Source organism: Athene noctua, chromosome 6 (genome assembly GCF_965140245.1).
Source record: "Athene noctua chromosome 6, bAthNoc1.hap1.1, whole genome shotgun sequence".
NCBI lineage: Eukaryota > Metazoa > Chordata > Aves > Strigiformes > Strigidae > Athene > Athene noctua.
Genome location: NC_134042.1, coordinates 4,658,459 through 4,719,406, shown reverse-complemented (window position 1 = coordinate 4,719,406; position 60,948 = coordinate 4,658,459). Strand labels below are relative to the sequence as shown.

General features: G+C 44.7%; 1 protein-coding gene across 2 annotated transcripts; it reads right to left on the bottom strand.

The window, feature by feature from the left end:
- Positions 1-2,290: 2,290 nt before the first annotated feature.
- On the bottom strand, positions 2,291-32,008 carry PRR5L (proline rich 5 like). Of its 2 annotated transcripts, XM_074909175.1 has the most exons (9): positions 31,851-32,008; positions 30,360-30,440; positions 26,905-26,953; positions 14,900-14,957; positions 11,845-11,936; positions 8,531-8,671; positions 6,929-7,055; positions 2,989-3,023; positions 2,291-2,940 (listed from the first exon to the last, which is right to left on the bottom strand). In XM_074909175.1, the coding sequence occupies exons 1-9, from the start codon at positions 32,006-32,008 to the stop codon at positions 2,641-2,643; spliced, it is 1,041 nt and encodes a 346-aa protein (XP_074765276.1). In that variant the 3' UTR covers positions 2,291-2,640. The 2 variants fall into 2 exon arrangements, with proteins under 2 accessions (XP_074765276.1, XP_074765274.1); XM_074909173.1 differs by having other exon boundaries at positions 2,291-3,023.
- Positions 32,009-60,948: the final 28,940 nt, after the last annotated feature.

Here is a 60,948-nt window from a genome sequence, read left to right as displayed (position 1 = left end):
ACAGAACAAGTTTTGTTTACTTCAGTTTACGAAGTTAAAGCCACCAGCTTTAATTCTCCCTATAAAACAAAACAACTGGGGAAGTGCATGATTCAGAGTGGCTTGGTGCAAATTTTTGCAAAGTAACAGACACAAAATCAAAACCATTCAAATTATACAGACATGTAAAACAAAAGAAATTCAAGTTAAAACCAGGACTGGATTCCTATTAGGCCTAGAGATGATCCAAGAGTATGTCAGGAAATAAATAATCATTCTAATTTTCACCATTAAAGAGGGTGCTGCTTACTAATCCAAATGGTTTGGGTATTTACAGAAGGCAAATGGGTTAGAGGAGAAACAGAAAGAAGAAAAGGATTTCTGAGAGTGAACTGAAATGCTGCAGGACGATCACTTCCCTGCATGCCCCACTGTGACTAAGAGAAGGCTTTAAATCACTGCAAGGGGCCAAAGAAATCCCTTTTGAGCAGGATGCCATCATCTGCCCAGGCTGGACGGACCGTGCCAAGGTGTGGCCAGCATGGTCTAACCACGTTTGGCTGTCACCAGAGGTTCTGAAGCTCCACCACAATCCATGGCCACCCTGGGGCAGATGGCAACAAGTAAGTTGGCCTGGTCAGTCCAATGTATGAACAGGAGGGCAATTTATCGAAGAATCCATCTGAAGGGAAGACTGTTGAAAGCCACATGTTCCTGGCCTCTGCTGGACCATGCATGCTCCGAGGAGGAGGCAGCCAGCACAACTAAATCTCTGTTCTTCAACATGTAAGCACAGCTGGTGATCAAAACACTTGGCATTTCCACGAAGGCCAACAGCCAGGGTACCTTAGGTGATTGCAAGAAAAAACAGGCTCTTTCAAGTGTCTCTTTCAACATTTGCAAACCACAGGAGACAAAGCAACACCCTCATTTACAAAGGCAGTGTGACTTGTTCTCGTTGCTGGTATTTCTGATGCTTTGTTACCAAATAATAATCCGCTTGCTTTTTGCTGCACAAGCTACTAAGGCCAGATCCTGACAGGTCAGAGCTGCACTTTCGGTGCAGCCAGTGGAGCAGAAGATGCTTAATGCCGAGCAGAAGCAGGGCAAATTCTGCAGTTAATGTCATATAGCATGCAAAAAAAACATCCTGAAGGCTCATCCTAACCTTCTGTTTCCCTGTCAAGACAGATTTATTTACAGTCAGTACCCCAGGGACTAGATTCGAGTGGCAGTGGTGCTATATGCATATTCTTAATGGGATTTGACATTTAAGGCAGCATTTCAGTTCACCTCTAAGCTTGTAATTACACTTGCAAATCTGCTTAGCAAGACAGCGGAGCATCCCAGGGGACTGCTCCAACAGATTGGTTCTGTTCCCATCGAAGCAGTATTTGAGTACCAAGTGATGCTACAGAGCAGATACAGAGCAGACACTGCGGACTGCAGCGCCTGACACATACGCCTGCAAACTGGGCCCACTCCTAATCTTCAAAATAAAAACAAAAACAAAGACTGCAGAGAGCCCTCGCTTTATCTTAAAAGCAACACTGCGCTGAGTCAGATACCACTGGAGGTCAGGAGCACTTCATGAATGCACTGCCGAGGCAGGCCTCCTTTCTACACCCTGCCGCCAGTTATCTTTGGTCTCATGAAATCTGTAAGTGCTAAAAGTACCAGAACAGCCCAAGGATGAAATCCCGTTCATCACCTCCTGGTCTGGAATCACGATGGCCCAGGGCTGAGAAGCAGCTTCATGTCTCTCGCACAAGCGCAGACTCTGCCCAGCGTCTCCTTCCAAAGGAATCCAGTCGGGTTTCTCCTTTCATCACAGCCCTACCACCACTGAAATTTTGAGAGCAAATTGATGCCAAATGCCAGGATGTTCAGGACTATATTGCTCTTCAATTTAAACACCCACCCACCCCTCTGCACCCAATATACACCACCACCCCCAGAGTTATGACTGGAACCAAATAAAGTACATATGAAGTATTCAGCTGGGCCTCCGTGTATGCTCAGCTATCTTCAGGTCTGGAGAAAAAACCAGTTTAATTTGTTCAAATTTAGGCTGCCCATGGGAGGCAAATTGAAGGATATCTTTCACTTACGAGCCACCTCTCAGGTGGCTCAGATCTTTCTGCAGGATGCAAATGGTTTCATCCCTGAGTTCAAGTCTGAAAGAGAAAAATGCAGTCCTCAGCCATCACCATCCTCGTGCCAGGAGCAAAAAGAACGTTTAGCACGGAGGTCTCTGCTGCAGGAACAAAAAGCAAACAAGCAGCATAAAGCTGGGAAAGATGGAGAAAAGCAGAAAGAGGCTAATTTGTATCATATCAAAGAAACGGAAGGAAACCTGAGGCCAAAAGGTCTGGACTAGTAGAGGAAGAAAGCTGACAGAAGGTACACTGCACTGTTCAACAGCGAAACCTTTGCAGCCCTCAGTGCCCATCTGGGAGCCGCCTGGTACCTCCATCAACAATGATCCCAGACAGACAAGCAAAACAAATCTAGAAAGCATTCCCAAAGAGATGTAAGATCCCTCAAGGCCATTTCAATGACATAAGCAAAACTCAAAGTTTTTCTCTTTTTTTCCCAGCAGGGATGACACGATGCTTTGTCCAGGTTAGTGCATGCAGTTCTCCTCTCCTCACAAGGCTTCTAGCTGACCGATGTGCAGTTCAGCTCTGCGGGGTCCTGCCTACCTGCTGCCAGGACTCCCTCTGGCCCATCAGCAATACTGGGCTCACTGGAGCACTGCCTGTGGCTAAAACTGGGCTGCAGGAGGAGGCATTTCTCGGTGCTGTCCGACTCCTCGATCACCATTCCTGTGTGCATCATGGAGGCCATTGCCAGGAGCTGAATATCTGAGTGAGCATTGGCAACCGTGTGGCGACGGATGCTACCACATTTCTCCAGGTAAGCCTCACCCTCCTGCTCTGTCAGTGGGGTCAGGGCCATCTCACTGGGCTGCCAGCTTGTCACCACGTGAGATGGATAATTCAGTACACCAGTCTTAGGACGGGATCTGGAGTATCGTCTCTCTGGAAGAAAAAAAGGAAGGAAGAGTCAATAGGGCACAGACAAAGCGTTTCCCAAACTGCTAGCCTGGTCTCAGGGAACAGAGGGGACTCAGCATGCAGCTGCTGAGCATCCCACCCCGTTACCACCGGGAAACAGTCTTTAGTTGATGCTGCCGGGGGGTTGGAAAGGAGCTCTGCCTCTCTCCCAGAAAGCAGACACCTCCCACCCTGCTGTGGGTGCTGCTGCCAGCAAGAGAATTCAACCAAAAACTAACGAGTGCAGCAAAGGGACTTTGTTCACACCCTGATGGTCTCCTCTCCTACCTGGGGGATGAGAACTGAGTAGCTCTCACATGCAGGTTCACTAAAATCGGTGACACTAAAGTGGCACAAGTCCCCAAAGAAAGATCCAGTGAGGACCTGAGTTGCCATCCCTTTCTCTGGAAAATTTCTCTCAGGAGATGCCGTTAGCTGGTGTCAATGTGAAATTCCTGATGCCTCTTCAGCTGCCCAGGGAAAGGTGGTTCTGCTAGCACCATCCCACTGTATTGTTTGAAGATTATGCATGAAAAAGAACATTTAATCCACTTCAAAACATGTCTGGTTTGCGGGTCAGACACTGAAAACACCTAACAGTGCAGAGCAAGAGCCCAGAACAGCCTGGGGAAGAGGTGCAGACAAGGAAGGCTGTACTTGCAGAGTAGGGTGAAGCGGTGACACAGAAGTGATGGGTGCAGGGCCTACGATCTGCTCAGCAAAAACACTAAGGGGGAAAAACGCCTGGTTTAAAACTCAAACCCAAGGCACATTCCCCAGCCCCATATCATGAAGCACCATTTCAATTCCAACACCGAAAGCTTTAAGAAAAGCAGGGGACCAAGTCTGTCCCTCAGCTCCCTGTAATTCACTCCCCTGGCAGGCTGAATCAGACAGGATTATTTTTCACCTGCTGTCTTCCACCGCCATCACCACGTGGTGTTAAACACCTCACACAGTCCATCCTGAAGCAGCGGATAAAGCTATTCCCTACCTGTCTCTCTGCTTCTCATCAATTCCCTTGAAGTGCAGGGTCTCATTTCCTAAAGCTGGAAGCCTTTAAACCATATAAAATACTTCCACCAAGACTGTAAGAGCATAAGAGGTAGACTAACAAAAGCACTCATCACTGAAGGTTATAAAAGAGTTTTGGAAGCTTGCATCAGGAAGAAAAGCAGAAAACAAACTCTATATTGTTGCAGGGAGGAACGGGTGAGCAGCCAAAACACCACCACTGGTGGCAGCCAAGCAATGACAACACTTCACTGCTGCCAGTAATACATTAATTCAAAACACTGCACTTCATGCTTAAGAATGTGCAAATAATTTTTGAGGCCGGTTACAGTAAATATATGCTTTAGGTGTCATCTGCAGCTCAAGCCACAGCAAGCTGTAGCGTTGGAGAGCATTGGGACCTGACTCTTTTGAGGAAAAAATATCCACAAATGATTCTCCTGCAGCAAAATTAAAATCCTTTATGATGAGAATCGGCTAAAAATTAGGCTAAACTCTGAACATTCATTTATTGCTTTAGTTTTCTCCCTTCACTTTCTTGGCCACCAAATGCAGTGTGTTAAGGGAGTTGTCACACAAAGTTTAACCAGAAATCTTATTGCTATTTTGGTGTGTTATGGCCAGGAACATAAACTGGGAGGAGTTTTTAAGGGATTTTTTGCAAGCAAACTCAAATCAGCAGACGTTAGGCTTAATATACATGGGGGGGAATAGGGTGAAGGTTTTATTTTCTTCCCTATTCCCTATTTAAACATTGTTTCTTAGACAAGTGGATACCATCAGCCTACTCCATCCTTACAAAGCAGGTTATGGCTCATTTACATGGGCAGAGCAAGAAGGGTGGTAATGGGAGAGCAGGTGGGGATGCTGCCCTCTGCCAGTCCCCTCTGTGAGCTGCCCTGTCCCCTGTCACAACTATCCCTGCTGCACTCCTCTCTCACTTTAAATCAAGTTTAAGATACAGCAGCCTTGTAGGCTGAAGCCTTATGTGCGTTTGCAGCTGTGATCAGACATCTTCATCTGCATTTCTCAACACTCGTTCATCTTGAAGGCCCCAGTCTGGGGGCCCAGAGGGCAGTTTGGCCTCCACAGCATCCGCTGAGAATGCAAGCGTGCCCAAAGACCAGCAGTGCATTTCCAAAAAGCTATTACAGGGAACCTACTGGGCTTCATCATCATTACAGGCTGCCCAGTGAGAAAAGAAATTGGTTCCAAGAAAGCAAAAAGGTGGCAGAAAGAGGGAGGGAGGAAGAGAAAGAAGTCTGATTAGAAAGGGGGGTTAAGAAAAAGAAACCACCACCACAGCAGCACTTTGAAAATACCAAGATTATCTGTAGAAAAGTGCTGCTCTGCTGTCAATGTCATATAACGCGAACACAAGTCCTTTCTTTCCTCCCACTCAGCACCGGGTGGAACAGGAGCAAAAGGCCATCTTGGAAATGTACACAAATAAATGACAGCTAAAATCAAAGTAAATACAATGATTTTAAGGCACATAAACTTTACAAGGCCACTCTGTGCGAATTTTATTTTTACTGACACTGATGCCTTGTTCAGCTGGCAGAAATCCAGGATGGCTAGAAACTTAAGTACCAGTCAGCCAGCAACCTTCCAAACTATCCCAGCAGCGTGCAGATGTCCATAAACAGCCAATCAAATTTTTCAAAGCTCAATTTTTTGGGGGGAACATGGTGTAGATTTAGCCTCAGGATCACGTGTGCAAATCAGTGCTGAACTGCGTAACCGTGTTCACTTGCATAAAAGATATTTAATTGCCCAGCAGCCATGAGAACAAAAAACCTGAGCCACAGTTTGCCTAAAGTAATGCCATGAGCTTGTTACAGGCACAGATCCTCTGAGTCCTGATAAGTCTGCCTTTTCCCCGGCCTGCTAAGGTGCAGCACAAGACAAGTTGTACGTATCCAGCTTGTGTGTCACCATCTTGCTACAATTTGCATTGAAGCAAAGGATAAACCTTATAAAAATAGAAGGAGACTGGAGATTTCTTCACTTATTCTATTTAAATCTTCTTGACTATCAAACCAGCAATGCTACACCCATTTCTTAGCTAGCCACTCTGTTCTGGCTGGCCATTCTGTGAGTAAGCAGAACTCCTGGATCATGTGTGAAGTTTTCCACTATCAGCATCCCTTTCCTGAAGTGAAGTGCCAGTTCTCTCACCTAGACCCCTGGTTTAAACATAGATTTATTTTTTTTTTCCAACAGAGTCCTCAGATGGAAGGAAGACTCCATGTAAAAAACCCTGTAATCCCTCAGAATGAGCATCCAACAGTTTTGCTGGCCGATGCAGCAGTTGGCATGGGAACCTCGGCAGCCGAAGCAGGTTAGCAAGCAGGGACAAACAGCAGGCAGCCAAGGACAGCATGCAGTCTCTCACTGGGCATGGATCGGGGAGTTTTAAAATCCAGCCCATCTCCAGAGAGAGGGAAGACTTCGCACGTGCATGTGTGCACAGTGGTGGGGCAGTAATGGTTCACTCAGTCGTGGAAAATAAAAAGCCTGTCACAAAAATCTACATTCAGAAACATATTCACAGAATCACAGAATCATCCAGGTTGGGAAAGACCTTGAAGCTCCTCCAGTCCAACCAAGAACCTCACCCTTCACCCTGACCGTTCCCAACTCCACCAGATCCCTCAGCACTGGGTCAACCTGACTCTTCAACCCCTCCAGGGATGGGGACTCCCCCCCTGCCCTGGGATATTAATCAGGACCTTCTTGGGGGTGTTTTGACCTTTGTTGTCTGGCTCTCATGGAGTCATGTGCTGTCTCCTTTGCAGTACGGAGGTGCACTGCCTCACATTAACCAACCCATACACCCAAACGAGAGCTCCTATATGATGCACATGTCTTACCAAGCAAGCAGGTGCTACCAGGGAAGCTGTGATCCTCACACAAGCCCAAGTACGGCGATACCACCTGCTTGACCAGTTCTTCCAGCTGTAAGTAGCCCTCACTGGGGCCAGTAGGCTCATGGACACTCTGAAATTCAAACATAAAAAGTCAACATTACCCTTACAAAGTTTTGAGTTTTTGAGTAAAGCCTGGGGTCTGTCAAGTATCTCTGCACTGGAATATCCCAATCATATCAGTAGAGTGTTTGGAGAAGCACAGCTGATAAGCCCAAATAGAAGTTTTGGTGCCTTTTGGGTCAAGCTCCTTGTTCAAGTCACTGCCATAACCCTACGGCCATCGAGCAGCTAGTTGGTTTTTTTTCTGACCAAGAGATAGGAAGGTACAAGGTACGCACGCTCACACTGAGGATTTGCACCGTTTAACTACAGCGATATAATTATACCCAGGGCAGTCCTACCAGGAAATGGCTCTTTGTGGAAAAGCCTTAACACACCTTGGGCAAAGCACTTCTCCTTTCCCAGGCAGGACTGCAGAAAAAGCACTCTCTGTAGTTCAGCTTACAGCTGTGAAGATGGTAGATAACACTAACCAATTTAACAGTAATTTCAGAAACCGTTCACAGACTCAACTTCCTGCAAAGCTTCAACAAATTTTATTTTCTCAAATGCGTCACTCTGAGACCCTCTTTGCCCTCAAAATTCTTTTATTAAGATAATTCAGGGAAATGGAGCTAGCACCTCAGTATCCTGCTATCAAAGCCTGGGTGACTGGGAACATCAGAACACCAAGAACTCATACAGATATGCCAGCTTAACAATTTCACAATTTTGGTTGTACTTCAGAAGGTTTAATTCCTTGCCACTCATTATAAGGTATATTGGAGAAGAAATAAAAGTGAGAGGAACCGAAACAGACACCTGCAATACGGTATTTTGCAGGACTGTCAGGCTGGGTGATATAAGAAGATAAAACAGCTGGTATGCTTGGAAAATATTCTCTTGAGGTCTGGATAAAGACAACAGCCCTCACAGAAGGCCTGGGTCCCCTGGGAGAGGCCTTTGGAAGATGTATAGCGTTCTGATGGCTGCCAAAGGTATTCCTCCTCTCATGGGCACTGCTCAGCACCCCAGCCAGCCAAGGGGCCAGCACTGGGCAGCCAGCAGCATCAGCTTGTTCAAATTACACAATCCACTGTGATGGAGACTTGCCCTGTCATTGCAAAGCTGAGAAACCAGGAGAACTAGGGCACAGAGGGGCATTCAGAGAAGCTGGAAGATGAAAATTTATGTAAAAAAAAAAAAAAAAAAAAAAAGAGTCCTGAGACTGTTCCTAGCTCAGGAGGAGAGGTATCAAGAAAAATACAAGCATCAAAGAGCAGAACCCATCCCTTTCATGGTAACATCCTTACCTGTTCCCAGAAAAGCTCAGGGCACTCAAATTCAGCCATCATTTCTATATTTACCACTCTCAAATAGGCACACATCACCTCCCCTTCATCACACCCTCTACCCTCCCCACTTTCCTTTCCAGGGTTTGTATTAGTTCAGCGATGGCAGGATAACCCAAGTGGAGTCAGATGAAGAAGAGCAGGGGCTCCCCACCTGCAGAATTAACAGCATCTGGACAATGGAAGCTGGGAGCTTTGTCTGGACCAGAGGAAGAATGTCTTCCAACTTTACTTTTAGCAAGACCAAGTCTCTGAAGCCAAGAAGAGCAATCTGACGGATAGTCAACTCCTGACCCTAAAAAACACAGAAGGCAAAATCCAGAAGTTGGTACAGGGACATGTGAACATTGCACCAACACACGTACGCACACAGACAGAAAGGGTCTATCCTGCCTGTTGCTGCTGTGGCAAAGGACCCCCCAGCTGCTCAGGTTGAGGATTCATGATACTCCTTGGTCTCTTCCCTCTCAGTCTCTGTCCCACACAAATTCTGACATGAGTAACACCTCCTCTGAGGCGCCACTACGTTTGGAGCGAAGCCAAAAATGGGGCTGGATTTCACCAAAAGACTATATATTCAAGAAACCCAACTGCGATCCAGTTTGGTCACAAACGCCCAAAATTCACAATGGATGCAGCTTGTGCTTTTGCCACTCCAGGCTGAGAAACCAGAGAAGGTTTGGTAGAAAAGAGGTTGGTACAGGGTGTTCCTTCACTACCTCTGGTCTGTGTTGTATCCTCTTTTTGCTCAACGCCCGTACTTTAGACCTTGCTGATATGACAAAAATCCACAATTCAGTTCATTACAGATTTTATGATTCAGGTTAGAGCAAAGCTAGCAAGACTGCCTGTACCAAACAACATTATAAAAAGCAACAGCTTTGATTTCCACTGCAAGGCACTCCATGTCCTCCCAGTTACTTCCTTACACCAAAAACACAAGTGAGCAGGCTGAACAGATGAAGATGTTGTAATCTTTCTCAGCATATTTAAATACCGTTGGACTCCATTTGGCATTCTGGTGTTACTGCCTTTCCCTCTGCTATGCTTAACGTCCACACAACTTTCTCTTGCCCCACTGCAGCTTAACAGCAGAAATTTTCCTCCCAGCCCTGCCCAGCACTTTCCAGCCTCGAGAGTTTCCCCTGTTCTTCCCAGCATGTTAATCTCTGCCCCACAGTCTGGGAACCATTTTATGGTCTCCATTAACACACTCAACATGGCAAATATTTAGCTGGAAGAAATTAACCATAGTTAATAATTAATTTACAATGGGTTTAATGTCATATTTAACAGCATCATCAATATGTAAATATGGATTAAAGCCCATAGTCTGGAGGGCAGCTTGGCCATAATAAAAGCACTTTGCTGTTTTAAACCATCACTGCATGTTTAGGAACATGGAAGTGTAGAAAAGACCAGTACGTATCTCTGAACTGTATTTCAGCAGCTGCATGCTTTTTATTTATATCATGCAGTTTAGTCCCATTAACTTCATACCCCATTTCAAAACGCAAACATCTTGCTGTGCCAAACAAAACAAGATTTGCTATTCTTTTTCCACACCAAGTAGTTACATCAACAGCTGCAACTATATAAAAGCCAGTGACCTGTTTACATAGTTTCCCTCTGCACAGCAATTTAACCAACTTGGCTGCTTAAAGGTCATATTTCTGCAACAGCTATGAGCCTTGGGTTTAAACTTAGCTGAAACAGAAAGTTATTTCTAGTTACTACCTTCGGTAACATATGCTCACACATCTGGCTGACTTTCATTCTGAATGGACAGTTGCTGGGATCACAGAGAACACAAATAAATAACCCACCGATGTTTGCAGCAAAGGATGGGGAACCAACAACAAACTGACTTTCCCATCTACCAGAGTAGTGCATGAAGAACTGGGCTTGGTGAAAGAGATATGCTAGATGAGCTCTCTCCACGTGTGGTGACACTGTATAAACAGCTACATTTAGACAGTTTAAATCCATACATTTGTGTGTAGGACTTAGGTGCCTACCAAGCTTCAAATAGGCTGTTACCTCTCAGTTACTCACCCGTACAATGACAATACTTCCCTAACTTCACGGCTTCTGTGAAATATTTTTGTGTGACTCAGATATTGTGACAAGACAAACACAGAAAGTTATTCTTTCAAAGAATGTCAGCATCCCATACTCTTCCTTCCACCACTACCACCAAGGTGCTTCCAAAAGCAGCACCCACTGTGCAGTAACTTTTGTCCAGTTTCTCATTAGAAACATTTAATAGCAGGGGAGTAGATTTTTCTGATAAGTGGCAGAATTATTAGCATCAGTGGGTACAACACTGTTAGCTCAGCTGTTTCCACAGGGCACAGACAGCTGCAGTGAAGACAAACCCTGCTTAAATAGATTAGGTTACTCCCTGACTGAGAATTACTTGTAAAAGGAGAGAAAGGGAGGATATTATAATTGCACAGTTTTACCTGCCAAACACCTACCTTTAAGCATCTGCAGCAAGGAAAGAATAAAAATAAACACAGTAGAAAGGTTAGTGTCTGTGTTGCAGAAGGCCTTTCTCTTTTAGAAAATACCAGCTTTAATAGGATTAGAAGAAAAGGGCGACCTTTGAGCTTTACCTGCTGCCTTTCAAACAATACAAGGGGAAAATAATTTTAAAAGGTTCTGGAAAACATGTGTTGGGAAAAGGCAAAAGTCAAGAGGAGGCAGCTAGGATTTCCAAGAACGTCAGTCTCCTCACAAGGCACATTTTTCTTTTCCTCTGATGGAAGAGAAGATCAAAATAGGTTGGGGAGGGAATTAGACTGCTCGTATGGAAACCCTGACTAAAACTACATTAAAAAATTACACAGCTCAACACTTCTGATGGGATACTCAGCTTTCAAAATAGCCAGTGTAAACAGGTCGTTCATTCATTCTCTACCCATAGAATTACTTGCCCCCTTACTAAAGCTTCAAAAAACCCAACAGAGGACTTTCCAAAGGCACAACTGGGATAAAACCCTCCAAAAAGTAGTTAGAATGAGTTGAGCACGTTTGCTCCTGCTCTAGTCTTCAGATTTGTTCCTCTGTAGACAAGTTGTCATCTGTACCAACAGTCCCAGGCATTTAAAAATGGAAGAACTATAAATAAAAATAAATGGCCCAGAACTTCAGCCTAGACAACATATAGTCCAGTAGTTTCAGTGTTCAAGCTCAGCTAAGCACAGACAGAGGGTAGACAAATAAGAAAAAATTCAGCCCAAAACACTGTGTTTGCCCAGTAGATTTAGCAGTCCTTCTTACACAGTTAATGCTGACTTAGACAAACTCTACTTCCTCCCAGATTTAGTTTAAAAGTTTTGAGACCTGTTTAGCCACTGGCCAACCAGTGTTGCCGGAACAGAAGAGAAGTTTCCCTGTGCCATTAGCAGACACTGAAGTTACATTGCCTCACCTGACTGAAGACTGAATTATAATTAAGATTACCTGGACTGGGTAGAATATTGCCTGGAGTGTAGGAAGAGTCTCTGTAAAATAGTGATCCCAGATTTCAGACAGGACATCAATGCGATCCTCACCTACCAAAACAGATTGGGAGCAAAAGCTTTAAAATCAAGTCGAATTTTCCCACTAATCTCTAACTCCCCAAAGAGATACAAACCCACCCTTCACATTCAAAGTTTCCATCCAAAACTAGACATGACTCAGCTAAGGTTCGTCTTAACTGACAGAGGCCATAAATCGCTCTGTTGCTTACTGCAAAGAAGACAGCGCTCTCTGCAAAACATGAAACCAATTACAACAAAAGAGTGAAGCCCCTCTTCAACCAGAGGCTTTAGCTCCACAGTAAAGGACTGAGGAACCTCATAGCTCACAGTTCACACACTCAACTAGCATGGGAGCATGCCTGCACCTTAGCAGCTGAACCTGAAAACCAGCAGGTCACAACCAACATCAACTGTCCTGCAGCAGCAGAGTCAGGAAGAGCTGAGCCCCCTCTGGCATCGCCCCCTTCCCAAGCAGAGACACAGGACCCTGACAAGCCAAAAAGCCACCACGCTCCTGTCAAACGTGGCACTTGGGATGGCTCCCAAATGAGATCCACTTGTGGCCACCCCTCATATGACTCCAACTGGAACCAAATGTAAGTAGATATTTAAAATGAAGGCAGACAAAGTTATGCAAATTGTGATTCCCATAACAGGAATACAATCGTGGTCAAAAGCCTATTATTAACAAAAAATGCTTTACTGAACATAACCACTTGAACAGACATTTTAAATTATGCTCATAGGCTTGACTTACAGAGCTGTGTGTTCCTCAGCATTTGGGCCCAAAGCCTCTATGTTTTTCAGGAGATTTTTCCCATCTCAAAGGCCAAAAGCTTGCAGTTTGCAATGTGTTTTCAAGTTTTAGATACTTCCCCCAGAAATTTCAGGTGCAAATACAGACCCAGGTTTAATAACACAAGTTTCTGACAACAGGATTTTCCAGGATACCTTCCACAGAGCCTCAGCTGGGGCCCTACATGAGGAACTGGAACACGTGTAAAATGGCAACTCAGAGGAGCCTTATCGTGGTGTACTGAAGTGTTTTCCCCACCTGGAGGCTTCCACATGAGCTTTCACTGTGCTCGCCCACGGGTTGTGCAGCTTAGGACACAGCCAGAGAGCAAAGAGGCAGCAGGACCAGACCCTGCAGACATTTCCTTGCGAGCAGGGAGCCCACCAAGGAGTGCCAGAGGGTTCAGAGGGAGGCTTCACCATGCCGGGAACAACGCTGGCTTCAAAACTGGAACTGCAGGCAGACGAGCACCTACCCAACACCCCCATAACAGTACCCGTTACCAGAAACTGTACGTGAAAAAAAACAACAGGAAACAGACTAATTGAATGTTTAATTTTTTCCCTCCTCTGCCTCCTCCCCAGGACTGCGACGCTTTGGTGTGTGGAGCCAGAATGAAATGTCATTGATCACTTCTCTTTCTGAAGGGGAAGGGGGAATAGCTTGTTTCTTCAAGAAATTATAAATCTTACAGACATTTGAAAAAGATTCTTACAGAGCATATAAAGAAAAATCAGGTTAAAAAAAAGAGGCTGTGATTTGAAAAACAGACACAGCAAAGCATTGCCATGCCCTGCAGCAGGAACATTATTCCACCTCCAAGTACTGGGACAGTAGAAATTTTCCAGGAAGACAGAGCTAACTGAGAAGTATGTACAAGAAGTTCTTGTTGTTGTGACCACAAGACCTGCAACAAGCCTACACATTATGAAAGAAAGGTGTCCATGAGTCATCTCCTGCAGAGATGCCAGCCTGCACAGGCAAAGTGGCTCCAGTGTCACTTCAAACTAGGGACAAAAAAAAAAAAAAAAAAGCATAGGAAGAGAGTTTTGTTGTCTGCCTGGGAAACTCCATCTTACGCAAACCACCTGAGCAGCTGCAAACTACTCCCAGGCAGCCCTCGGCTTACTAAAGACTGAACCTCAATTTTCACGATGCTAAAACAGCTATTGGGATAGTTTTTTATATGAATACAGAAAACAAAACCTATGGTCAGCTGCACAGCACTCTTTCTGAAGAGCTGGCAGCAGCAGGGCAGGTACCCACGTTCAGGAAAATGCAGGAATCTGCCTCTTTTCCTCCCTTACAGGGCCAGTGCTGAAGGAGCACGCACCAAGCAGGAGGCTGGCAACTGCACAGCTCCTTCAGGGTCCTAGTCCTACAGCCTGCTGGCCGGGTGAAGTCACCTGGTGAAGAATGGTGTGGAGGAATCTAGCATCAACAATGATGCGAGACTGTAAGTGTCTATTGGCATTTAATGACCTAGATAACTGCAAGTGATTAGCAAGGGATCTTCCCTACAGGCTACAAAACTGGGTCAAATCAAACAGCAGCCTAGTTTTGAATAAAGACATGTGCTCTAGACAGCTTGCTCTGCTTGAGCAAACAATAAACATGACTAACTCCCCATACACCCAACACTGAGAGTCACTGTGCCACACTGGCCTTCGTCCCCAGGCTCTGCAGCAGCAAGCATCTGTACCCCAGAGGTTTAACACAACTTCAAGTGTGATCCTGAAAGACTGTATTCCCACTCAAGTGACTGGTTTTTCTTTAAATTTACACAAATTCAGCTCTCAAAAGCATGACACAGTAACCAAAACTGTGCTTACATCGAGCTGCAAATTATGTTGATAAATAAAAGGCAGAAGGCAAACTCTCAGCAGTTTCGCAACAGGATCCGTGTCCAATCCAGAACTGCTTTGAGCCCAGGTTCAACTGCCACACAAGACCCGTGTTCCTGTTCTGGTGATGAAGACACGGCTGGTGGGAGCGCTACAGCTATGTGGCTACTCCAACAGCCCACCACCCCTTAAGCCTCACAAGGGCTGCAGTGCAACCTGGCTCCCCAGAGGCTGTGTGACACCCTAAGACAGGACCAGAAAGGGCTGTACACTTCCCAGACAGGCAAATCATCTTGTCTGACCAAACATCAAAGCAGAACTCCCTTCCAAAACGGGTTTCTTACTATACTTGCCTTCACACAGCTTAACCTTCTCCTCTATAAACAGCAAGCCTTTCGCAAGGAGCTGGTTCTGCCAAGAGAGAAGAGAGAAAGACATGCATTTGCCTTTTCTGAGATTTCAAATAAACATGGAAGAATAAATTTTTTCCAGATGTTACCCCACTTTGCATGCATTTATCTAAAGATTAGTCATATCGTAGCACTTTCTCCCAGCACCACCACCAGACCTGGTCTCACTGTGAGTGCTGTACGTTCATTAACCCCCATCTTGTTCAGCCAGACATGAGAACACAATCAGAACGGCAGATAGTTGATATGTCAGAAGTGAGAAGGAAGGACCTGTCCTGGGTCACAGGGAGGGAGTCAAGAAAATAAAACGATTCTTAACGTGAGAGTGCAGCCACATAAGCTATACCTCAGCCATATGATGGAAGCAATCAAAGGGCCAAATGCTACCAAAACTCCCCACTCTCTTCTTCCTTTGCACTAGCTCAGTGCTTGCCTGACTGCACAGTAAGCCAGTTCGGCTCCCTAACCCTTACTTCTCTTTTCCTACCTATTCTCTTTCTACGAGGCTATATTTTTTGTTACACTAAGCAGTTGGATCATCTCAGTATGCAGTCTCAAGCTGCAGAAGAAGCATCAGGATCCAGCCTTTCTAGATAAATTTAACAGTCAGGAACCAGACAGGTGAAGATTGATGTGCCTGTTTGCAGTTCAAGACATCTAAATAGCTGATAAGCTTTCTGTTCCTATTTCCCTAATTGTAAAAACGGTGGAAAAACAACACCTACCTTTTTGTTCTCCCAACAGCACTAGGAGAATCAGTTACTCTGAAAAGCTTTGAGAATCACAGAGAAAGGAGCTGCTATCACCACATAATACACTATTCCTGCATCCTAAAAGCTTCAGTCCTACCCCAGAGAAATAGAAAATAAAGCCTTCTGTCCCTCTGAGAGGATTCAATATCAGGGCAGCACACAAGATCCAGAGACCTCTCTCCCGCTCTTTCATGTTCACCCTCCAGCTTTTGTTTTTAATGGGTAACCCGGTCAAAGTTGCAGCTTTCAACCTTCCATCAGCTGAGGAGCAAGGCACATCTTTTTTCACTCCCGATGGACACTGCTGTTACACCACGGCCTCCTGATGAGCTGCTGTACCACAGAGCTGCCCTTGTGCTGCTACCTCCTGTACCGGGCTGGCTCATTCATGACACACATGAGCAGGTAGCCCTGCAAGCCACCCCAAGCAAAGAAAGCAGCATCTGCATCCTCCCTACAACAAGAAGGAATCCTAAACTGGGGTACTGTTGAAGGAAACATTGCTCTGTGACATTCACGGCTTGTACTTCGCTTCTCAGACAAAAGGAAAACTTGCCACTTGCTAGTCCTACTCATTAGCATCACTGAAATGTGTAGAAAAGGAAAGGCCAGTCCTTAAATAGTATCTAATCAAACAGATTTCTTTTGCAAGTATGTTGATACTGAGGGACTGAAAAGATCACCGTACATCTTATCAGTAAAGAAACATGTCTGGATGCATCGTCCTGGTGGAGAATTTATATTCAAAAAGTGGTCAGGTAGGAAAATACTGAAATAAATAAAATCAGGGGCTGAATTCAAGAAACTCCTTTTGCTTTGGAATGTCACCTATTGCAAGGCAAGTGCCTTGGGGCTGTGTGTCACTGCAATAGCACAGAGAAATTTTTCCATTGACATCTTTGTCAAGATTTCAGCAAAAAGATCCTGGAAGAAAGAACAAGCCATACAAGCTCACCAGTCGCCCCACATGTTATGGGTGGTAGGGGTAAGTTTCACATCAAGACAAGACTGTATGGACACTGTCTTCTTCACGGTGTGAAAGGGTGTGGTGTTATACAACAGAGAGGAAATGGGTACCTTGGCTTGGCTGTTGTCCCATCTCATGGCTACTTCATCCACATTAAAATACTAACTCATGTTTTGCTACAATGGCTTACTTGTCTTAAACGAGCCAGATATAAGTACTTTTAAGACACTACTTAAAAAAAAAAAAAACAAACAAAAAACAACTGCATCCTCTAATGCATATCCAGAGTTCAGTCAGGACATAAAAGAGGAATGGCCATCCGATTCATCAGTGGTAAGCTCTGTTAGTAGCAACAAGGGTTAAACATTGTACAGTGCATACAAAGGAAAAATAACTAATGGTCATGCTTGTAATTAAGGTAATTTGGCCCTGCTAGTAGGTGGCTTTTTTTCAGAATTCAAATCAAAAAATATCTATTGTGGTCTTATTCCTAAAATAATGCAGAATTTAGGTTACTTTTAAATTAGTACACAGCAAAACCAGAGCATTCTAGGAGCAACACATGAGATGAAACTGTATTATTTGAACCACCCAAGTCACAAGTTTGTTTATAGTCAAGCTATAAACAAATTCAGTAGTTTACTATTAACCAATTGTCTTGGGTTTGGCTGAGATAACTTTTCTTCTTAAAAGCTAGAATAGTGCTGTGTTTTAGATTCAGTAAGGGATTTACGTTGATAATATATTGATGATTTTAGCTGTTGCTAAGAAATCAAGGAGCTTTCAACTCCCCAGGTCCTGCTAGTGTGCAGGTGCACAAGAAGCTGGGGGGAGCACAGCCAGAGCAAGAGACCCAAACTGGCCAATGGAAGATTCCATGTCATGTAACACCATGCTCAGTGTATCAACGAGGGTCAATGGAGAAGCTGAGTCTCTCTCTTCTGGGACTGCGGATTCAGGATTTTCTCTCCTCTGTAATCACTGGCCAGGAATGGGCTGGGCATCGGTCAGTAGGTGCTGAGCAACTGCATTGTGCATCACCCATTTATATATTCTATTACTACTATTATAATTACCATTATTATTTAATTTCAATTATTAAACTATTTTTATCTCAATCTACAAGTCTCCTTACCCTTACCCCTCCAATTCCCTGCCCCCTCCCGTGGGGCAGGGGAGGGTGAGTGAGCAGCTGTGTGATGTCTGGCTGCTGGCCGCATTTAAACCCCAACACCAGTCCTAAGGATTTCAGCACAGGAATCAGAACTGACCTGAATGGTCCTGTTTGTCAGAGGAACATGCTAAAATTGCTCTTCTGCTCACAGGGGGCTATGTGAAGACAGGAACCCAAAGCACTCCTGCACATGACCTGAGCCCGCTCACTGTACAAACAGCTCGCACTGGCTGCAGGAGCGGAGGGGCTCCAGCAGGACATGCACCTGATGGCTCACACCACCTCTGTGCCCTGGGGTATCTCACCCCACTTACAACACCTTACTCGGGTTTAGTCAAAAAGCCATACACATATTCCAAAAACAAGTCCACTTTCTGCAGCTTTTTTGGATTCTGGAATTCACCCCCTTCCTGCAGCAGCCTATTTTCAGATTTATTCCTCATCATCAACAAGAGAAAGTGGTGCCGAGCACTGGGAAAGCTTCCTTGGGCTGCCAAAGGATGGGAAAGCTGCAAAGATACCATGCCTGGGAGATGCTGTTCATCTGGGCAACGACAACAGCAATTAGCAAGTTGGATAAATATGTTCACACGATGAAAAAAAAAAAAAAAAACAAAAACCCACCAAAAACGTTTCCAAACATTGTTATCAACTAATGGAAGGTGACTATTTTGCAAAGATTCTGTAGCAGAAATGTAGGATTTGGAGGGAAATATTAAGTCATTGGGATCTTCATTCAAATTGTAGATTTCTTCAGCAGAAATAAATGACTACACGTGTCAAGCTCTGGACAACCACAAAAAAAGGCTTTCCAGGAAAAAAACAATATAAATGACTACACATGTCAGGCTCTGGACAACCACAAAAAAAGGCTTTCCAGGAAAAACCAATGTGAAAAAAGAGCAAGGAAGAAATCTGGAATGGAAAAAATTATGAAGGAAAAAAGTTAAACCCACTTATACTGTAAGTATTTTCCTGCCTGAACAGTATGATAATGTTTGGAGTGATATTGCACTTTAATCCTTCCAAATGCTTTCAGTTTTATCAATAAAGTACTTCAATTCTTTATTTTTCAGCCTATAGCTCAAGGTAATTACCTCTCATATATTGCAGGGAAAATGTACAGCTGGTCTTTAACACTGTGTCATTTTAAACTACTATATAATAAAAAAGTATATACATACACATATATATATATATGAGGGTGTCACGCTGATTTTCTTGTGTTTCTGTCAAGAAATATGAATTCCCTCTCTATCTGCACTAGAATATTAGGTTTCAATTTACATACGCTTCTTGAGCACTGTGGATACAATTTTCCAGCTACTTTGCTTATAACTTAGTATCACTGATGCTTTCTACATTCAGAGATGTTTTTGTTTGTTTCTCTTACAGCTATGTCAGCAAACAAAGTATGCATTTGTACACCTTTATCGGCAGCACAATTCCATCTATTAAAAACAGATATATTAAACATTACCCTGTAGTGAAGAATTTATAATGCTCTTATGAATGTATGATCAGTAATTCCCTGTGCTAAATAGATTGCACCAGCTCATTCTTAAGGTTTCTAAAATTGAAAAAAAAACCAAACCCTTAGCTCCATATAGTTACTCCAGATGTATCAATTATCCTCTCAAATTTTCCCTTTTCCTTTGAAAGAGAGACTTTTTACAACAAAACAACCACCACACTTCATTTCCCTTCTCCCCATCTTAAAAATACCTGGAAATTTTACTTATCTGTCTTTTCTGCTAAAGTCACAGGTTCAGAAATGGACTCAACCCAAACATTACCACCTCAGATCAAGTCAGACAGGTAAATTTTCATTAAAAAAACCCCACAGGGTTTGCTGAAAATCAATACAATCTAATAAATGCAGCTGCAGCAGAGGTCTGTATCAGACCTTGTCTAGATTACAAGTCTCATTTTACTGCTTTATCCCTGGTTACCAGAGGCAACACAGAGGCACGGAACTAAGAGGAAAAATAAATCTTTTATTTGCAAGCAAGACCAGATAAAGACTCACACCAAGTGAGCTTGAAGGGCGCATTTATTTGAAAAAGTTTAGCTGCCACCTTCTGTCTTTTTGCAATTGCAGCTAAACTGAGTGTGTGGGGAGGCAGCTATTCCCTCCCCAAGTCAGCCCTCCCTGGTTCCCCAGGGTGAAACCCTCACCCTGCTGCTGGGTGACCACACTGTGGGTGCTGCAAACCTGCTACGGTGAAGCATGTGCTGCAGAGAAACAAAGCCCAGAGTTACACCCCAACACGTAGATGCAGTCGATAAATTTGAAAAGAGATGTTTTGTAGCAGGTAGAAGTCTGTAAAATGTCGCAGGTTGAAACCCCCCCCTACTTTTCTCAGTGCAGAAAACCACAATAGCTGTTTCGGGTATTCCACCAAGAAGTGTAGCTTAGAGAAAGCCTTTAAGCAAGTTTTCAAATGCCTTAAGTTCTGGAAGACAAGATTTTAAAAGCTCCAGGAAAATCACTTTTCGTTTTTCCCCTCAAAGATCCTCCCACAACATGCACGTGCTCACTACTCCTGCAAAGTAAGCCGTGCTGAAATCACCAGGGATAAAAACAAAAAATAAATCTGAAGACAGTCACACACCATACTGTAAAACATAAGACACTTTCCAGGTAATTCCTTCTTTTCCCCAGCACAGATACCTTCCCCCTCCCCTCCCCTGTTCGAGAAACTGAGGCAAGTTTCTCCATCCACACCCAGAGGAGCAATTCCAGTTGTCCCAGCACAACGACTGAAGGTAGAAGCTGTCCCAGGCACAATGGCCAGGGCTCCTCTCTCGACCTGGCAGTGCCAGCAGCGACCTTCTCCCTCCCTACACCTTGTTGGGAGCTGGTCACTCCCAGCACAGGTCACTGAGGCCCTTCCTGCGTGGGGTCCCGCTGCACTCCGGGCAAAATGGACCCATCTGACTTTGCCAGGGACAAATGTTGCCTCTGCCAGCAGCCTGGTCACAGGGACAACCTCCAGGATTTTGAGGCAGTAGCCCTGCCACTAGAACAGCTTGCTCTGCTCTGGGTGGTACAGTCCAGCAGAAGGGTGGTGAAAAGCAGCTAAAGAGGCTCGAGCCATCACGGGCAACTTCACATCTCAACAGAAAGGCAGGCACAAAGGAATTCTCCTGCTAATCAAAAAATATTACTAGTTCCCAATAAGCCCCTACTCTTGTCAGGGGAAGAAGTTTACATGAATACCCATTTAATTACAGACAAATTTTGTTTTCCTTTCACGTCCCCAAGCCGAACGTGGCCAGTATGCCTTTAAAAAGCCACCTTCAAATTAACACTAGCTCATCAAAAAGAAACATAAGCTTGGCACAGGAGTTCACTGATTCTGAGCAAATTCAAAATAACTGACCCCACTTTGCTGGGTGAAAAAATCAGTTTTTCTTCCTCACATTGCAGCATTTAAGAGCAGCACCCTCTTCTAGCCCACTGACACTTTGTGTTATGTTAAACCACACTTTTACAGGCTCTACAAATGCATAGCCACTGTTTCTTGGATAATGTGATGTTAATTTGAGAAAAAAAAGCATTACCCAAACCGACTTGGCAAGTATTTTCTACAAAGTTATTGCGAGTTGCACACAAACACCTACCTACTTCTTGGCACTGTTTTACAAAATGCAAATCTGTGTGAGCTGCAGCATCTCATACCTGGAGCATCCCCCCCATCCTTTTTTTTTTTTTGCTCTATAAAGAGGGGAAATATCGACAGAAGCAAAGAGATCACTCTGATCCTACATAGAGAACAAATTGCAGGATAAATATGAAATAACTTCCTAAAATGACTCTTCTAGAGATGGCTTTTTTCAAATCAGATCGAAAAGAAAGCCCACTTAAAGGGAGCAAGTGAGGCAGGGAGAGTACAGAGAGCAGACCAGGCAGACTGAATAGGCAGCACTGCTACGGTCTAGACCCCAACGTGCCAGCAAGGCAGCAGCTATGGGAAAATCCAGCAGCCTGGTCCCCTGGCCAGGGCACGGCACCACTCCATGCTACGCTTAGAGTGTGAGCAACTAGGCACCACTTCAAGTGAATCACTTGTGTCTACAGAGTTGATGCACATAGGGCCTGAAAGCAGGTGTCCCTGCTGTCACTGCCACCCAGGACTGGGTCCTCGGCTTGGCTCGCAGTAACGGGGCCAAGCTGCTGGGTGACCCCGTCCATGATCATGGAGCCGGGCAGTTGCTATGGAGTCTCTGGAGCTGCTCCATGAAAGCTCAGTCCTAGAAAGTGCCAGATGAAGCAGAAGTAATTAGCAGACCTGCACGAATAGGGTTCCTAGTCAGCGAGGAGAGAAATACAACAGTAAAGGCCAGCTTGACCCAAAGGGGTATTGCAGACATACGGCTGAGCTCCACAAATCACACCACTGTGAATTCTCTCCCCTTGTGCAGCGGCCGAGCTGCTGCAGCTCCTGGCAGCAGGCACGAGACAGCACTTGGTCAGAGAAGAGCTAGCGCTGCCTTTATCCAGCAACAACCATCACTCCAACAATCTACACAACTGCTGCCTTGCTGCCAAACAGGTAGAAGCAGAAACCTGGCGCCAAGGAAAGAAATGTCAGACGCATCAGGTCTGTCTCTGACCAAGCAGGGGAGAGGGATGCACAGCATTTTCAGCTGTTAGCACGGCTTTACAAAGCAGCCTTTCAAAGGAGAGCAAGCATCACAAGAGATGCTGGACAGGCTGAAGTCCCATGAAGACATGCAGCAGGGACGTCAGAAAAGCTTTACAGTGCCACAGCAGAGGGAGGAGCATGTTTCCCCCTGCCACTGCAGCTGCCTTGATGCAGCAAGAGCAACTCTGTCCACATGAAATTTCACCTGTCCCACTTCTCACTGTGCTAAAGGGAAAGGGGACAAAATCAATTGTGGCTTGGATCCGGGCTTGCCTCGTCACTGCTGCTGCTTACTTTCACAGCTTTACATTATCATCTTCCTATTTTGACTTTGCTCGACAGCCCAGAAACATGGGTGCTCACACATTGTGGTTTCTATGGTTTTGCATACAAACAGAAAACCGGGCTTAATTCTGAGTCAGGACTTGCCACCTCCTCCGGCTCTCCACTGCAGCAAGGCTGGAAATTATGTAACAGCTTCACTTCTGGTTTTAAGACATCAAAGCTCTCATGGGGTTAAGTGAGGAAATACTGTCCACTCAACCACCCTGCACCTACCAGCTCCGCCGGCGCAGACAGTCAACATCAGGCTGGAGAAACACCAACTCTGGGCATTTGATTTTCTGCATTTGCAGCCCCTGGGTGCTGCAAAAGCTTACAGAGCCCAGGAAGGGATCGGGTTTCTCTGCCTCGAAAGGAGACAGTTTGAAGTTAATATGCATAAACCGGGCAGTTCTGCTAAAGTGGTAAGCTGTGAAACAGCTAACAGTTCCATTTTCCCCCATGAGTTTCAATATTAGCAAGCCCCCAGAGAGTGAAAAGAAACGGTTCATCCTTTCCAAAGGTTTTGTTTCAGGCTCTTTGCAGAATCAGGAAGATAACACATCAATTTATCAGCACTCAGTAGTTCTGTATTTCAAAAATTTTCTCCGCAACCACGAGGGTCAGACAGCATGAAAGGAGCTTATCTGAAAAACCTTCCAGCCGATACATCCTGTTCCTCCAAAGCCCAGGCTCTCACCTTTCCACAGCCATAGGATTCCTCCCTGTGGCAATTCAGCTGACCTCTAAGAACCAACCCAGCAATAGAAGCGGGTGGTCCCTGTGGGGTTACTGAGCAGAGCAGTGGGTACAAAGGAGAAATCTATCGGATCAGTTCAAGAGCAAAGTCAGTACTGGAAAACCTGGAGCATGAAGCATCACTTTTAAGGCAGATCTGCAGCAAATATGAGTTCCAACTATCTGGCAGTTACACTCAGACTCCAATCCAAGGAGATGGCTTGTATCTGTAACAGGGTTGCTAAAGCAGCAGATTTATAAACACAAATCTCCTTCAGAAAGAAACATCCGAGTTCCCACCAAAACCCTTCCAGGAATTACATTTCTCTTTCAAATACAAAACAGACTCAGTAACTCTGGTATGACAACAGTTTGGTAGCAGAGAAAGACTGCCTAAACCCCATCCGTTTCCTGAACATCCCTTTAACAACGTCAGGAGCTAAAACCTGGTATTTTGTTGGTGAAAAGGACTTGTGAGTAGTCAAGTTGATCACAAAGGTAGATTTGTCTCACTACTAAAGCTCTGCTCCATTTTAGTCTTAAATATTCAGTGGTTAGAAAAATTATGCCTTGTGTGTGTATAAAATATATATATTGTAAGATCCAGAACTCTTAAAACAATGGAAAATATAATTTAAAAAATTATCTTAGTGCCTCCTGTTACAAGAGTGGCATAAGAAATGGAAAACATTTAAGTCAATTTATCATATCTAAATATTACATGACCCAGTTAGTTGCTCTAATTGCTGCTAAGATATTTCAAACTGCCTGGTTACACATGAGAGCAGATCCTTCAGGGTCCATTTCAAACTAAGAGAACAGTAAACTTGGGTTTGGGGATAGCTTTTCAGTGGGCTTTAACAGATGGAGGAGGAAGTCGCTGCCAAAAGATGCACTTTCACTCCACTCCCCGTCCCGGTGACCTGCTCCCATCACCTCCCTCATGTCAGAGGTGATGAGCACAAGTCAAGAAGCAGTTGAGAACTTTAGTTTTCCTTTCAAGGTTATTCTTCAGTGAAATCAGCAGCCTGATTCATCTCTGCTCATTCTGGTGGCAGCAGTATTGCTGTAAATCAGCTGGTATCAGCAGTGAAACTGAACCCACAGAGAAATGAAATAATGTTGTCAGCCCTTCTTTGGCACATGAATAGTCTTTCCCCACTCCATGGCCTGAGGATTTTTGAGTAAAGACATTCAGGAGGGAGTGGTAACTTCTATCACTGCCACGTGCTGTCAGTCTAGAATCAGAAATAAGTCTGCATCTTAGCTCACAGCAGGGAAAAAAAGCTCATCTCCTACAACGGCCTTTATCTCACGGTTTGTCTCATGGCTTGCCAGCACCAGGAGTTTTACTTCAGGCTAAGTCTGATGGATGCCAAGTTACTCTTTTTAACACTGAGAAAAAAAAACATCCCAGAAATTAAATTTGAGTCCCAGTGGCTTCAGTGGAAGAACAGCAGCTGCAGGCAAACTAGTACATCTACACTGAGGTATCTGCACACACGTGAACAGACAGACTGACAGAAAAGCAAACTCAGCCAAGGCCTTGCACTGCATCTCCCAAGGCAAAGGCCATGGCAGTAGCGCAGCACATTGTGACTGTGGCCCGTGGCTGAAGCAGTACAGCCCTGCTGTTAGGGTGAAAGAGATGGGGTTTTGCTCCTGCTTTTACACAAAACTGTGATGGCAATCAGATCCTTCTCTCAGGACAAGATCCGATGCCCTCGGCTTGCTAAGAGGAACACAACACAGCTACTCAGCCTCCAGCAGCGAGCAGGCTGTGTCTAAGCAGTGTCAGTCCTCAGCTCTACTAGGAGATCTAAAGAAGTGTCAGGTAACGCCACTAGCCGCGGGTGACTGTGGCCGGCTTGAGGTTTACAGTCTGGAGGAAAAGCACAACACATCCAGAGCCCAGCACTGGGAGCCACCCAATCCCCAGCAGCGGTCAGCTCCTCTTGCACACAGACGTCATGCAGTCGTGCCTTCCTTGGCGCTGGAAACCCCCCAGGCCTCTTTCAGTACCCCCTGAATTTCAAGCCCAGATAACAGTCGTACGTCAGCACCTTGCATCCCTTGAGACCCTGCTCAGCTCCACGCTCTGCTCAGACTTACAGGTGCATGAATTTGCCTCCAGACTGCTTATTCCAGCCTCGCACACCACTCCTAACACCTGTGTACCTCAAAACCCTTCAAATTTCAATTTGCCATATATATTTAGCTGCAAACTTTCATTTGCCTGTTTTTAAATTTGCAGGAGCAGTAGCAGGTTTCTGCTTAAGCCAGGCACTTCACGCTATGAGCTCACGGCCTTTCCTCTGGGCTGCCACCAGACCCTGCTCACTGTCTAGGAAATGTCCCACCTTTCAGCCAGCAGCCGCCTCTTTCCAGGCAATGACTTGTGCAGATAGAGTCTAAAGTAGTGAGACATAACTACCCCTGGGGCAGGAGGTTGCTTCGAACTTGACAGCACAGCATGGGGGATTTTTTTTTTTTAAGTCAACGTAATCTAATACTGATAAGAAACAACACCAGTCTTCTCTTTCCCCTTTCTAAGCTGTTAGCACAGTATGCAGAAGTCTCCACCGCTTTAGAAAGCACTGAAATTTTCTCTCTCTCTCACTCAAAGGGAAGAGAACACTCTTGTTTTCAGCAGACCCCTCCTTTTTTTTAATCAACACTACACCAACCAACTTACAATGCTGAAAGCCATCAGCACTCTCTCAAAATCACCCAACGCACTTTCATGTGGTTACATTTGAACCTCTGTCTATCTGGACAGTATCAGCAAAAGGCAATAACACTTATTCACATTTGTGATTGGTCAGGTGTTCCCTCATCTTTCATCCTTTGCTTTTTCACAGGTTTCATTTATATTTGTGGGACTAAAAGGCAGTACCAGGTTGATTTCCTGCTGATAGGGACTTCCTTCTCTGCCCGCCCCCAAAAACAGACAGCCTTTATCTTTCCTCTTCCCCTTTGCCGGCCCCTTTTGCAGAAAACCTACTCCTGAATTCTCTATACTAGAGAAATAGGGTGTGAACTACTACGAAAGGTATCACATCTTCTTTTAAGAGTTCAAGCGAATTCCTTCCTGACCTTGGCAGGCTACTAGCAGCCTTTTTTAAACGCAAAGGAAGATTATCCTTGATTTAGCACATACATCCATAAATATGATTACTCCCAAGGCCCACATTAAAGAAGTCCAGTACCTCCATCATCTTCTGTAGCAAAACAAAAGTGAAACCTGTAGGTTACGTGCATGTAAAAAGGGGTCTTAACTTTTTTATAAGCTAAAAAGCTAAAGCGAGCAAACCTCAAAAGAAAGCAAGCAAATCGTGTAATACCTGAAAGTAATCTGTGATGAAGGATCCAAGTTCACTCTTCAGCAGCCGCCTGCAGACAGAAGGAATGCAGCCATAAAGTAACAGCCATTGCTGGTCTTTTCTTACAGGTATATTCACACTTTACTACCAGTCATACCAAAGATATGTGAACGTGTCATTTTGGCCAGTGTTAGATTTCTTTGACATTTAGGTATATATTCTATGAAAGCCCACAAAGGCTATCCTCAAATTATGAAGGAATGAAACAGTTTCACTGAAGTCTTCTATTTATAAGCCACACATCTAGAACAAGCAAAAATAATTTACCCCCTGAATGCACAGAAAGTTGGGGAGACAATTTGACGTTATTTAGTTTGAAATTCATCATTTTATTCTGCTTTTTGTTTAAACAAAGATGCCTTTCATTTCACTGAAAACAGCATATCTCCTCAATGCTGTACTTCCTTTTCTCTTGGAAGTAGAAGGTGGGAGGATAAGGAGAAGAGTATTGAAGTAAACACACAAGCAGAAGCTGCGGCTTCAGCTTCCTCATGACTACTGCATTTAAAATTAAAAAAAACACACCACCTTATTTTTCAAGAAAGAAATTCTAGAAATTTAACAAGAAAGTGTTTTAAACACATGCTGACAGAAGCCACTCCAAACATGTACTTCTGATAAAAACTGTTGGTTTTTAAAGCAGGCTGCGATAAAAGTTTGAAATTCTAATACATATTTATATTTCAAAACTCCAATATAAATTCGGCATTGTTTTACACCAGAAGAAGCATTAAAAAAAAAAAAAAAAAAAAAAAATCAACTCACAAAGTTCAGAGCATTTGCACTTTCAGCTTTCAGTGACTGTCAGCATAAATTCTTCTAGCAGTAAATTCTGCCTAAAATTTAAAAGGCACCTAATGCTTTCCACTGAAAAACACTATATTTTTCTGATATTCTAAAGTTTTGCTTTTCACCAATGTCAAGAGTGCTCAAAAATGGCATTTGAATCGGGGGCCATACAGTTCTCAGGCTGGGTTCTTACTAATAAACTTCACCACTTTTTCCTAATATTTGCTGAAAGTCGATTTTGACCGTAACCTTCCCTCCTCCCCATGTACTCACATGCCAATGTGTCTTTACTCTTTCTCTCTCAGAGTGGTTATATTCACCCCGCCAACCTCAAAGCACATTTCTATTTGAGATGGATAAACCAGGTGAGTCTTTGGGTACCCATTTACCAGAAGCTTTTCTACTGGCTTCAGCAGAATCCAGGGCCCTTCCCCTGACCGACAAGCCCATGGCAGGACTTTGCCTCATGCAGGTAAAACCAGTACTGGAGGCTTGTACCTTAGAGACAACCCAAGGGAGTGGTCTCCTAATCTTGGCCACCTCCTGCTTCCTGAAATCCCATCTCCTGTTGGCACTTCTAACATTTCCTCTTGCTGTGACAACTGACTTTCAGAGCGGTAAAAAAAAAAAAAAGTGTCCACTAAGTTGATACCAAATCATAGCAAGATAAAAACTTGGTGGCAGCAATCCAGAGCAAAATTATACCACCTGCTTGTCTCCTGGTCCTGTCGTTACTGTCCTATTTTCAAACTCTCCTGTGTTTCCTACTGTCAAATAACTAAGTGCTGTGCAGAATCTCTGAGTTTCTCAAAGCACTGTATTTGCTAACTGCCACCAAGGAGCTGATCGGAGAACTACAAACAAGGAAAACGCACCAGCTCAACCTAATGGCACACATGGGGTGGCTGTCTGACAGGTCTGGCTTTTTGCCCAGAGTCAAGATAGAGATTCCACTCCGGCACGCAGAGCTAACAGGGTGTTGGGAGCTTCCCCGAGAGTCAGAGGTGCAAGGCTGTGGGTGTGCACACAAACATGTCCTTCGCTCCTCAGACTGACATTAATGAGCTACTTGAATGTTAAAGTGGCCTATTTAGAGAATGACATTTGGAGATGTAACCAATGCTCAGGGCACCTGCGGGGACATTAATCACGTATTTCAAGGTGAGTGCTTCCAAGTGCTGTCCAGGAGTGCCTGTATGTGGAAGAGAGCATGTCCCCTCCCACCACCAGCTCTGTGCTCAGAGCATACACAGTTCACAACGAGTTTCCTGTCCTTCATCTGGCTCTTCACAGTCTCAATTCACTTCAGTAACAGACTCGAAGAGAGGATGGTCCAGCCACTGGGCTCTTCTGCCTGGCGAAGGAATGCCTGCTTGCACGGGGGAGGGAAAGCAGGCTGCGGCCACCACCACGGGCAACAACCTGGCAGTCAAGTCACAAAACCCAAAGCCAGTCCCCAAGCCCGCCAACAGGCTGCCAGTCAGGGTATTTCCAGAGTCTTACAACATTTGTTTTTCTTTTCACGTACAGAAATATTCATCCCATGGAGGATTAAGACTGCTCCAAGTGCTTAAATCTAACTCTGGACTTCTGACCTGAGCACACTAAAATACCATTAAAGCATGAGACATTGCCCTCACTCAGCTCTCAAAAGGAACTGTATTAAACCTTCACCTTTGGGAACGGACCAAGTAGGACAGAGTCTCGTGCCCTGCAAGCTGCATTTATTGGAAAGTACTGAAATGGTTGTTTAGACTGCTGCTTAGCACACACTTAGCCCAAATTGCCATTTGAATCTCGGTGCTCAGGAAAAATGCAGTAGGAATGTGGGGGGAGCATATAAAAGAAGAAGCAAGGACCTATATGACAGCATACATGATGAAGGAATATGGATGCAGTGGGAAAGAGAGGGAGGAGGAACTACATCAATGAGCGCGGACAATACCCTTCTTTGCAGCACTTGGAACCAAGGCAAGAATAAGTTGCTCTTTAGCTAATCTACAGTGCTATCTATTGCTAACCAAACTTTCCAAATAATCAGAATGAAACCACAGATAATAATGAAACCTGCTTAAAAAAAAAAAAACAACTTTAAATAATCACTAGTATCAGTGTTAGAAAACGTTTGTCAGGCTTTTAACTTTTTTATCTTTATGGTTTCCATTTTCAGGATTTGTTCTGCAATTATGATGTGAAGATTAAGCTTTTAAATGAAATGTCATGTTTTGCTTTCATTTTAAACGCTCCATGGTTCTGAGAAGCTTGGGTTTAGAAAACGTATGTCACTAGCATCACAAATGCCAGGATAAAAATGTGTAAAAAAAAAAAAAACCCAGCCAGAAGAGGTAAACTCCCTAGGAGGGAACAAAATCCTTGTAATCCAAGTCAATACACATCCTGTCCTTGTCAAAGGTACACATCCACACAAGTCAGAGAAACATTATGCAAGCACCCCATGCCATTCACTCCACCTAACAGCAAAAAAGTTAGCCTGAAACCCCAAAGCTGTGCTTAAATTTGCTTTGATCCCTGCTCCTCCCACCAGTGTGCTCTAACCAGGTTCTGTAGGGGAACAAAACCAAGCAAGCAGCAACAAAAATCCCTCTTCTTGCATTTCAGGAACCTACCTGATATTTTCATTGAGGGTGTAAAGCTCGTTGTTCTGCAAGCCTCCCCCTTTGAACACATTTATCACTGCTGTTTGAACACTGCCAAAAAAGAAACGAGACAGTACAACATTCATAAATAACAGCCACGAGTATGATTTAACACAGAGTGCGGTGTGAGCTAGCTGCCAAAAGCTGAGTGGTTATCATGGGGTGGAGAGGTTAATTGCACTTAAATACTTCCACTCTTTCTCCCCTGGAAATCATCACTCTTATTTACCTACATCTCTCATGGGAGACAGGGCAGAACTGACCTCAAGCTGCGCCTAGAGCAAGCGAGGGAAAGTCGTTACAGGGACACTGTTCACAAAGAACACGGTCACACCAGAGATATCTTTAACATGTCTGTTTAGGGGATAAACATATGTTTAGGGGATCTCTGCCGTGTGCTGCAGGCTAGTTGATACGAGGAGACATTGATTTTTAGCAATACCTGCCAAGCACCTCACACTGCATTATCGGGCGGTGCTAGCAGGAACCACCCGATCTGCAGCACCTGGCAGGACCCTGTCTGTGCTGAAGAGATTCTGCAGCCAGCATCACCTCAGGCAGACCCAACCTTTAGCCCTGTTAATGCTTATAAGATGCTGCTGGAAGATCTTCTAACTCCTACTTCTCTCACCAGCACAGCAGAAGCCATAAAGCAACAGCATGCAAGATGGTTTAGCAGGTCTAAATGCTCACCGTGGCTAACAAGGATATGTCAGGCATTCCCTTCTGTGGGCCGGTTACGGCACTTGCACACTTCATGGGCCCCAGCTCACTATCCTGGCACAAAAATACGATGGTTTTGCTGGGCTGCTTTTGTATGACATCAGTAAGCTGAACTCAGCAAGTGAGAGGAGTCTGTGGAGCACAGAGCTGGTGCAAGGTGGCACACGAGCAGGTGGGAACACCCACTTTTGATAGCAGCAGACCAGATCAGGACAGCTCACTCTTCCCCTTACACATTGTTTTTCCAGTTGCCACTGTTGCACAACATCACTGCAGACAGGATTTGGCTGTCAATAGGAAATGCTGGTAGAAGCCACAAGCTTAGCAGTTCTCAGAGGAACCTGACTGTGGTAAAAGCTTCATAATACACAAATAAATGCCAACTGTGCATTGAGAAACAGGCCTTTATTATAGTACTAGGAATGTGTTTTCTTGTACTTTTTCCTAGCACTTTTAAGTATCTAAATGGTACTTAAAAGATGCAACTGTTAACAAAGAGCAATTCTGTTTTACTTCAAGACAGTACCTCTGAACAATGTTGGCCAAAACCAAGGCTGAACACTACTAAGTCTAATTTTTTCACCTCAATGGAGGCTTTCAATGCTGGTAAAGCTTGGGCATGCCAAAAATTCATGCATGCTTATAACGAGATGAGCTTAGACATGAATGGTCTGAAGCACAGAGATCAGCCTTTGTGGTAGGGCTGTGGCAGGGCTCAGCCCGGTGGGTGCTGCTCACCTGTTCCAGGCAGAGTTGGAGCTGAGCTGCAGAGCCTGCCGGGCGGCCTGGAACCGCGGCAGGTCACTGAGGACCGGCGAGCTCATGAAGCGAGGCCGGGGCCTTCTGAATGAACCCATCTTGTGGAACTGGAGAGCTACAGTGAACCCTCCAGTCATAGGGACAGGTGGAGTGGAGCAGACTGTCAGAAAGTCTCTTCTCTTGAGGGTCTAAGCATCGATCTCAGCGATGTTAACGAGTCTTCACGCCCAAGGACTCAGCCTGCAGCAAAAGCAAAGAGTCAGCCTTGGACTAGCGGTTCCCTGTAGTATCAGGTTGTGACATGGACATGCACTGCAAGACAGTGAAGGAATTGAAGCAGTTATGCAAAGCAAAGAGAAAGGAAAAGAGCAAGACAGAGAAGGGAGGGGTGAAAACATCCTATCCTGTTAACAAAAAATTTGGGTAAATCTTCCGCAGTTCTTCAACTGCAGCCCCTTTCCTATCTTGCCCAACACAGACAGACAGAAATTCAAGCATGAACTCTCTTTCCATTTCAGCTAGAGGGGCAAGAACAGAGGTGCCTAAACTCTTCTGCCAGAGGCACTTTACAAATATACCTTTAAATACAGTAAGTAATTCAGTATAAAATAGTGGAAACTGGAGAAAGAGAAAGGAACAAAACATGAACAATGGAAGAAAAGATGAAGACAAACACGATGCTTTTTTTTTTTTTTGAGAAGTGTTGTGCAAGAGAATAAACCCGCTCATTATCAGTTCATTACAAAAATGATACAATAGGGAGCTTCTGCAAAAGAGGTCTGACAACCAGATATTTTGAGAGTAAGCAGGACTTCTATGTTTGTTTTGTTTTCTACAGAATAAGAAGTAATTGCTAGGCTGAACACAAAATATCCGTACTTTCCACTCTGATCATCATCTCCATATAGATGAATATGTAGCACCAAGTAAACCACAGAATAAAAGTTAGCTTGGGTAAAAACCACAAAAAAACTTTGGCAAAGGTTCTGTACTTCAAAATCTTCCCACTTCAGATGAATACAAGGAGTAGATGTAGCTGGCAGTTTAAAGAATGGAAGTGTGGGAGAAAGAAGAGAGGAGGAAAAAAAAACCTCAACAAAAAAAGTGTAACTGAACAGCAGACGAGAGGTGGAAAGCAAAATCTTCTCTTTTCCGCTGCATCTTCAGCATGAGGTGAAAAGAGAGATGATCAGTCAAATAAATGTGCCAAATATTTCAGTCAAATAAATAGAAGCACAGCGCTTCTAATTTGAATAGTGCTCATCTTCAGGAAACTCTTTTCACTCCCCAAACTATAATTAACCAGTTTACATGCAAGAGAAGAGCTTTCTTCCCACCCGGCCAGCCCCATTTCACGCTGAGCTGATTTTGCTACCCCGCCTCTGCATGGCTTTGTCAGATTGGGATCAACTGCCCTGAAGCTCCCACCAGTCCCTGTTGTGCCACAGACACCGTGTGCCTGGCCATCGAGAAAGTTAGAGGAGAAAAACAGAGGGAAAACCTCAGGTTTTAGGCACTGAAACATGCAGTACTATCATTCTTGGTGCTATTCAAGAAATCAATACAGTTGTTATTCCCCCACAAGCTAAATACGGTTTGCACAGATCTTTGTGGAACTGGAACGTGGCTACAAGTGCAACTTTTTTTCTGTCTTTAGACAACTCCCGACTGTCTTTAGAGATGACAAAGCCCAGACAGTCTTTCACGGCATCAGCTTGGTCTTGCTGCTAGAAAGGGCAGCAATCTGTTGATTCTTGTGGCTGCTCTGTTCCAAATTACAAAATAAATAAATAAATCATAACTTTCAGAAAGAATAAATGTAAACTAGTACAACCAAATCAGCAAGATCTTCTGTGTGCATTTTGAAATAAAATCGCCCACACATTTTCAATCTGTCAGCAATTTCTCTATTGACAATTGTAACCACCTCAGAAATCATTAGAGGATAAAAGCTACAGCACCTTGGAGAGCCGAGGGCACACATTTCTCACAACATACCAAAAGGTGTCCGGGAGGCAAAGCGCAAGTATAACGGATATTTTGGTTGTAAAACAAGTGCTTGTGCCAGTGTTTGTCATCTCCAAGTTCCAAAGCTGACAGCGTGAGGAGCTGAATGAGTGAGAGATCACTTCTCCCAAAAGTGCAGTAAAATCTCTAGCTTAACAATTTTTACACAGGGAAAACAGCATACATTTTTCAGGGCAATGCAAGTGTTATTTTAGATCAGCTGTAGGCGTTTAACAGGGCTAGAAAGAAGTGGTCAAGATGCCTATGGCAGCCCACAAGCCTCCTCCTATCACTATTCCAGGTGCCGTAAGCGCAGATGAGTATCTTTCACCTGGCAATGAAATAATTTTATCCAGCTGCATTTATATTAAGTTGTGTGAGATTAAACTGCAAGGAGAAAGCTTAAATTCAGAAATGTAAATTGGGAGAACAACCTCCGTGCCTTAACACACATATATTTAAAGTCTGTGTAGGAAATTCTTTGGCCCATTCCATACAAGCGGTAAAACACCACTGTCAGGAAGGTCCGTCCTCAGCCTGGGCTCAGGATTTATGAGACTGATTCCACAGCAGAAGAACCATGGCATTATACAGGGCCCCATGACAAATTTCCTGAACACTTCTTACCAAGGGAACGGGCTTGTTTCTGCTCACGGAAACATACATGTTGTTTTCCTTCATCTCTGCTCGAGTCACCCGGACAGATAATAACAAGCTCTTGTCTGGAAAGAGCAGATAAGACACCTCTGTTCCCCCTTCCTCCCCCAACCCCAGCCTGCAATCCTGTGTTACTCTCAAGGCAACCTTACTTTAGCCTCTTGTCAGGAATTTAAGCCAAGACCTTCAGCTTTAGGACCAGTTTCAGAGTCTTACTTTAATTTCTTCAGGATTCAAAGATATAAATCTCTCCTATCTTATCTAAACTGGTAACTGTTAACTAGCAGGCATAGCAAACTGTTACTCTGAAGGCAGGCTAGCCATCAAACGGTACCCAAACATAGCTGATCCTCATGTTATCAGACCTGAAAACGCCAAAGTCTGTGAGAAGGACCATCCTCTCCCCATGTCCACAGACTATTTAAACTATTGAAACTATTTGCAGAGTTTCACCAAACACAAAGTAGCAGAGCATTTACTAGAAAACAGACTTTTGGCACAAGTAGTTTGCAGATCCTGTGCACGTGAAAGTACAGCAAAGGACCCAAACCCAACCAAACATTTCCATCAGACCAGATTTTCCTTTCACAGCAACTAGTTCCCACTGGGAAGGTTTCCCCAGAGCAAGGCAGCCTTGTAAATACTGTTTCATTTTCAGAGGAAAGTGGCATTAGCAGTTTGTTGGCCATGGCCACTGTGTGCATTCTGCAGTGTGTAATGTTTTTTGGCTTTTTACTGAAGCTACCCTTGTGGCAAGAAAGGCATTAACATAGTTATAGGTTAGTAAGAAGCCCTCATGGTATTCAGGCTATTTTAACTATTGGGAATGAAGAGTATTTAGCAAAATGCTGAGTACAGCAAGGAACAATTTTTCTCTTCAGTTTGCCATGAGAACTCTCATAGAATCACACAGAAATATTCAGAAACAGATACTGTCCTCCTAGAGGCCTTCTGGCCAAACTCCCTACACCTACAGTCTCCTTCTCCTAAGATTAAAGTGTTTTAGAAGACTACAAAATAAAACCTACTTCTAATAATCATAGCCCTGTTATTTATCAAACACAGAACTAGAAGAAACTTTACAGAGAAGCAATTATTTTTCCCCTTTTATGCAGAGTTCAGCATGCTCCAACCACCAAGCAACATTCTCACCGTTAATTACAAAAGGCATGAAGACCTGGAGACTAAAGTGCAGCAACTGCATAAGAGATACAGCCACACCAAGATAATCTCTCGCTGTCACATGCTCCAGCTGCCGGGGCAACGCTTTACAGGGCATCAGGGCATTTCAAACTGCTTGCCAGCTGATAGATCCTAAAACATTCCCCCCTCTCCTCATCTTGTTTAATGACCCTGCACATCTTTTTTGGGAAGAAGCTTGCCATAAGTTAGAGAGATAGGTATTGCTTTTCCTTCCCTTTCAGCTGTCCCACCCCCGATCTTTTTCCCCCCCCCCCCCCCCCTCTTATCCTTGATTATCACATCAAAAGTCAGTGATCAAAATCCTCTAAATCTCTAACAAGGGAGATACCTCATCTGTGTAAAACCCAGGTCTTCAAGTGAGCAAACACTTCAAAGCTGGAAGTCAATGTTCCCAACTAGGGGAGCAAAGCAGGACGATGAGTCAATCTGACAACAATGTAATTTCATCCACTTGTAATTCATCACATCTGAGTAAACAATTTTAGGATTAATCTAAATCTTTAAAGAGGAGAATCAAGCATGGAGACAAATCCTTTTCCAAAACACACAGATACAGGCATTTATAAAAACATTACAGTCATCAAGCTAGGAATTTTTTATCGTTTGTTTTCAGTTAGCTATGAATACCAACAGAGAAATCATTATAAAATGATTTCATGAAAAGACCTTTCCCTCCCCGCAGACCATAATACATCTGACTGTCTGGAGGAAAAGCAAGATCAGGCAATATACCTAGGTATCTCTCTCTACTAAAGAAAGAATAACCCAAAGATAAAGTTGGCAGCAATTCTTCCAAATTATGAATCTCCATGAATTTGGGGCCAAACAAACAAAAAGTCCATGGTAACTGAGATTTAACAAAAGAACAGATCATTTGAAATTCCTCTGATGCCTTCTCTGCAAGACTCAGAGCAACAGCCGCTAATGGAAGTGATGAGGCAGCAAACACTACAACCATTTATGCTGCTTAGAGGAAAACTTGGACCAACACTGCTTCACACTAAATTCACACCAAAGAGCCACAAGTCAAAAAGTAACTTTAAACCAGATGGCAAGGGAGGGAAAGGAAGAGTGGAGAAGTCCCAGGACCCTCAATTCATCCAAACAAGCATTTCCCAAGTCTCCTGAAACAGAGCAACAGAGAATGAGGGGTTATCCAGATACAAGTGATGTTTTGCCATATAAGCAACTTTCTAGTGGTAAAAAAACAGACCCTTCATGAAGAAAGATATCCACTTCCCATCTTCCTCCCCTTTATATGCTTTGTGCAATTGTGACATTGATAACCTATGACCATAAGATACACAACTGCAACTTGCACAAGAAATTTTTGTAATGGTTTTGGGTGTGGAAGAAGTATAATCTTATGAAGAATCCCCTGCTGTACTAGGCCTACAGACCCATAATGAGTGGTTTCATCCTACCTCAGACACAAAAAATAGGCAGAGAACCATCTAGATTTATGTTAGCTGATTCTCCTTTCAGCCCAGTAAATCCTTAACAAAGTAAGTGATTGGCATAATCCTTGATTCAAGTTCAACTGAAGAGATCTGAAAACACTATTCCTGACAAAAATCCCTCATTTATTGCTACACAGCCACACTGAGAAGTGGAAAAGCAGCACACAACCTGTAACTTCAACTTTTAGGTCATCACAACAACACATGCACATGCATGAACTCAGTTTATATTCCCACAAAACACTGACAGCATTTGCCACTTAAATTTACAACACATCCAGTTCCTCTTATAGCCCCTAATGGCTCAGTTTCTTAAAAATAAACAAGGTCTGCTTTTCAGAAGGAGAGAAGATTATCAAATTGAGATTTATTCAATAACTAACAAAGGTCGTTTGTGGTTAACATTGATCAGAAGCTGTGTCTTAGATGTATGTCAGAAGTTATCGAAAGCAAGAGTGGAGACAGTCTGGGGCCCAATCTTGGTCCTTCCCACACCCTCATCCTTTCATGCCTTCACACCTCTGGAAATTTGACTCAGGAAAATTTTAGTGCTTAATCCACAGACTATCAGAAACAATAGGAATCTAAATATTGGTCTTAATATGGCTTGCGTCAAGCCCTGAAACATCAAGGAAAATGTAAGAGAAAGCCCTTCTGGGCAGCCCCTCACACAACAGGGTATACCTTCGGGCGTGCTCACGTAGCACCAGGAGCACAGCCCGTGTTAAGAGACATTTGCAGTTCAGGAAGGGAAATGGAAGAGTGCAAGGCCAGCCTTTGGGTCTGACAGTCTTGTCATTAGGACCGATTCAAGTTGCAGACTTTAAGACAGCTTCTTCCATCCATATATTAATGCCACTTGTTTCTGCAATCCCACCGACAAAGCCAGCTCAGAAATTCTGCAAAGGGAAACTAGAGAAGCTCCGTTCAGGATCCCAGGCCGTGCAGGACCGAGGCAGGAAGGAGGACTGTGCTCCACCAGCACCTCATTCGGCCCTGCCCCAGGCACTGTCCCACGGGAACGCCAGGCAACGGTGCCTCAAGCTCTCTGTGGGGGTTCCACACCAGCTGGCAAGCGCAGGGCTCCAGCCAGCCGAAGTGTTACCTGCAAGCCCACTGCACACCTCCTGCCAGCCCCTGGCTGGCCCCAGCGTGTCTCTGTGTGGTCAGTGGGGTTGCCAGCCTGCCCGCCCCACACCTCGGGCTCGCCCGCCCCACAGCTCCCTCCAGCTCTACCACCCCACCCTGCACCACGGGAAAGCCCTGAGGTATCCCAGGCAGGGATGGGCCACTCAGTCCTGCAAAACGCTCCTTTCATCAGGAGCTGTTGGAGGATTACTAAGAAGAGTAAAAACAATTATCGTTTCGGAGCTGAGGAAATGAAGTTGCAAAGCCAGTGAAGTGACTTATCTGGGTCTTCCACCTCCCAGGCCTTCACCAAACAAAAATATCCCTCTAAGCTCCTTTAATAACAATTTTCAAATGATTCCATGGAGTTGGAGAGGACAAGGATTCATGTGATCCACCTCTCCTTTCCAAAGCTGACTCAAAACCAAAAGGTGTCAATTTTTTATTATTATTCTTTTGCTGGGCACCACAAAGGCAGCAACTTGGTGCCCCATAGTCTGGAGGTGTTCTACTGGTCTCACCCTTAATTAAACTTTTAAGATTCTACCTATCGAGATGAAGTATGTAAAGGAAGTAACATCAACAGAATACATGAAAACAGCCCCCTCAATACAAAGCGTTGACACTCTGGTATACACCCATACATCCAACAATTTTACTGCTACCCTCTGATGACCCAAAACAAGATCTCCCTTTCCCTATCTTCCTAGTACCACCCACCTCCACAAATCAGACCCCGGCATCCTTGCCTTCCTCCCCCATCTTCTATATATTCCCTCTTCAAACTGGACCCACACGATGCCTTTATTCATAATACATCTGAAAACAAATTCACAAACAGATCTAACTTGGCTTCAATAGCAGAGCCACGTAACATTTGAAAAGAAACTCAGTGGTTTCCACTTAGTTATGCTTTGAGTTCCTGAGGTTAAAGCAAACCTGAAACTCAGAGTGAAACTCTGCTTAGAATGAGAGGGTATATGAGAAGAGGAGGGGGAAAAACCTTTGCCTATATCCCATCTCAGTCTGAGAGACTTCTCTGTAATTCAGAGTTCACTGCAATCCCTTTGGAGTTGACGGCCTCTTTGAAGTAAGACTGCTACTTCACATCTATACACATGATAGTACAATTCCTCATTAAAAAGTAAGAAATCAGTAATGGCACAGAGTGAGCCAGTTCAATGTGAAGTAAAGATATCAGGTTATAGTAAAGAACATACAGAAAAATAAATGTTTTGTAATACAGGAGTAGCATCTAAGACAACAAAGTTATTTTGTTCTCTGCCACAGGTCTTCTGTGTTATTTAAAAAACATTACTTAATTCATTTCACTCGCATCATTCAAAAATGGAGAAAATTGTTACAGCTATGAAGAGGCACCATATATTTGCAACACACTGAAATGCTTGGGTGGAGGATAGAGGAGAACACCTCATTAGATTCACTCAGCTGTTCAGATGAAGCTAGAGACAAACTTGAATTAGATGCACTAGCAACTGATTTAATCTGGTTGAAACAAATTGTATTCCCCGTATAAGCAGCTACCACACCAAAAACCTAGCTGTGAAAGGCAAGAAGCAAAAACGTAGTGGAGTTTCAGAATCATAAAACTGATGGACTGCATTGGACTGAAAAAAATACACTTACCTCTTTGGTTAAATAAGAACCCTATCCAGTAGAAAGGAAGAAGGGATAAAAGGGAGAAAAGCAGAGAGAAATCATAATTTTCTGATTAACTGAAAGCCTTAAGGTTTTTTAGGCATTCCAAAAAAGTTGTATCCACGACAGCTGTAGTAACCATCCTCTCAAATTAAACTCAGTGCAGTGCTGTCCTAATCCACAGCAGCCAGAACAGATTTTTTCAAGCAGCAATCTTACCTCTTTTGAGTTTTACTCACCAAGACGTAGCTTGCTTCAGACAGCAGTTAAAATCACCATTGCTTTGTCTCCAGTTCTATAGCAAGGCTTTACTCAAGCTGTTACACCTAAAACTCACCACTGATTTGATAGCAAAGTTTAAAAAATTATTTTAAAAATGCAATTAAAAAATTATTTTAAAAAATTTAATAGCTCTAAGGAGCTCAGTCCCCCAGTTCAGTGGCCCAGACCTACCTGTCTTAAACTCTGTTGACTAATGGAATGACTTTTAATCTGCACAGCTATATGAGACAAGCTATAGCATGAAGACAAGAAAAAACAGATGACATGCACATAAACAGTTATTTCCTTCCACCACTGAGAACAGCATTTAATACACGCACTTCTAAGTGCATCCTTACTGGAGCAAAACAGGCCAGGAATGTATTGCTGGAATGACAGAAGTACGAGCAAGCCATCAAAATTTTTGCTGTAGAAAAACATGTTTTCAAACCCAGAAACTAACTTAGCAGCTTCAGCCTGTTTCCAATAACTCCCAAGAAGCATCTGCTGCAAAATTCAGGAAATACATGTATTAGCCCATTCAAAACAAACTACAAAGTACATCGAACAGTCGGTAGAGATCACAGCAGTTTTGCTTAGCATACAGAGAAGCTGTTGGTTTGTATTTAAAAGGAATATAAGCCATAGATGCTCAACAAGTAAATTGTTCCTATTCAGTAGTTACATGAGCAGCAGAACTAAAACATCCCCGCTCTCCCACATCACACTCCCTTCTGAATTTCACACATGCAGGGGGTTAACCCCAATCAAGAGCTCTTCCTTCAGCATGGGCTCTAAAAACATTTTCACAAAGGTCAGAGAAATTTTATCCTCTTCGATCTTTCCTTCCTTGGTTACATGTGGTGAAATTCACAAACTAAGTCATAAAGTTCCACGAGGGGAACAAACAAGGGAGAGCCAAAGGGATGCTTTCTTAAAGATGCCAGCCAGGCACAACAAGCATGGAATGGGAGGAGAACTCAGTTTCATAAGAAAAAAAAAAAAAAAAATCCTATCCGTCTAAATGTAATGACCTGTCTAATTTCCTAGGAATGTTAATCAGAAAGCATGCAGGATACGCTTCATCAAAATCAAACGTCAGCAACTGCAATTATTTGAGAAACTATCTCTGATGCATTTAGAATGACGACCATCTTCGTGCTTTCTTGCACTTTATACTTATTCCTTTTTGTTTGTTTTTCACTTTCACATTCCTGTTGATGTTGTTATCAAAAACATAAGTATACCCCACATTTTTAACCCCGGGGCTACAAAACATGGCAGTTAAATAGGCTGCTTATACATCACAGCCCACCCTCAGCTGTGGGTTTCTGCTAAAATCCTCAGCACAATCCTCCATCCTCTGAGTTACACTTAGCCCCATGTCATGTAGTAGGAACGGGTTGTTATGCCCTACTGAATAAGCACTGGAACCCAGGACATACTTAGTGCATATTTATGCTTGAATTCACATTAGCAGAAACAATGAGTACAAAAGGCATTATGGGGAAAAAAACCCACAAATACTACAGGCGCCTAGAAAAGTCACATACGAAAACTGAACTCTGAAAATGACTCACAAAAAGCATACAATTCTAGTACTTATTTGCCTGCTACCTCTAAGCCCTTGATGATGCATTGAAGTCCCATTCCTCCAGTCTTTCAATAATAATAGAAGCTTATTTCTCAAATAAAAGGTTAAATATCTCGCTTATTCTATGCCTTTGGTTGCTGGAAATTTAAGGAATTGAAATTCTTCCAAAAGGAACTGAGGAGTCAGTAAACACTACCTGTGTTCCAGATGAACTTTGAAAGTGAACGTTGGAAGTCTTATCACAGTCTCAGCTGACATCAGACAGCCCATAAACACGCTGCATAAAACTAATTACAAAGAATTTTATCTTGAAGGATGAAGACAAATGTGAAACTGTCACCTTAACTCTGCTGTAAAACTGCCAAAAGGAAATATTACTCCTAAATTGACACAGAAAAAAGACTCCTATATGGGCTTGAGTGTGCTTGGACTTCCCTGCCCGCCCCTGGCACTGCCAACTGGCAGGCACCATCCAGGCAGTGCACCCTCCCTGACTCGGCAGCTATCTCAATCAGAGACTCAGGACACCCCCATAAGAGACAACCACAGAATAACCCACCTTTGGAAAAGTTTCTTCCTAGCTTCACCAAAAAGCAGCTGTCTTTTGACCCAAGTCCAAGAATTTTCCACCCCCTGACATGTTATAGAAGACCAAGGTACTAAAATCTTAGCAAGAACACCATACGTTGCCTATGGCCAACCTGTGTTGGCCACGCCACTGTACATCAGGAGCGTACATTGTATCAGATTACTGAGAAATTTTAAGTTACTTGGGATGTGAAGTCAGCTTTTTCTTGTGTTTTGGAACACATGGAACACAAGAGATTCGTATTTTATTTATCTAGTTCAGTACTTTGGTAGCACCTTCAAGTTCGTGGATCTCTTACATATTACAGCTAAAAGAAAAGGTGCAAACCTTCTGCAGGGATCTCTCAGCACTCTGCACCCTATGTGAAAGGTCAGTCAATCACAATGGTCTCTCTTGGCTGTAAGATATAAATACCTTTAATAGCAGAAATTGAATCTAAATGGCAAAAAAAAGAACACAAGTGCTTTTACATCACAATTCTCCACCTACCTACATAGAAATGCCATTGGATTCGGGTTGCTCCCGCAGAATACGTTCTCAAACCTAACATCCTTCACAGGGCTGTGAAATAGCTGGCATACCTGACTGCACATATTTTCAGCTATAGGTCATTTTTAGTTGCCAAAATGCTAACAAAGTTCTTCACAGGGGTCAGAGAATAGGATTTCACCCCTAGCAATGCGGTTTTCAAGTTTCAGCACAGTGTCTTGTCTCACCTGATCTATCGATACCGTTAAGGACCAGTGCAGAGTTTGGACTGTGGCAACTGTTTTAGAAGAGAATTACGCAGCCTACACATCAGCTCCTGTGCCCTGCGCGTGATGCCTCACCGAGAAGTAAGATCTACGGGTATACACGTTAAACACACACGCACACACAGCAGCATATGCAAGATGCAAACAGCTCTTGCACACTGATCCAGGTACCAAGGAGTTCTGAGTAACCGAAACCTTTCACACCACAGAACTGCAGCATTGCTTATAAATACGCTCAGCACTTGTTGCTGACAAACAAAAAAATCCCTCTAGCTGAGACAGCCCAGTTACATGAACAAATCATCATATGACTGGAAAAGGCAGAAAAAAAAAAAAAAGTAGTATTCTTTTCAGCACAGCCAGCCGCGAGCAGTGTTGACTGGGGTCACTGCTGACACGACGCGTGGCGGTGGTGGGTGTCCCGCGGGGAAGAAGGTGGCTGGGGACGGCTTTTGCAGTTGAAGGAACTTAAAAGTAGATGATGTCCACGAAAATGGAAAGCACTGTGAATTCTCCCAGGGCAGAGAGGCTCTGAGCGCTCGTCGGGGCAACTCGGGTGGCATCACCACGGGGGAGAGGCCCGAGGGAGGAGAGAAAGGGATGGAAAGCGCCGCTTCACTCCTTTAAGCAGGCAGCCGGCTACTCACAGCTCTCATCTCCTCTTGCTGCGGCTACGCGCTAATTCAATTTATTTACAGAAAAGGGGGAGAAAAATCACTCTCCCTTCACCCCCGGTTTCAGAATGATTGTGTCTCCTGGGGGGAACGGTTAGACCGAGGCATTCGGTCTGGAAATGACTCACTCGGCAGCGCTATGGAGCCGGAGGGTCTATTTTCAATATTTTGAAGAGGAGAACTTACCCAGGTTTTATGCCCGCGCTTGGCTTCGGCGGCGCCGCCGGGCGCGGGGAGGCGGCTCAGCCCGCTCCCTCCCGCCGGCCGCCCCCGGTCAGCGGCCCCGGGAAGCGCCGCCCTGGGGCTGCCAGCCCGCTGCCCGCCCCGCTGCCCCCGCCGCGGCCCCGCAGCCCGCTCCGCGCCGCTCCGGGCGGAGGCCAGCGCCGGCCCCTCGCCCGCGGCCCCACACTCACCCCCAGCGGGCGGCTGCCAGGGGCGCGCCGGGCCCCGCCGCCCCGCTCCGCCGCGCTGCCTCCTCGCCGCGATCTGGCGAAATTTGCCACCAGCCCGCCAGGATTTTTACACTTCCTGGCCGCCGGCCAGCCTTTATTTTTACAATCTGCCTCTTGCTGGCTCCTCCCAGCACAGACAAAAGGCGGCCGGGCCGGGCCGAGCCGGGCCGAGCCGGGCCGAGCCGAGCCGAGCCGGGCGGAGCGGGGGCTGCCTCCCCCCGGCCTCCCAGCCCAGCCCTGCAGAGTCAGGAAGTTTAAATTCTTCTGACCTTTAGGCAAAAAAAAGGGGAAGGGAGAGGCTGGAGGGGCCGCGGGGGCCGTGCCCAGGGCAGAGCGGCCGGCCCAGGCCCCGCCGCCGCCGCCGCCCCCGGTGGTCTCGGGGCTCCGGCCCCTCGCCGGCCCGGCCCGGGCGCGGGATTTGCTTCGCCCGCAGCGAGGCGCGGGAAGGGGACGGGGCTGGTGTCGGTCTGATCGTCCCCGAGCGGTTCGCTCAGCTGTCAGGGAACCGCCGGGGGGTGGGGGGAATCCCGTGTAATTCGGGGTCCCTGAGGAGATTAAAAGGCCGCAATTAGTGGCAATCAGGGAGCAACCGCCTGGGGTGTGTAACTGGAATGGTGACGCCGGCTTTGGGGGAGCCACTCGTTCGGTTAAAGCACGGAGATTTTTAAGCGTTTAGAGGAGACGGACCAAATTTGTAAGATGGGATCGTTCTCGCTGCTTTTGTGAGTTAGCTTACGCACAGTCCTGCTGATGCTTGGTAACCCGGGGCATTGCCTGGTAAGAGAATTCAAACCGTAACTTTACGACTCAGTTGCACCTGGCCTTAAAGTGAGAAAAGCTGTTGCTAATCTGGAATCAGTCCATTAATCCATCAGTCCGTGCGGGGATCCTTTAACACTTTTAAGTCGCTCAGTGGTGGAGTCCCCATCCCTGGAGAGGTTTAAGAGTTGGGCTGACATAGTGCTGAGGGATCTGGTGTAGTTGGGAACTGTCAGTGCTGGGTTACCAGTTAGACTGGATGATCTTCAAGGTCTTTTCCTACCTGGATGACTCTGTGTAGTTACCCATAGCAAGCTGAGGTGAGAACGCTTGCTGTATGTGTTTGTAGCAGAGGTATTTTCGTGCTGCTCTTCCTCCTTTTCTAGCTCTAGATGTGTAAAACAAAGGTTCACTCACAGCTTACCTGCTGCCCATTGCTACTACTAGTTATACAAATAGGATTTGCTGTTATGAATGTGAAATCAGTACCTGGGGCTTGCAGACGTGACTTTACTGCAAACTCTCCGAACACATCCAAAAACATGTTTCCTGTCCCAGACTGATGTGGCATATGATGAGAGTCGATACCTCTCCTGCACATTTTAGCGCAGCTGTTAATCTGCTAACAGCAGTGCAGACTGTCATTCATTCTGCACCAGCTTTTCAAGCCAACAGTTACTATTTTCTTAGTTTCAGTTCCGTTGCACGGTGGTCTCAATCTGTGGCTTGTGATACAGCGGTGAAGTGACCGCCACCGTGGGTAGATTGGCTGCGGCAGCAATGATGTGATTTATTGTAGCTGAACTGTTCTCCGTGGGCCAGCCAAGATCTAAGGAATTTACAGGTGGAGAGAATGGTGACCTGGCGTACCTGGTCAGGTGCCATGCTCCATCTGAGAGAAATTACTAGGTTTTCTAAAAAAACCCCAGCACACAAGCTGTCACCTTTCCCCAAATTTTAACTCACATGGTTATGAATCAAAACTTGACCATACCTTTCAGGGGTATGTGGAACTCCAGGTTTACAGGGGGAAGCTGTTTACCATACCCATGTGGTTCTAGCTTCAAGACTGTCACTGAGGGATATCTTTGCCACATCACAGGTCTAGTGGGACCATCCTGATGTATGGCTGGACTCCAGCTTGTGGGAGAAGAGGGAGGAAAGAGCTGAAAAGATTTCTGCCACTGCATGGGGAGGAAGGGGGAGGTCCTCTTTGATTTCCTCATTAGGGAGAAGTGAGGCTGTGGAAAGGAAAGAGTCCTTGTCATTGGGAGGGAGGGCCCCCAGTTATCCTCTGCAGAAGCACAGGTACTAGGAAGACTTTAATATACAGCAAGGGAAGACAAGAAAAACAATTTGAAACATTAGCCCAGCAGAGAGAGATAAAATACTTAGGTGGGATTCATTTTACCTAACTTTAGCTATCTGGGACTATACAAAACACACCTAGCTTTCAAAGTTAGGCAAGGTAAATCCTGCCCTAAAGCTTACCCAGGTGGAATAGGGTTGCAGCAAAAGGGATCTGAAAAGAGTTCTGTTTAGATTGACAGATGAGAAAAATAACCTTTAATAGCCCCTTTTTCCTTTTAGCTTTGGTTAGAGCAAAAAGAGGAGAATATGGTTTTAAAGAAAGCTTCTTGTCTTACACAGACATTTGGTAATTTACAGACATCTGCTCTCATCACTGAAGCCAATACATGGTGCAAATGGACTGCTGTGAGCTTTGTGTGAGAGGAATCGACTCCTCGGTGGCCTTGTTCAAATCTACAGCTTCATCTCAGAGAACTGAAAAGCAGGCAGGTTGACAACATCAGTGATGTTGCTGCAGATATTTATAGAATGAACAGATATGTGAAAAATAGCTACAGCCTTAATTTTGGTTTTGACACTGCCTCAACACCACACATCCTCTCTGCAGCACACGCTATACACACACGTCCTGCTCTCACAAAGCCTGGTGTTCAATAAGAGCCAAACCACAAGAGCTGTGACTAATAGATGTGACCTTTTATTGGTTTTCTTTATAATGCTCATGATGATGGGATGAATCCAAAACATATCGCCTTCACTTTAGCTGTGTGATCCAAAAAAATCTTCACCATCATCTGATTCCCAGAAAGAAGTTCTGGGAAAAGACCCACAGTGTGGTCTATGAGGAGGGCAATTAGGAGAGTTGTAATTTCTGAGGAGCATTCCTGATTCTGGCACTAATTTTCAAAGAGATGAAGGTTGCAGCTGAACCAGGTTAAGAGGTCACCATCCTTTGTTTTTTTCTTATCCACCAAAGATCTTTCCCTTTCCAACTGAAGGGGTGGCTCCTGCTGTCTGATGAGAAAGAGCGAGCACAGGCACACGAGCAAGTGAGCAAAAATTGACATCAGCTAAAGCGGATTATTTTGATAGCAAAGGATTAGGCAGTAGCTACCCCTGAAGTTCCCTTGCAGGTTCTCGCAAGGAGTGTGGGGCAGATGGCTGGGGATAAGCTGGGAGAAGCAACCTCCCATCGTGGCTCAGACAGCAAGGACAACAGTTCTGGCAGTCCTCAGTGACACTGTGCAAATTATTTAACAGTGTGATTCACCTTTCTCTTGGGGCTGTAGCAAGAAAATTCCATGTATCAGTCAGTGATGCTATGAAGCCTAAACAACTTCTGAAAAGAGAACAAAAAAAATTTTTTTTTTCTCTAGTTGTCTTTTAATATTCATTTTTATGGTTTCAAGCTTGGGGAGGGGAGGAGGAGGGAAGGAAACACCTCCAATCTGTAGGGTTGAGGATACATTATTCTATTAATTTTACAAGTCAAAGCTCTGGCACAAAAGATATTCAGGAAACAAAATGTAATTCCACAAGGAAAAATGCAGCTATACTACATCTGGTGAAAAATAATTCAAATCACAGCTATTCATTGTGAAGAAGGATTCTCAGAAGCTGTAACACTGAAAGAGACCTAAAATAGCAGAGAGAAGACAGTAAATTAGACATGCCTGTAATCTGAGATGACAGGAGGGGGGGGGGGGAAAAGAGACAAGAAAACAATGGGATAGTAGAGTTCATAAACAGAAACTGTAACAAAGGCCTCTGTTAGTGGTATTGTAGTGTAAACCCCCTGGAATACTGCATTCAGTCCTGAACATCTTCTCATCAAAAAGACATCAGCAGACAGAAAAGAATTAATTTTTAAAAAAGTAGAAGTGATGAGGATTGATTAAGAGACGCTGCCGTATGAGTTGAAAGAGCTAAGTACAGCTGTGCATGGCGTGTGGGACACAAAGCTACAAAAAATAGGCACCGTGGGAGAACAACTATTCAGGTTTTCAGAAGTGATAGCATTATTATTACAAAGAAGGAGAAACTAGGATGAAATGAGGCAAAAAGATTAGGATGAGTACTGTTACAATGGCTTGGCTGTAAAATCCACTGCTTGGTGGAGCAGTTACTTTGGGTGACTTCTTGTGGTATTTTAAATAAGCACAACACTACTGTTTATCCCTTGGCCTACCAAGCACAGTGGGCTAGTTGATCTTTTATAAAGGAATTTTCCATCTCTAATTTCTGTATTTCTAAAGCTTCCTCCTCTGTAGAGCACTCTTTGTCACGTCAGTGGCAAACCTCCGAGGAGAAGACAAACAAACTAGCCCACAGGGAGAGAAGATCTAAACGAAGAAAAGAACTAAAGCATGTTTGTGTGTGATACTTCACAGTCACACCACAAATCATAGCCAGGCAATGGCAGTGGCAAGCAGTTTTCCTTATACTGACCTCATTTAGAAGCCATAATATAAATTTCCAAAGGACACAAGCAAACAGAACAGACCCTTCCTTCCACCCGCCTGCTTTACTTCTTCCCATCCCACTCCTGACGTCATTCATCTCTTCAGCATCTCCATCGGCTCCATTTCCCTCTTGCCTTTCATCCCCAAGGTCAGTAAACTGAATGTTTAAATTCATTACTTGGAATCCTATACATCCATCCTAAACCCTCTCCAATCTAGTTTCTATACCTTAGGCATCATTTTCTAAACACAGTGTTTCAGTCAGTCCTCAGAGCAGTTCCCATCTTCTCCAAAGCATCAGCCATTTTTGAGACACAAGGCTGTCCTTTTGCCTTTTTTTTTTTTTTTTTCCCTGATGGTCCTCTTGTGTTTTCTTCTACCTCCTTAATTTCTTCACCACTGTATCCTCCTTCAGCTTCATAAAGGATGGCTTTTTCTTTTGGCCACTTTTTTTTTTTCCTTCATCTTGTCTCCAGGCAGTTTCACTGTTTAACAGTTCACAGTTTAACTACCCGTGCATAGTTGTACTCTCTCTTCTGTTACCAGTTTGCTATACTACACTATAAATGCCCCCTTTGTCCCCCACCCTCTACTGCCATCTATACAGATTTATTTGGGCATTGTTTTTAGCTGAGAACTTCCTTTCTCTAGGTCCTCATATTCAGGTAATGTCTGAATTTTACAGATACTTTCTGTGTGTCTTCTTTCAACGATGTCCTTACTTATCCACAGAGCAATATATCTCAGCCTGACTTTAGTCGGTTCATATCAAAATTACCATGGTATCTTTTCCTCCAGCTTTCAAAAATATAATCTTCACTCATATCTATGCAGAATGGTGCTACAAATGTCATTGCTCTCGCCTATCACATTGAAAGCAAGAGCTTTTACTTTCCATCGCTCTCTTAGCCCATCCTTCTCTACTTATCACCACAGCTCTCAGCCTGTCTTTGTGTTACTCTGGTTTCTCACATCATAGCTTCACCAAAATTAGCTGTGATTGCCACTGAAAAAGGCCATCTTGCACTCGTACTAGCTTTGGCCATTAGCTCTGACCAGCACTGTCACTGCCTTGTGCCACCAAATACCTATATGACCACACAGCGAATTGGATCAGGAAGATTAAATGAGTTACGAAAATGACACTGTCCTCGCTTCCTACAAGGACCTTGACCCAACTCTGTTCTGTTGATGGCACTGGAAAAAGGCACTTGGACCCATTGTTGTGTGACTCACCGGCCTACGAGCCCAGGGGAGCCTCAGTGTGTGCCCTCGGTGTGAGGAAAGCCCCAAAAGCAGCACTGCAGGCTTCTCTGCCCTGTGCACTGCCTTGTTGTAAGCCATGGGGCTCACTTTCAGCTCATTTAGGATCTGTAGGCTGGGCCAGTAAAGAGGTCACCACAGTCGATTATTTTGGCAAGGTGGCCAATGGCTCAGTTACCATCTGTGGAGAGGTCTGACATTTCATGTATCAGCTGTCTGCTGGCAACAGCTTTGGGTTGTATTGTCTTTCAAAGCCACACACCCAAAAGAGTATGCACGTGGTATAAGACATCTTTCTTATGGCAAAACAAGTGAATCACTAGGTGTTAGATGACTCTTATTGGTGTATGGATGCCAAATCACGTTCTCATTACAGGAGGTTTCTAAGGTACCTTCCTTTATTCATTCCTGACTTGCTGTGATTCATCTGTTGGTTTTCAGTCTGTCTTTTTTTTCACTTCCTACAGCTCACTCGCTGACCATGCTATGCTCTGCAGGACAGAAGCACTCCCATGCGGTGAACACCACTACCAGGGGTAGAGCTGTCTTGAGAAAAAACAGCCTTTCCTCCTTAAAACACCTAAATGCATTCAGTACCATCACTCTGATGTAGCTCGCGGAGCCATCTGAAGTCAACAAGTCTGTGTGGACACAGCAGAAGGACACGTTCTCCTCCTGAGCTGACTGGCACAAGAAACAGTTTAGTCGGGGGCCAAGAAGAAGTCATGTGTCACACCAGAAGTGATCACAGTGGCTCTGCCTATATTTATATTCAGAAAGAATGTGGGAGAGACTTGAACCCTTGCAGCCGGCCCACAGTTGGTGAGATGATGAGCCAACATGCCTTTTCCCTGCGGAGCAGGTTTCTCATTTGTTCTCACGTGGTTTATGCTGCTGATTTGGTGCAGTCGCTGACAACTTAGCCTCACCTCCTGGGGTGATCCTGCCTTCCTTGATAAAGGCAGGAACGACAGAACACAGCTGGGTGCCCTAGTCTGAATTTACAGATTTACAGCTTGGTGCTTATTTATTCTTCTGCTCTTGACTCCCACTGTAAATGCCAGGTCTTTTCTTCCAGACGCAGCAGTGCTGAGGTTGAGCCAAATGGAAGATGCCTTTAGTAGCTAAAGGATCTTAGTTTGTCTATCCCGGAATGGGGTTGTGCTGTGGGGGAGAAGGCTGGGGGATGTCATCGGGGAGAAAAAAAACATTGGCCTGTCAGAGTTTTTCTACACAGAGAAAGGGACTGGCAGAATTAGTGAGTTGTAACTCCATAACTATACCCCTCTTTCTTGACCAGTTAAACTCCTTGAATAGATGCTCTTGTCTGGCATAGGAGTGTCAGTGACTTCTGGCCTAGAAGTGATTGGCACAGTGAGGCTCTGCTGTAGGACTACAGTAGGAGGCTGAGAAGTCTTGGTGGACAAATGGGGGCATTTGAAAGGTGGACTTCATTTGAATATACATAGTAAGAGTAAGATGCAAATACCCAGAATGTGCACAGCTTGTGGTAGTTATGTGGATGGTAAAGTGAAAGACACCTTCATGGAGTATTCCTCCATGTTATCAGATGCTTCTGATTCCAAATTATCTATTGTTATCTTTGCACCACAAAGGCACCATAAAGCGAAAGGAAGGATAAAGTTGTGTAAAAGGAAATTGTGGCTGCCTCCTCCCTGGAAGGGTTCAAGGCCAGGCTGGACGGGGCTTTGAGCAACCTGGGCTAGTGGAAGGTGTCCCTGCCTGTGGCAGGGGAGTGGAACTAGATGATCTTTACGGTCCCTTCCAGCCCAAACCACTCTGTGATATAAAATGCTAAAAGTGCTGCTTAAATGAAGGTGCAGACTGTGTATCAATCTGCTGCATAGGATGAGACTTTGCAAGCCAGGAGGGCCTGTGCACTTGTGGAATTCAATTTGTGACTGACAGAATAAATGTATTTCACTAGAGACTCCCATATGCACAAGGTCATATGTCTTATGAGCAATACTGTATGGTGGCCAAATAGCTCTGTGTACAGACACGCAGAGAGCTACATGGGTGTCTGAACACCAGCTGTGGAATCTGTCTCTAGGGCTCTGTAGTTGTGTGGAAGAGGGTCATACCCTAACTGCAACAATATGAAGCTGGGCAAATTGATCTGACACATCTCCAGTTCTCAGAATTTTTCTCAGTCTCTCAGGTTTTTGATTTATTTTCAAAAACTCTCCACAGAGACTGTTCTTTATGTGGAACTCATCCTTCTGCCAGGCAAGACTGGAATTTCAGCCATTCATAAAGGAAATCTGAGATTTTGTGTGTGTGTGTAGTGCCAGCTCACTAGAACAGAAGCAGGGCTAACACTTGGGCTTTGCAACCAAAAGATTCAACAAATAAAACAGCCTGCCTCTTTTCCTTCCTTCCCTCCCTCCCTCTCTCCCCCAATATTTTCACACCTTGGTGAAACATGTGAAATCAAAATGGCAAAAACATTCCAAGTAAACCGTAATTTACTCTGGATTATTATTCACCGGATCCACGACCTCCCTCTGCAACACAAAGTGCATCTGCCAGGCCATGGCTAAGGAAAGGCACAGTCCTGGACTGTGGAAAAAAATAACTTTAATGAGAGCTCAGTAAATCAACGCCTGGGCCAGCACTGTGTTGCATCATGGGCCAGGAGACCCACCAAATGAGGCACGGATGCAAAGACCGACAGACTCTTGTGAAGGGACTCTGTCTTAGGCTGCACCCAGCCTGTGGGGTTGCTCAGCAAGGGAGAGATGAGGTTCAGGACTAGGCAGGGGATTTTGGAAGCGAGAGGCAAGTGCAGCTACATGTTGTCTTGACAGATCCGTTTTCACCACGAGCGATCAACCTGTTTATAAATGAGTAGTTCTACCATGGAGAGACATTTGCTTAGTCTAATTGTGTGATTGTTCCAATAGGGAACCTGTATGATTGCATAAATCTCAGCTCAGGCAGGCTAGCAGGGACCCCAGCCAGCCTGCATTAGGCAATGGAACGTAGTAATGGCCAGAATGGGTCCCTTTAGTTCAGTTTTCTGTCTCCCGGAGTAGCCAAAAGTAGATGCCTTGGATGGACCATAGGAACAGGAAAAGCATAGGGAAAGATGACCTCTCTCAGTCATCTCCACCACTATTTTTACCTTTATTAGCTAAGTTAAAGCTAGCAAGAGGGGCTCCCTGCACTTCAATCACTCCTACTCTACAATTGCAGATGTGTTTGAATTTATTTTCCCATCTATGTTTTCCAAAGTCTGTGAAGGACAGCTGTCTCGCTGGGGAGGACTCCATGGCACAAGGATGGCATGCATTCCTGGGAGGGGGCAGCGAAGAATCGCTGGGTTAACAGGAGTTAAGCTGCGTTGCTGCCAAATACGGAGCCACAGCCTGAACTGCAAAGTTAATGAAGTCAATTCTAACTAGCCATAATCTGATTCCATATCGTCCCCTTCTCTACACACAGTGGTCATAAAATTAGCCAAATAAAAGTCTTCCTCTCGTATAAATATGCAAGTTTAAGCAATGAAATCTTCTGTCACCTCCATTACCCTTAAAAAAGACATTTTGCTGGCATAAAGGGTTTTTTTTCACCTGATGAATGTTGCAGTATGCAGCAAGGCTCAGGGGAATGACAGTTTGTATGCACAGGACACAGACTGCCTGCACCTACCTTCTTGCATGAGCCTGGCAGCAGGGAAAACGGGGTAGAAAGAACGAAGATTAGTGGCTGACCCAGGAGGATGTGGATTCTTGTAGCTGCAATGCATTATTACCACTACAACAACCTTCCAGTGTTTACTGGACAGATTGCTATGCAAGGGGATGGATGGGCTGTCTGAATAAATAAACAGAAAAGGCCAGGGTCCAAGTCTGACTGAACAATAGACTGGGGAGAATGCAAGCCTCCTCTTTAGCTGGACTTCCCTCCAGGAAACCCAACTCGTAATAAAATCCTCCTGTATCCTGTGCCCTAGTCTAGGGGTGTTGACTCAGTTCCAGCTCATCATGTGGATCGTATTTACAGGAGGTTAGTGCAGGCTGCTGGATGCAACCAAGAAAGTATTCTGGAAGAAACCTCCCTGCTCTAGATGGGAGGAGAGTTGGCCTCTGCATTTTGAGAGAGGTTCATCTCTTCAAGTCCCCCCAAATGTGACTGCTTCTTAAGTCACTAGCCACATGTAAGTCTTAAAAAATTCAAAACTCCTCTACTGCCTCCTTATCTTGAGAAATGGGAATGGTTGTCCGAACACACCAGTTCTCATGACTCCAGCAGAAGATTTTTAGACCGTGAGGCTCCCCCTTCAAGATGCCAGGGGTTTGAACTGCTCAGTGTTTGAGGCTTACCTATATGGATTGGTGAGTCTTCTGAACATGAAGCTTCTCTTCAACTTACAAAAAACTAAGGCATCAGTTTTTCAAACAACTGTGGCTTTAAGCTGACCAAGAGAAAAAAGAGAGCGGGGACAGGAAGTTTCTGGCTGAGAATCAATATCCAAGCCCAAACCTGGGCCATAAGAAAAGCCATTCTCAACCTTTTGCCATTAACAAGCCAAATGGTTTGGGCAAGGGGGGCGGGGGGGGGGGAGAAAAAAGAAAATAGAAAAAGTGGTGAGTCTCTGAAACTTTTTATATACTATTAGTGTTTTTCAATTAGAAGCTCCATAAATAAAGCACCTGACATCGAGTTAATAAAATGTTGTGATTTTAGAAAAATTAAATGACATGTTATAATCACAGCCATTTTAACTGGAGTACTGATACTGCTCACTGGCTTCCACTGTCAGAAGTCAGCAAGTATTCCATTGCCTGTATTCTTACATTTTATGGATCAGTAGTGGTTCATAGTTCACAGACTGATTGCATTGATTGACACTGTTTTGGAGCTTGTGATAGCAGTCTTGAAAATCAAGTGATTTAGTGTTTTCAGTGTCACTTCAGAACAAGCTTTATTAATATGCTGCATTTCCGTATCTGACACTGGTTAGGTCATTATACTTGCCTTTTCAAAACAAAGGTAGAGCCTTTTTTTGGCAAAGAAAACAGATATTTTCACCTCTTTTAGCAGGATTTGGAAGTAGACTATTCCTATTTTTACATTTCCTGTTCCAGGAAGGAAAGAGTGGTTTTTAATTTTTTTTTTTTTTTTTTTTTTACTACAGATCTAGTTGAATCAAATCTGAATCAGTGGTGATACCGAAAGAGTTATGCTTCCTGTTTTCTTCTGCTGAAGTAAAACATTCTGGTATGAAATGTTGAAAATGCATCATATTTTCCTGTAACTAATTAACATCCCACTTTCTCAAAACACTGCTTAACATTTTCTTACCACTGTAAGTCCTTACATTAACTAGTATCTCAAATGCCTTTCCTTTTAGAAATGCAGGCAGGAAAAATATCAAGGATGCTATGAGTACTGGTTTTGCTCTACTGGAGAAACCATTTTTCTCGAGGTCTTCTGCCCCTGCCTCAATTTACTGAGTTAGAGCATTTCCAGACTATATTTCTCAATGAAATGTATCTGGGAGGATCCCAAGTACTTAAAAATCACACTGAATCTTATAAAAGCAGAGGCAAATGCTACTCCAAATCAAGTCTGGGTTGCGATATGATGATTTTTACCTAGGACACCGGATTCTTTATGCAATTCCCCTTTTTTTCCCCTCTTCCTATAGTTGTATTGTAATTTTGTATGCTGACTCAGCTGACACGTTCCACTCCAGAAGTGGCTACATTTCCAGCAACAAATTAAGTGTTTACTGGTTACATAACTTGGGAAGTACTTTAGAAGCTATAGAATAAAAGAACATCTTTTCCTCACTGTTGTCACTACGTTTACAGCAATGACATGTCCCTTGCAGTGTGTAAGCACTAATTCACTAATGATCATAGTCTGCGGAGAAACAAAAATTTCACTCGGTCCGTTTCATATATGGGGAAGATGAAATTAAAAATTAGAAGCCTGATTTTCGGTAGGTCCTCTCAATTCCTCTGAAAAATCAGGTAAGGTTACATCTGCATGGTGAGGTCAAGCAGACCAAGAATCTGTAGAGCAGATGCTCTACACACACAGCTGATGCTGAGGATCTGACATGCACATTACGCACATTCCAGTGTTTTAAAATTCAGACCAACTTCATATAGGTCCCCTGCACTATTGATGTCTGAGCACGTTAGGTGCACTTGTGGAGAACTTTTGCCAGTTTAATTTCAATCAGCAGAATCTAATCCCTGCACTTACACTCCAAAATCAGTCCCTGATGCAAAATGAAACATCGGCAATAGACATGATTGGAAGAATTGCATTAAAAAGACACTTCTGAACTGAACTGTTATAGAACACTAGTGGAGGCACGTGAGAAGCATTGCTGCCAGGAGTGCCCTCATGCTTATACTCTGTCCCACGTTTATCTGCACTACACATTACAACCACAATGCAGAGAAAAGGCATAACACTGACACATGATTCTGCTGCTTCCATGTTGATATGTGAGGTTCCACTTTTAGACACATCTTCTGTGCTAGAAAGTAACTATATTTGTCTAAACTGTAAGTTTGCATCGGAAGCTGCACCAGGGCAGGGTCAGGCTGGCTCTGAGGAAGGATTTCTGTGCAGAAGGGGCTGTTGGGCGTTGGAATGGGCTGCCCAGGGCAGGGGGAAGTCCCCATCCCTGGAGGGGTTGAAGAGTCGGGTTGACCCAGCGCTGAGGGATCTGGTGGAGTTGGGAACGGTCAGGATGAGGTTCATGGTCGGACTGGAGGAGCTTCAAGGGCTTTTCCAACTGCGATGATTCTGTGATTCTGTGCAGATAGGAGAATTCATTTCATTTCCAGACATGGAGTTTCAGAATAGTTGGTGACACAAAGTCACCTTACTACCAAAACCCTGTGTTTGTGTTGATTTAAGCATTATTTTTACTGGAAGGAATTTTTCTTACAAGTAGTGCTTCAGGTCCATAGTATTTGTGTCACTTCATAATGAAGTTGCATAACATTACATGAATGTATATTGGCAAGATATCTCACCATGAAGATTCAGGCAGCAATGCTCCCATGTAGCATTGGCATGAAGGCTTACAGGCAAAAGTGGAGAATCCTTTAAGGTGTGGCTTACACCACTTTTTACATTGCCTTTTATAATCACAGGTTTGTATGGGATGTGGATACACTGAAACTATGAAGTCAGCCACCAATGTGCAACCTTTCTGTTGCATGCAGAAATTCTCTTTATGAGGTGACACAAATCCTCAGCAAACATAGTTGCCACTCTGCCAATAAAACCATGTCTGCAGTTGTCTTCCCTGAGTCCTGTTTCCCGGGTAGTGGTTCTCCTGCCGATGCAACCCGTCACAGCGAGGATGCACAGCTCGGGTAAAAGCAACCCAGTGTTCCAGTGACAGGGCAACATCAGTAGCCATAAGCCAAGGAGTGACTTCCTAGGATTGATGTTAGACTCATGGTCATTGGGTCTACCCTTCACCTAAGGTAATTTTATAACCATGTCAGAAAACATTTTCAACAGAAAAATATTGGGGAGCCTGATGTAAACAACAGCTGTCAAAACAGAACAAAACAAATTTGAGGTTCAGCCACATCATTTTTTAAGGCTGTGACATGCCTCAGTGGCCCTTCGATTCAGTCTCTGGTACCATGAGGCACCACACATCAGTTGATGCTGATCTGTGGCACTGCACAATGCTGTCATTGTGGGGACTGGGGATGAAGTCAGATTGTTTGCCGGATGTACCAGCCAGTAGGAAACAAAACAACAAGCACACCAGTTCTTAGGTGCTCTTCTCGGCATGGCAAAAAATTCAGATCACACATCAAACTACACGTCTTGGGTGTCAGGGTTAAAAACAGCATGTCCTAAGAGGCTGGGGTTTTGCAAGCTCCATTCTGCAGTTTACTGAGGGGAAAAGACCATAAATCACCACAGCCATAAAATGTCCTGAATTTAAAAAGAAATCAGTTAAATGAAATTAGTAAGAACCAATGGGGTACTTAGTATATACACACACAAACTTTATGCTTTCAGAAGTAAGCAACCGATGCAGAGTGCGGTTCCCATCTCTGCTGGCTGCGGTGGCCACCCCTTGCCCAGGGCGGTGGCCACTCCTGTTGTTAACGTGCCCTTCTCCGAACCAGGCCTGCCAAACCTCACATGCTGGGCGTGAAAGTCACACCTCCGCCAGCCCCCTCCCACCACACCACAGCTTGGTTTGTGCCTCACGTGCTCACAGGGTCACAGCCGCTGCTCTGCAGCCTGACGTGCTTTTATCTCGGGGTACCTCATTGTTCCCAGTCTGTTCCATGTCCTAATCAGGAGGGAACTTGTGCTGACTCCTGCAGGAGTGTAGCAACATGGGCAACAAAAGCTGTCAGAGACTGAAGTGAAATGAAATATTTAAGTTTTGGCAAAATCTGGCTTTGGGCTGTCTTAGTGAAAGTATGGTTCTCCTGAGCCTCATGGGCCCAGGGAAAAGAAACCTTGGCTATCATAGCAAACACAAAACCAAAGTGCATAGGCAGTGGAGGCAGGGATACACATCCTGGGGAGATGATAGGGATGTGGCCTGGGAGTGCAGGGCCTCGGCTAGGGACATAAAATATAACAAGGGTTTCCTCAGGTACATAGGATAACAAAGGACAATGAAAGAAACTGTATGTCCCCAATGACCAAACTGGGAGACCTGGCTACAACAAACATGGAGAAGGCTGAGACAGTCAAGAATATTTTTGCCTTGGTCTTCGCTGGCAAGTGGTCTAGCCATGCCCCCCAGTTCACAGAATGCAAAAGCAGAGACTGGGAGAATAAAGTACTGCCCACCACAGGAGAAGATCAGGTTCGAGACCTTCTAAGGAACCTGAAGAAGCACGAGTCCATGGAACCTGATGAGATGCATCCAAGGGTCCTGAGAGAACTGGTGGATGAAGTAGCTAAGCCACTGTCCATCCCATTTCAGAAGTCACAGCAGACTGGTGAATTTCCCACTGACTGGGAAAGGGGAAACGTAACTCCATTTTAAAAAGGGGAAAAAAGGGAAAATGCAGGAAAGTACAGGCAGATTCTCCTGGAAACTATGCTAAGGCACATGGAAAACAGGCAGGTGATTGGTGACAGCAATCTAAGGGCAAATCTGGTGGCCTTCTACAACGAGGTTACAGCATTGGTGGATAAAGGAAGAACAGCTGATGTCATCTACCTGGACTTGTGCAAATGACACAACATCCTTGTCTCTAAACTGGAGAGACATGGATTTGATGGATGGATCACTCAGTGGATCAGGAATTGGCTGGATGTTTGCACTCAAAGATTGTGGTCAATGGCTCAATGTCCAAGTGGAGAGCAGTGACAAGTGGCGTCCTCGGGTTGGTGCTGGGACCAGCGCTGTTTAACATCTTTGTTGACAACATGGACAGGGGGATCGAGTGCACCCTCAGCAAGTTCACTGATGACACCGAGCTGTGTGGTGCTGTCAACACACTGGAGGGAAGGGATGTGCCATCCAGAGGGACCTGGACAGGCTGGAGAGGTGGGACCGTGCAAACCTCATGGAGTTCAACAAGGCCAAGGGCAAGGTCCTGCCCATGGGTCGGGGCAATCCTGAGCACAAACACAGGCTGGGCCATGAGTGGATTGAGAGCAGCCCCAAGGAGAAGGACTTGGGGGTATCAGTGGATGGAAAACTGACTGTGAGCCAGCAATGTGCGCTCGCAGCCCAGAAAGCCACCCGTGTGCTGGGCTGCACCCAGAGCAGTGTGGGCAGCAGGGCGAGGGGGGGGATTCTGCCCCTCTGCTCCGCTCTGGTGAGACCCCCCTGCAGTGCTGGGTCCAGCTCTGGGGGCACCAACAGCAGGACACGGACCTGCTCGAGCGGGGCCAGAGGAGGCCACGAAGATGCTGGGGGGGCTGGAGCACCCCCCTGTGAGGACAGGCTGAGAGAGCTGGGGCGTTCAGCTGGAGAAGAGAAGGCTGCGGGGAGACCTTAGAGCGGCCCCCCAGGGCTGAAAGGGGCTGCAGGAAAGGGGGGAGGGACTCTTTACCAGGGAGTGTGGGGATAGGACAAGGGGTAATGGTTTTTAACAGACAGAGGGCAGATTTAAATTAGATGTAAGGAAGGAATCCTTCCCTGTGAGGGGGGTGAGGCCCTGGCAGAGGTTTCCCAGAGCAGCTGTGGCTGCCCCCTCCCTGGCAGGGTTCAAGGCCAGGTTGGACGGGGCTTTGGGCAGCCTGGGCTGGTGGAAGGTGTCCCTGCCCGGGGCAGGGGAGTGGAACTAGGTGATCTTTGTGGTCCCTTCCAACCCAAACCACTCTGTGATTCAATGATTCTTCTGCCTGCCCCAGTGTTCTGTATGGCCCACGGCAAGTCAACAGAGGTATTTCTGCCTTGGCCACCCTAACCGTGGTCCCACACTCCTGTCCTGCACTGCAACAGCCAGTTCACGCTCCTACCTCATTTCACGCTCACCTGGGCAGAGCTCACTGACCAGCTGGCACCCAGGCACACTCACCCTGTTATATATGTTCATATAAATGTATGACTGCTGCTGGAGGTTTGTTCTGTTCGGCGCTTCCTGCTGCAAGAGTGCTCGCCGTAAATCCCAGCCTGTTTCTGACTCAAATAATCCCAATGCTGGCAAAAAACATGCAAGTTTCAGGGGCCCACTGCTTTCAAATGAAGCTCGTTATGTTTCCATCCAAACCACCCCTTTGGGAATGGGAACTGTGAGATACAATTGACCACACACACAATGGTTACAGGTATTTCTTCTACAGAAAGTTGGTGTTAATTTCTGTTAAATATACTGCATTTACTATGTAATAGGTGATGTGCATT

What these genes read in the sequence shown, in the direction of transcription:
- PRR5L (XM_074909173.1), bottom strand. Translation starts at nt 32,008, where the DNA reads ATGACTGGAGGGTTCACTGTAGCTCTCCAGTTCCACAAGATGGGTTCA. An exon ending in TCCAACTCTGCCTGGAACAG is followed by an intron (nt 30,441 to 31,850) that starts GTGAGCAGCACC and finishes CTTTTTTGGCAG; the next exon opens with TGTTCAAACAGCAGTGATAA. An exon ending in ACCCTCAATGAAAATATCAG is followed by an intron (nt 26,954 to 30,359) that starts GTAGGTTCCTGA and finishes TTCTGTCTGCAG; the next exon opens with GCGGCTGCTGAAGAGTGAAC.